We start from the raw sequence: 72,089 nt of genomic DNA, 5'->3' as shown, positions 1-72,089 counted from the left end.
CTGAGCATCCTTACTCCTGTCTATCATTGTTTTGGGTTTTTCTTTTTAGATCCATAGGACAGTTTGGCTAACCTTGATACATCTTTCCTGTTTGTTGCTTATTTTTCTTTTTGTTATTTTTTATTTCTCATCTATTATTTACAAGTGTTTGAAGCACAGGTTTAGATCAACTTTGGGTTTTGAACTTCCTAAGTTATTTTAGTGGGAAATACCTTCCTCTATTCCTGCCCTCTCAATCCCTTTATCCTAAATGCCATCAAACAAGTAAAGTTTAGATCATAAACTAAAAGGAAGACACATCTTAGAAAATCCACAGTGATGCTTTATTTTTCTTGGATTCTGGGAGTAAAGAATGCATTGATGTCACTCTTAAATAGCACAACAATTATGAGCATGGGCTGTACAACTCACCTGCTATATGACCAGAGCCTTCTCTGTAGTGCGGGGATAAGAAGTTGTAACTATTGTATGGAGCTGTTGAAGAGGGTACATGGAATAATAAATGTGAAGAGCCCTGCACGGTGCCTACAGATGGTAAGTAACTGTAGGGATAGGGATACACAGATCAAGTTCTAGCTCGAGTGTCCTCCCTAGCATTTATGCTTTAAAACTTTTGTACCAGTGGCAGGGAGGGTTATCTAGTAAGTAGATAAGGCAGTGTTAGAGTTACTGGAATGGCTTTCCTTTTCCCCAAACAACATTTTTGAAATCTCATTATTAGAGAGACTTTTTATTTGGATCAATACATCTCTGTTTAAATTAAAAGGTTTTCCATGGGCTTCCCTGGTGACTCAGATGGCAAAGAATCCGCCTGCAATGTGGGAGACCTGGGTTCAGTCCCTGGGTTGGGAAGATCCCCTGGAGAAGGAAGTGGCCACCTATTCCAGTATTCTGGCCTGGAGAATTCCATGGATGGTTTAGTATTTTATATATCAAGCTGAACAGCAGGGTTTTCCATGCATGTACCTTCCTATGTATCATATTGGTCAAGTGGCTTTCCTGATTGCTAATAGAGGGATAAAAAGGAGTTAGAGTTTTATCTGGGCAGGAGAAAACTCATGACACTGCCCAGAATAGGCTGACGGATCTGCATGGCATATGCTGGTGGGGTTTCTAGCAATTTATGGATGGTGTAACACGGATAGACAGGAACCTCAGGGGCAGGGATGAGAATGCAGGATGTATCATGCAGATTTGACTAAACGCTACTATTTGTTGTTCGGTCACTCAATCGTGTCAGACTCTTTGTGACCCCATGGACTGCAGCCCTCCAGGCTTCCCTGTCCTTCACTATCTTTCAGAGTTTGCTCAAACTCATGTCCACTGAGTTAGTGATGCTATGCAACCATCTCATCCTCTGTTGCTCCCTTCTCCTCCTGTCCTCAATCTTTCCCAGCATCAGGGTCTTTTCCAATGAAACTGTACTAAGGTAGCAAACAATCCCCAAATCTCAGCAGATTGCAACAACAAAGGCTCATTTTACTCAGGTTTTGTGCCTTTTCTGAGAAAACATGGCTTACTGCCAAATGAAAGGCTAGCATGGTGGGGCCATGCAATGGCTCTTCTGCTTCTGCTTGGAAGAGGAACATCTCACTTCCACCCACATTTTATTGGCTAAATCAAGTCACATGGCCAAGCTTGAGCTATAATACTGTCCTCCACAGCTTAACTGCACATGTGATACTGGCTGATCCATTGTGGGATCAAGAAGTGTCAAGTCCTCTACTGCTTCCTCAACACCATGTTCTTACCATATCAGGCAGAGGGTGCCCAAATATGTCAACGTATTCATGACTAATATTGCAAAACCACAATGAATTGGGAAGCTCAGTAGAGGTGAAATATTATTAATATCAATGCCTAGGCTTGTTATGCACTGAATTCTGTCTCTCTTCAAATTCACATATCAAAATTCCTAACTCCTAGTACTTCAGAGTATCACTAAATTTGAAGATAGGGCCTTTAAGGAGGTATTTGGGTTAAAATGAGGTCAGTTGGATGGGCAAGAATTCAGTATGACTGGTGTCCTTGTAAGAAGAGAAAATCAGGACACAGATACACACCAATGGGGTATGATGTGTAGACACGGGGAGGAAATGATCATCTACAAGTCAAGGAGAGAGGCCTCAGAAGAAACAAAACTGTTGACAACTTGATCTCAGACTTCTAGCCTCCAGAATGGTGAGAAAATACATTTCAGTTGTTTAAGCCACCCAGTCTGCACTATTCTGTTATGGCAGCCAGAGCAAATGATACAAAGCTTTAACTTACAACACGAGAAGGATCTATTGACCTCCTCCCCGTATATAACATGATGAAGAATTAATAAATTGCAGTCTATCCTTGTAGGGGTTAGTGTTGAGGAATTCTCATGGGACTTTCCAAGGGTAAGGACCATCCTCATTGCCATGAAAAGTCTGCCTCTTTGTTTCCCACCGCACAGTGCCTTCTTGCTGGCCATCCCATTGAGATAATAATGGTTGAGGTCAAGCCCATTGGGAGTGTTCCTTCCCACTGCTGGTGCCAGTGTGCCATTAGTCTAGCTGCCTGTGTCTACATGCTTTTCTTCTCTCAATTTAGATACAGACACTTGAACTTGAGATTTGTTTATGATAAATTTATTCTCAAATTCTAAACAAGTAATACATTATGGATGTGTTGGAGTCTAAACAATCAAAATATGAGATAGCTCTGTTGGTTCAAATAGCCACATTGCATACTTGTTTCCACTCTGGCACTCTTTAGGCTGTTGTAGAAACAGCTGCCAGTGAATTGTGTGTGTGTGGAGGTTGGCACATACAAACATACTTGTTCTTGCTCAATAAAGATGTTGTGAAAAGAAATGATGAGAAATACACTTTCACTCTTCATGTAGGAAAATGCCTACCAGACACATGTCATTTAAAGTCATACTCAGTTGATATTGCCAGTCATATTTACTAGGAATGGAATTTTTCTCAGAGCTACCCTATATGCAGAGTCTTCCTGGGTTTGATGCTTAAAGCAAAGATGCCTCTATTTTGAACACTTGGGGTTTTAAAAAATCTAATTTATTCTGAAATCCCTTCTGCCTTCTGCATTTAAAAAATTGTGTCTGAATCCTCAGTGCAGTGAGAGTGACTGTTTGGTAGACAAAATGTATCCCTAAACCATCAAGGGATTTTCATAAGCAATTGGGATTACTCCAAAATACATTGCAGATTGGTATCAACTATCATATTTGAATTTGTATTCTAGCGCTGAGAGCAATTTGTAGCACATTATAAATCATGGCTCCTCCCTCACAATTTCAAAATGCTCCTGTCACTGACAAGCACTAAATATGCTGTTGCTACAGCAGCAACATCAGAAATTGCCCAGAGATATCACACAACACTGAGTGACAGAAGAAAATTTCATAATCACTTTATAAGTACAACCCTTCAGTATAGCCCCATCCCCTTCAGCCGGAGAAAAATTGAGATGAGTTTGGATGGAGAATGTTAATTGGAAACTGATATGCTTAGCTCTCTAGCACAGTATTGGGTTATTATCAGGGCTGTCTTCCTATACAAGGAAACTACAAAAAGTTAACTTATCTCTCCCCCAACCCCAAATAAAAGCTTAGATTCCAGAGAGTACAAGCCAAATCCACAGAGGAAATCCTAAAATTTCAAACTCTATAGCTATGAATTGACCCTAATAATAGCTTTTATTATTTAGATGTAATAAAAATTCTAATGATCTGCAGAACAGTAAAATCTCTAGGTTAACCGGAGATCGAAGTGTTTTTTTGGACTGTGCTATATGAAAGCCATCAGAGACAATAGAGACTTGATAGATATCCACTCTAACATTTGCAAAAAGCATTAACAATATATCACACTTCACTGCCAGCTGCACGCCCATAATATTATTCACAAATTATGTATTTAAGATTGGGGAGCCAGAGACATTTTTGTAATGCTAATATATTAAGACATCCCCTCCAGAGAGGTTCTATAGAACCTCTGCCTGTATTTTTCATATCCACCTTACCGCTTGACCATGTGATGATTTTGAAATTGTTGCCTGGCTACACTGATCCCTATTTCCTAGAGTATTATCTGCCAGTGTTTAGGGGGGTTATGTTCAGAAGTGTTACTTACAGAAGCTAGACTATAATATATATAATTTATCTAAGGAAATTTCTGAAATCATTAAAAATACTTTTAACTGTAAGTTGATTCAATCTGAGGAAAGAGAAAAGGATTACTTTGAATAATGAAATGATAATAAGACCAGAAGAATTAAAATTGAATAGCATGCAAATAACATGGGCATGGGGATTATTACTAAAGGTGTACCTTTATTCTTATTATTTTGATTAACAAATGACATAGAAACTACAGAATAGAAAAAAATAAGTAAATTTATAGCAGATGCTTTTATAGAGACCTAAAACTTTTAAGTATCCCAAAGGAAGTTGAATTAATTTATGATGAGATTGGAGTCTTTGATATCTCTATTAAGACTAATAAGAAAGAGGCATATGGTGGGGAAATATCAGTAAGGTAGACATGTCTGGCTAAATGGTGTACAATGAAAGCATTAATTAAGACACATGAACAACAATAATAATAATAGCAGCAGCAGCAAAATTAACCATGATGGTAATAATAACTAAAAGCCTAGGTGAAAAAGAAAAGCAAGTAAAAGGGTTAGAGGTCATTCTTTGTTATGATTTTATGCAAGCAATCAGGAAATGCAACCCTATAGACCTAGTCTGACAGCTGATTGGATTAACACAGTTCCTTTTATTAGACTCTGGGTTGTTGGAATCAGATTAGTCCACTAGACACTGAAGTGGAAGCAAGAAAGTAGGGACAGAGGACCATCTTGGGTGAAAGAGCAGGGGTAAGAAGAAATAATAAGGTCAGCCTTTTAAGTTTCTGTTAGACAGAGATGGGACAGAAAATTGTGATCTTCTGATAATGCCAGAAACTCATTTTAGCTGCTACCTTTTTTCTGCAGTCAACATTTATTTGAGCCTCTCACAGTGAGAGAAATGATAAATTTAACTTACACTTTTTGCTCTTTACTAGTCTAGCCATCTGATGAAACTGAACAAGAAGTAGGTACCTATTAAATTGGAAATCCATACATCAGCTTTCATTTATTCTCAAAGACAGTTGTGGTTAAGAGTATTACCTTTGGTATCAAACAAACCTGTGTATGAGCCTCAACTTAGTTTCCTCATCTATAAAATTAAGTAAAAATTATCTACCTTACACAGCTGATGCAGTGACTCAGTGGGATGGTACATATGAGCAGTAAGCACTAGGCTTGATCCATAATATGCATTTAAAAATCTTTAGACATGATTAGATTAAAGCTATTGATATTATTATTGTTATTAGTGGTTATAAGTTAAAATAATATAGAAGGGCAGAATTTATTTATGTTAATAGGAAAAATTTAATACATTATTCTAAGATTCATTGGGCATCTTTCAATACTTGAAGGAAAAGATTATTCTCTTATTAAAAATATGCATAATAATTTCACAGTAACTTCCTCAGAGAGAGATATATTCATATGACTATTTTACTTTATGTAATTTTCATATCCTAATGAAATAATGTATAATTTTCATTACTATATAATGAAAAAGTAGTTTTTATGAATAACTTGGTCCTGTAGCAGAGAAAGTTGGCAAATTATGTTTGTAGTACATTTAAGAAGCTCACAGTGTTCTCAACTACTCCATCTGACATTTATTTAATACAACAGAGAGTGTCTACTTGACAGTGAGAAGGGAACATTATACAAGTCACCATGTTCTGCAGAATTCTTGTCAGCTTGCTTTATGTTCATTTAACTGGTTGCTCTTTATAATTACCATGTGCCTGGCTAGATTTCAAATTACAAAAGGATTATTCAACTTTGCTGGTCCATGTTGCCCTCAGCCTTTAAACAAACAGGACTTTAAAAATGAATATTGGCCCTAAAGTAATCCTTTCCTCATAAAACAACTAAAGAAGAAAAACTCCTTAGTGGAACTTACAAATTAAAAACTCTTTTGAGGTAGCAAGTAATTAAGACTGTTTGTTCTTTTACTTCCCAAACGGAGACTGAGGACTCCCATCACTGGGTAGAATGGAATAGTTATGTCAAACTTGCATTCCTGCTGAGGACAGTCAGAAAAGACGGATAAAACACACATAAAAATCCCTGTGTTTAAAGACATCGAAGAAATGGAGAAGTAAAGAGAAACAGATTAAAGTTCTGGAGAGGAGAGAACCTTTTAGAGATTAGCTAACAATTTTCATTCTCTTTGTTTTTTGAACGGAGAAGGCAATGGCACCCGACTCCAGTACTCTTGCCTGGAAAATCCCATGGATGAAGGAGCCTGGTGGGCTGCAGTCCATGGGGTCACTAAGAGTCGGACACGACTGAGAGACTTCACTTTCACTTTTCACTTTCATGCATTGGAGAAGGAAATGGCAACCCACTCCAGTGTTCTTGCCTAGAGAATCTAGGGACGGGGGAGCCTGGTGGGCTACTGTCAATGGAGTATCACAGAGTCAGACACGACTGAAGCGGCTTAGCAGCAGCAGCAGCATAGGTTCCAGGCATTGGCTGAAATTTTTGGTTCAAGGAGTCTCAAACACTTGATTACTTTTCTCCTCAAGATATATGCCAAATCCTGAAGGAAATTTGTGAGACCAACAGATACAGAGAGGCATTTCCAAGAGACTCTTGTTTCTAGAGAAACAAAAGATTCACTAGATTCTCTTAAAAACTTTTGCTTTTAAAAGTGCCTTGCTTTAGGGACCAGGTTTAATTAGAACTAGACTGTCTTACTAAAATTGCAACACAGCCTAAACTCAGCAGAGTCCCTAAGTGCATAAGGGGAATCACCCTTCCCTTGAGTCTATTATACCTAGTAGAAGTGATTAACTTTCTCTGGTGAAAGATTCTGGCTATCATGTCTGTCATTTAAATAAAACTCATTATATATGTCAAGAAACATGGTCATATAACATCATTGCAAGAAAAAAATCGGGCTGTAGAAACAGACTTATAGGTGATGTAGATATTATAATTAAATAACATGGGCTTTCAAATAACTTTATTATTATACTCAAGAAAAAAAGAAATATAGATTAAAAAATGAAAAATTTCATCAGAGAATGCAGAAAAAAGCAAATAGAAATTTCAGAACTAAAAGATACATTATATGAAATTAAGTCACAATAGATGGGTTTAACGTAGACTAGACGCGAGAACTAGAAGGCAGATCAATAGAGTATATCCCCAAGTAAAGTATATATAGAAAAGAGAATGGAAATAGGGATAAGTGTGCAGTAAATATGTGGGACCACAGAAAATATCTGACATGCATATAATTAGATCTAACTGAACGAAAGAAAAAAGAAAAACATAAATCTGATGGATCAAGTAAAGAACAAATAGTAAGATGTTATGTATAAACCCATTATATCATTAATTATATTAAATGTAAATGAAGTAAATGCTATCAATAAAAGACTAAAATGGTGAGATTTTTCTGAAAAACAAAAATTTAAATCTGTGTTGATTACAAGAGGTACATCTTATACTTTAGATGTATAAACTAAACTAAAAGAAATGATTTAAAGTAAAAGAAAACATGACAAAGTATCAACCAAAGGAAGCTGGTATAGTTACTAATACCAGACAAAAAAATCTTTAAAGTATTACCAGAGATTAAGTGAGACATTTCACAACTACAAATAAGCCAGACCAACAGGAATATATTGCAATCCTAAATTTGTATATACCCAATAATATAGTTTAAAATAAAGCAAATGGTAGAAATAAAAAACGATATAGAAATATGTCAGTGTCATTAAGGATATAGAATATCTGCATGACTTAATGTAATTGACATACACGTAACACTGCATCCAGCAACATCCAAATTTAAGATTTTTAAGTGCACAGTAAACATTTAACATCATAGATGATGTATTGGTTAAAAGCAAACCCCAATAAATGTCAAAAGATTAAAAGTACTCAGGGCATATATTCTATCTACAATATAAATAAGATCAAAATGAATAGCAAACAGGTAATCAGAAAATCCCCAATTGCTTTTTCAGTTGACTGATAGCCTCTTAAATAACCAATAGGTGAAGAAGAAACAGTAATAGAAATTAGAAAGTGTTTTGACCTGAATGATAATAATACAGTATATCAAAATTTGTGGCATGTGGCTAAAGAAGTGCTCAGAGAAAAATTTAGAGGTGCATACCTTAAAAAATAATAAAAACTGAAAATTCATGATTTAAGCTTCCATCTCAAGAAGCTAGAAAATAGAAACAAGAAGTCAAATCAAACAGGAGGGACAAAATAATAAAGATGAGAGCAGAAACCAATGAGATAGAAAATGAATGTAAAACAGAATAAATAAACCAAACCAAAAATTGGTTCCTTGCAAACATTAATAAAGTTGATAAACCCTTAGAAAGATCAACTGAGATTAAAAAATAGAGAAAATACAAATTACTAATGTCAAGAATGAAACAGAAGGCATTACTGCAAACCCAAATTAAGAAAATAAGATATTATAAGCAATTTTATGTCAATATATTAAAAAATTCAGAAAAAAGATCAATTCTTCAAAAACATAATTTACCACAATTGACAGGAGAAATGAAAATATTTAAGTATACCTATATGAGCTGAAAAAATTGATTTTGTTAATAAAAATTTTATTATAAAAACCCTGAGATATCTTTATAAATACAGTTTGTCAATATGGAAGCAAGAAATAGCATGAATCTTAAACTCTTCCAGAAGATATAAATAGAAAAAAAAAATATTCTAACTTTTTTTTTTGAGGTGGTATAATCTATAATTTTGATCTTTAAACTGACAAGATCATTAAAAGAGAGAAAAATTATAAACTCATGTGTTTCAACAGCTTAGATATAGAAACTCTAACCCAAATTGAATCCAATAGCATGACAGTAGGTAGCACATCACAGCTTTATTCCAGGAATGTAAGAGTTTGTTTTTTTTTATCCATAAAATATATATTTTTTGTTAATTAGCTGCCTTGCATGCTCTTTAATACTTTATCTTATTAAGCAAATCCCAAAAAACATAATTCATCATATGAATAGATGCAGGAAAAGTTTATGATAAAATTCAAATAAAACTTATTTATCATTAAACTCCTAACAAAATGTAAGCAGAAAGGAACTTCCTGATGTTATTTTTGCATTACCTACAAAAGATAAAAAAAAAAAGTGGTGAGCAAATATAATTATGATGAAATAGTGGAAGATTTCCCATGAGACAGAATGAGACATGGAAATCACCCGAAACTATTGATTCTATTGGTACATCTGTTCAATAGTGAACTGAAGGTCTTAGTTGGTACATTAATGACAAATAATACATCAGTTCAGTTCAGTCGCTCAGTTGTGTCCGACTCTTTGCGACCCCATGAATCACAGCACACCAGGCCTCCCTGTCCATCACCAACTCCCGGAGTTCACCCAAACTCATGTCCATCGAGTTGGTGATGCCATCTAGCCATCTCATCCTCTGTCGTCCCCTTCTCCTCCTGCCCCTAATCCCTCCCAGGATCAGAGTCTTTTCCAATGAGTCAACTCTCCGCATGAGGTGGCCAAAGTATTGGAGTTTCAGGTTTAGCATCAGTCTGTCTAATGAACACCCAGGACTGATTTCCTTTAGAATGGACTGGTAGGATCTCCTTGCAGTCCAAGTGACTCTCAAGAGTCTTCTCCAACACCACAGTTCAAAAGCATCAATTCTTCGGCACTCAGCTTTCTTCACAGTCCAACTCTCACATCCATACATGACCACTGGAAAAACCATAGCCTTGACTAGACGAACCTTTGCCGGCAAAGTAATGTCTCTGCTTTTGAATATGTTATCTAGGTTGGTCATAACTTTCCTTCCAAAAGTAAGTGTCTTTTAATTTCCTGGCTGCAGTCACCATCTGCAGTGATTTTGGAGCCCAGAAAAATAAAGTCAGCTACTGTTTCCTCATCTATTTCCCATGAAGTGATGGGACCAGATGCCATGATCTTAGTTTTCTGAATGTTGAGCTTTAAGCCAACTTTTTCACTCCTCTTTCACTTTCATCAAGAGGCTTTTTAGTTCCTCTTAACTTTCTGCCATAAGGGTGGTGTCATCTGCATATCTGAAGTTATTGATATTTCTCCCGGCAATCTTGATTCCAGCCGGTGCTTCTTCCAGACCAGCGTTTCTCATGATATACTCTGCATAGAAGTTAAATAAGCAGGGTGACAATATACAGCCTTGACATACTCCTTTTCCTATTTGGAACCAGTCTGTTGTTCCATGTCCAGTTCTAACTGTTGCTTCCTGACCTGCATACAGGTTTTTCAAGAGGCAGGTCAGGTGTTCTGGTATTCCCAACTCTTTCAGAATTTTCCACAGTTTATTGTGATCCACACAGTCAAGAGCTTTGGAATAGGCAGTAAAGCAGAAATAGATGTTTTTCTGGAACTCTCTTGCTTTTGCGATGATCCAGCAGATGTTGGCAATTTGATCTCTGGTTCCTCTGCCTTTTCTAAAACCAGCTTGAACATCTGGAAGTTCACAATTCATGTATTGCTGAAGCCTGGCTTGGAGAATTTTGAGCATTGCTTTACTAGCGTGTGAGATGAGTGCAACTGTGTGCTAGTTTGAGCATTCTTTGGCATTGCCTTTCTTTGGGATTGAAATGAAAACTGACCTTTTCCAGTCCTGTGGCCACTGCTGAGTTTTCCAATTTGCTGGCATATTGAGTGCAGCACTTTCACAGCATCATCTTTCAGGATTTGAAATAGTTCAACTGGAATTCCATCACCTCCACTAGCTTTGTTCATAGTGATGCTTTCTAAGGCCCACTTAATTTCACATTCCAGGATATCTGGCTCTAAGTGAGTGATCACACCCTCATGATTATCTGGGTTGTGAAGCTCTTTTTTTTACAGTTCTTCTGTGTATTCTTGCACCTCTTCTTAATATCTTCTGCTTCTGTTAGGTCCATATCATTTCTGTCCTTTATCGAGCCCATCTTTGCATGAAATGTTCCCTTGTTATCTATAATTTTCTCGAAGAGATCTCTAGTCTTTCCCATTCTGTTGTTTTCCTCTATTTCTTTGCATTGATCACTGAGGAAGGCTTTCTTATCTCTCCTTGCTATTCTTTGGAACTCTGCATTCAGATGTTTATATCTTTCCTTTTCTCCTTTGCTTTTTGCTTCTCTTCTTTTCACAGCTATTTGTAAGGCCTCCCCAGACAGCCATTTTGCTTTTTTGCATTTCTTTTCCATGGGGATGGTCTTGATCCCTGTCTCCTGTACAATGTCACGAACCTCAGTCCATAGTTCATAAGGCAGTCTATCTATCAGATCTAGGCCCTTAAATCTATTTCTCACTTCCACTGTATAATCATAAGGGATTTGATTTAGGTCATACCTGAATGGTCTAGTGGTTTTCCCTACTTTCTTCAATTTAAGTCTGAATTTGGCAATAAGGAGTTCATGATCTGAGCCACAGTCAGCTCCCGGTCTTGTTTTTGCTGACTGTGTTGAGCTTTTCCATCTTTGGCTGCAAAGAATATAATCAATCTGATTTCGGTGTTGACCATCTGATGATGTCCATGTGTAGAGTCTTCTCTTGTGTTATTGGAAGAGGGTGTTTGCTATGACCAGTGTGTTCTCTTGGCAAAACTCTGTTAGTCTTTTCCCTGCTTCATTCTGTATTCCAAAGCCAAATTTGCCTGTTACCCCAGGTGTTTCTTGACTTCCTACTTTTGCATTCCAGTCCCCTATAATGAAAAGGACATCTTTTTTGGGTGTTAGTTCTAAAAGGTCTTGTGGGTCTTCATAGAACTGTTCAACTTCAGCTTCTTCAGCGTTACTGGTTGGGGCATAGGCTTGGATTACTGTGATATTGAATGGTTTGCCTTGGAAACAAACAGAGATCATTCTGTTGTTTTTGAGATTGCATCCAAGTACTGCATTTCGGACTCTTTTGTTGACCATGATGGCTACTCCATTTCTTCTAAGGGATTCCTGCCCACAGTAGTAGATATAATGCTCATCTGAGTTAAATTCACCCATGCCAGTCCATTTTAGTTCTCTGATTCCTAGAATGTCGACGTTCACTCTTGCCATCTCCTATTTGACCACTTCCAATTTGCCTTGATTCATGGACCTAACATTCCCAGGTTCCTATGCAATATTGCTCTTTACAGCATCGGATCTTGCTTCTATCACCAGTCACATCCATGCAGCCTGGCACTCTCAGCCGCCACCCCTGACCTTGGGCGAGGGGTAGCTCCTCTCAGCTGCAATTCTGTGCGGTCTGTCCAAGGTAAGAGAAACCCAAGTAAAGATGGTAGGTGTTGCAAGAGGGCATCAGAGGGCAGACACACTGAAACTATAATCACAGAAAACTAGTCAATCTGATCACACGGACCACAGCCATGTCTAACTCAATGAAACTAAGCCATGCCGTGTGGGGCCACCCAAGACGGCTGGGTCATGGTGGAGAGGTCTGACAGAATGTGGTCCACTGGAGAAGGGAATGGCAAACCACTTCAGTATTCTTGCTTTGAGAACCCCATGAACAGTATGAAAAGGCAAAATGATAGGATACTGAATGAGGAACTCCCCAGGTTGGTAGGTGCCCAATATGCTACTGGAGATCAGTGGAGAAATAACTCCAGAAAGAATGAAGGGATGGAGCCAAAGCAAAAAAATAATACATATATACATAAATATAAGTCATATGCATTAGAAAGAAGAAATAAAATATTTACATTACAGAGAACATGATCTTGTCAAAAATTTAAATGAATCCAGAGACAAGCCATCATAATTAAAAAATGAATTTAGTAAGGTTACAGAGTATAAGAAAAAAAATTAGAGTTAGTAAGTAAATTTAGTATGCTATCTGGATAAAAGATCTTTTGCTAACACAGATTTCTTTTCTCTGTACCAACAAAAAAAATTAGAAATTGACATTTTAAAATGATGCCGTTACAATAGCAACAGAAAACATCATATATCTGAGAGTAAATTTAATGTAAGATATGAAAATTAAAATTTACATTTTAAACCCCAAACCATGATTAATTGGTGGAATCAATGGAGCAGAGACATTACTCTGTCAACAAAGGTCCGTATAGTCAAGGCTATGGTCTTCTCAGTGGTCATGTATGATTGTTTAAGAGCTGGACTGTAAAGAAGGCAGGGTGCCAAAGAATTGATACCTTCGAACTGTGGTGCTGGAGAAGATTCCTGAGAGTCCCTTGGACAACAAGGAGATCAAACAAGTCAATCTTAAGGGAAATAGACCCTGAATACTCCTTGGAAGGACTAATGCTGAATCTAAAACTCCAGTATTTTGGTCATCTGATGTAAACAGCTGACTCATTGAAAAAGTCCCTGATGCTGGGAAAGATTGGGGGCAGAAGGAGAAGAGGGCTTCAGAGGGTGAGAAGGCTGGATGGCGTCACTGATGCAATGGACATGAACCTGGGCAAACTTTGGGAGATGGTGAGGGACAGAGAGGCCTGGCATGCTGCAGTCCATGGGGTCACAGAGTCAGACATGACTGGGCGACTGAACAACAACCACCACCACCTATGGAAAAGGCGACAGTGCTGTCCAATGGGAAAAGGAGAGTATTCTAAATCCATAGTGAAAAAAGTAAAAGTGAAGTCGCTTAGTTGTGTCCAACTCTTTTCTACCCCGTGGACTACAGCCCACCAGGCTCCTCTGTCCATTGGATTTTCCAGGCAAGAATACTGGAGTGGGCTGCCATTTCCTTCTCCAGGGGATCTTCCCCACCCAGGGATTGAACCCGGGTCTCCAGCATTGCAAGCAGGTAGTTTTACCATCTGAGCCACGAGGGAAGCTCCAATGATTACTTAAATAAGACATAAGCATTTTTGATACATTAGAATTATATTCAAATGAACTCCTGTTCATCAAAAGACACCATTAAAAGAATAAAAGGGCAAGCCAAACCACAGAATGGGAGAAGATATTTTTAAAACATATAAATGTATACATATTTTCATATGTATACATTCATATGTATACATAATGAGGTTTCATTCAGAATATATAAAGAACTCCTAAATGACAAAAAGGAAAAGATAGCATGATTCCACTTAAACATAGTTTAAAAGCAAGCATAACTAAGTTATGGTGTGAACACATGATAGTTATTTTCCTTGCCTCATCTAGAGATTCCAAGGGGGCATGAGAGGAGCTCCTGGTGTCTTGCAGTTGTTCTATTTCTTGATCTGGGTATTGCAGACATGTGGTGTTGATGTTGGGAAAAATCATTGTGATCTATGCAAATTTGTATGTACGTTAAAATTTAATGAAAAACTAAAACCAAAAACGATGCACCAAAATCCAGATCTGCTGAGTACCAGGAAGCTGTTGAAGAACGTCAGGGTGCCTGTTGTGGAGAAGCACCTCCTCTTTCTTTCACTATTTCAACTGCTATGGCCAATGGCCAAACATTTTAGGTCATACAGCAGCAAAAATAGTTTGAATGAGGATATGCAATATGTAAATGTTTACACATGTCCTCATTGTAAAACATATATGTAGTGAATTATTGTATCTGATGTACATGTTTGCACATGATGAGCACATGATCATAATTAAGTGTGTAAAGGATGAAATATAGATAAAATAAGCTATATTTTACAAATAAGGTTTTTTTCTATTAATCATATAAAATCGCATAAGGTTTTTTTTTCTTTTTCAAAAAGAAAAGAGTGTGAAAAGAATGTGATTCATTCAGTATGTCAGGTGTAATTAGGTCATCACTGCTTTTACCTTATATTGTGTCCGATGATGAGCTTCTACTAGGAATAAAAGTATTCAGCTCAGCCATTTTCTTATTTACTTGTGCTGTATTATTTATGCTCTCTTCAATCTGCTGTTTCTTTGAAAGAATGTTTTAAAGCCATTTGTTCATTTTTGAGAGGAATAATCTATTTCAAACTGGATAATATAAACCATATATTCATTTAACCAGACACATGAGTTTAAGCTGTAAGTCATGGCAACTTCTTACAGTGCTGCTCTGGAAAATGTCTTTTCTCCCCTCAGTGCCACATGACACTGGACCAGGGTCAATTCATATATTTAATGCATCTAAACGAATTTGTTTCTCGCTTTAGCATGAAAAAGATGATACAGGAATTCTAATATTTTCTTCCTGCTCCCTGTGGATTGTCTTGAGGATACCTAGAATGTATGCACTCTTTGATAGGTAAGTGAAGTCGCATAGTTTTGCTCATAAATCATAAGTCAGTGCAATTACATCTGGGACCAAGAGGAAGTGTACAGTTCTAGTGTAAACCTCACCATGTCCAATCCATAGATCAAGTGGAATGACTTTTACACTACAGCTCCACTGGACACAGCCAAGTTTTCACGGAACGGTTTTTTCCCTCTCTAAATTTTCAGAAAAAGAACAATGGACTCTCCTGTCCCTTTCTCATTCTGTCCTTATGGAAAATCTCTTCTTGTGCATGTCCCTTTACTTCCCTAGATCAGATTTCCTCAAATACAAAATGAGGGATTTATAGTAAGTGAGCATGAGGCTCCTTCAAATTAAAGTAAGTGTTATGGGACAAATTACATCCTCTTAAAATTCATATGTTGAAATTATAACTCTAGATACTTCAGAATGTGACTATATTTGGAGATAAGGCCTTAAAATGTAATTAAATTTAAATGAGGTCATATGGGTTGACCCGAATCCAATATGACAGGTGTCCTTATAAGAAGAAAAGATTAGAACACAAATAAACTCAAAGGGAAGACCATGTGAACACACAGAGAGAAAATCACCATCTATAAGCTAAGGAGACTGGCCTCAGATGAAACCAACCTCCAACTCAGATATCTAGCTTTTAGAACTGTGAGAAAACCTTGTTGTTTAAGCCACCCAATCGGTTGTATTTTGCTATGGCAGCCCTTGCAAACAAATATAATAAGCAAAAATTTCCCCTGCTTTATTGATATATTAACATAATTTGACATATAACCCTGTTTAAGTTTAAGATGTATATCATAATGATTCAGTATATGTATATATTGTTAAATGATTACCACAGTAAGATTAGTTAACACATATTTCATCTCGCATAGGTATAAAGATTTTTTGAGAACTTTTAAGATTTATTCTCTTAGCGACTTTTGAATACACAGTAAAATATTGTTAACTGCAGTCACCAGCTGTACATTCGATCCCCAGAATGTTATTATAACTGGAAGTTTATACCCTTTGGCCACTTTCACCGATTTCCCCCTTACAATAAATAAACTTGGAAAACACACCGTATTTGTTCTTATAATTGAAATTTGCTTTAACAACAACATTCTGATTCTAAGTTATCCCTACTAAACAACTGAGCATAGGAGAAGCGACTAAATTTATTTTCTGTATCTATAAAGAAATACTCAAACTTTTAAACTTGCTTGACAGGAACCTTACTTCCCTCTCCTACTAAGTAGAGACAGACTATTACACTTTAGATTTTCTCTAACAAACATTATACCATTAGATAGGTAGACAGTGTTCATGAGAAGCCAAGAGAATCCAGAGGTATTGCAGGTCATGGCCATGGTGGTTTTACTGTTGCTGTTTAATATTTATGGAGTGCCCAGAGCTATGTGGAAAGATTACACAGGGCTTTCTTGTGCAATGCCCAAGTTTTATCTGATGAAAATACTCCTTTCCTTGTTCAGTCACCAAAGATTTTCTCAAAGAAACAAACTACCTTATTTGAATTTATAAAAACGTGATTAGTTTTCATTCCATTTATATTCTAGTAACTATTTTCAAATAAAACATCTGGTGTCCAGATAGGAAGGCACTAAATCACATTTATACCTGAGAAACTGAAAGAATGTGAATCACCAAATAGGTTGTTTGATCAAGGAGAATGGACCAAGGTAGCTAATTGGACTCTCTCCTTGTCTTTCTGATGGCCAAAGGCTGTTTTGGGAAGTTAACATAAGCATATGTGAGGGAAGATGTTAGTCAGTAATGCTAAAACTTTGCATAATCCATTTAACAAATTACTTTTTTAAAACTAAGGTATGCTATCAAATGAAATGAATACATTCAGCCAAATGTTAAAAAAATAATTTAGTCTCTTGCTTCATTTTGAGGAACAGCAGGCAGATAAAATACACAGCAGGGAGAGAGGAGGGATTTTGGACTCCAGGCTCTCAAGTTTTAAGCTTCTGGTCTGGGGCTAATGGGCTTTTGGCTGCTGGGAAATGAGTAAAGGAATGAATATTTCCATAGCCTATGGATTTATGTGTGGGCTAATCAAGGAGACAGTCCTGAGTGGTTTTCAAACTGTGCTTTCTTCACCAAGGGCAGCATGAGGATGTGGTAGATGGAGGGATGGGAAACAGGTAGTCCTTGTGTCTCTCACCTGCTTCTTCAACCAGGAAGTTCCACTTTTGTTGTTTTCCATATTGAACTTTATTTAAAGATTTCTTTTGAGCAACGTGTTTGAAGACAAAAGCCACTTTGAGGACTCATTTTAGAATTTGCTCTTGATAATTTGATCAGAATTTTGTGCTTGGACACAGTCATAACGTGGAGTAGTAAAGACCCTCCAAATGCTCCAGACTTTTCATGCCACCATGTTTTCCCCTCTGACAGAAATACTTCCCTCTATGTGATGACTATCTCTTCACCCTGCAAGCCCCTTCTCATCAAGTTTATGATTTCTCCTATGGCTCTAAGTGCAGATCGTTTTCCTACATCAAACAAGGATGCAAAGATTCCTGTTGTCATAATATTGAAAAGATTAAGCAGTGGCGTAATCAGTACCATCTTTTTAATGTGAAATGTCTCTTTCCTGAATATAGAGGGAGGGGAAGTTCTCTCCCTTCTTACTCCCATCTTACTCACCACTTTTTCCAGCAGCGAGAAGGATGAACTGGCTCTTGTTGGCTTCTGGACATGCTTCACACTTGCTGAAGGTTCTCATTCCCACCAGTCCTCGCATCAGAATTTAGTTACTTCTGTAGTTTGTCCCTGAGAACTTCAGGCCCTAGGAATTCATTCATTCACTCATGCATTCAATCACTCATTCATTCAACTTGCATCTATGGAGTGCCTGTTCCTTCAAGACACAATGACTAATTTGATCATCGCAGCTCTCAAGAAACTCACAGTTGAGGGAGAAACATACCTATGAACAATAACAATATCCATCAGAGCCAGTATCATATACCTCGTGGGGTCACATATACTTTGAGTCACAGGTGTTTAAAGTTAAACTGAGTCTTGTTTTTGTATTAGGTGGAGAGCTGTTTCGTTTGGATGACTGTTGAAAATAAGACAAATTGCCCTTGGGCCATGACCCCATGCAGAGTTTCTAAGGGTAGTTGATCCTTTCTCAGTATGAGATTTTAAAATATACTTGGCAAATGAAAGCAGTAAAACATCTCATAATGCTTTTCTTGTCCCCCCAAACTTTTAAAGTTATGTGGGTCTGGGATTGTCTTTCTTTTGAGGTAGGATGTGGTGTGGCACTTAGAAATCACATTTGACAGCTAGAATCTGCATCCTTCTCATAATGGCTTTAAGAAATGAAGGGTTCGTTTTCCTCACAGAAAGGAAGTTTTGAGGTAGTTAATACTCGGGAAACCCCAGGGACTGATAAGATGATTCTATGATGGTTCTTGGGACCCAGGCTCATTCTAATTTACTGCTCTGCTATCCTTAGCACTGGTTTCCACCCTCAAAGTTACAAAATGATTCCTGGAGATTGTTATCATGTCCACATTCCAGATAGAAAGGGGGAAGGCAAGGAGCAACAGGGATGTGATAAATATCTTTTGACTTTTTAGGGGTTCTCTGGAATCTCTGAAAGCACATAAACCATTTTTGTCATCATCTTATTGGGCAGAACTCAACTTCAGCGCTGTACCTAGCTAGCTGCAAGGGAGGCTGGAAAATATTTTTTAACCCAAGAATCTTGCTGCTTGGAATAAAATTGAAGTTTTATATTTAGGAAAAGAAGAGAATGGATATTGCTTGGGTGAATTGCAGTCTTGGTTACAGATGGTTTGTTCATTTTAGTAATAGCTCTTTTCCTTCATCTTCCTTCTTTCTCTGCAATAACTATAAAAACAGGCATGTACCACTGGGAGATTTTCCAGTTCCAGAAAGGAAGAAGCTATTCTGATGTTGTATCAGACTTTCCTTCTTCTAAATTAACATTTCAACCTATAAATTATTATATTTTAATGTGACTATTTTCCTTCAAGTATCACCAAGTTTAATAATATTCAGATTTTGTCTTTATTCCTTAATTTAGTCAAAGTATATAAATGATTACCTCACCATTGAACAGAGGTAACTTTATGGATTCATATTCTTTCAATATTAAAGAATTATTTTATACCAGTGAAAATATAAAATATATATATATATCTTGCTATTAAATATAATTGCTTTTCAAGTATATCTAAGGTTTATCTATGGTCTGAAATTATAACTAAAAATTGAAAAGACAGGTTTCATGTGGAAAGTGTTAGTTGGCAAGGGATATTAGAACATTTTGGGCTTCACTCATGGCTCAGAGAGTAAAGAATCTGCCTGCAATGCAGGAGACCTGAGTTCAGTCCCTGCGTTGGGAAGATCCCCTGGAGAAGAGAATGGCTAACCACTCCAATATTCTTGCCTAGAGAATTCTATGGACAGAGGAGCCTGGTGGGCCACAATCCATGGGGTCACCAAGTCAGGCATGACTGACTGACTAACACATGTGTAGTATGTTATTAGAGCACTTTACTAATTAAATTGTTGTCTGTATTTTATAGATACACACTGAGACACCAATTGCTTAAGTGATTTCTTCAAAGGCAAAGCTGTATCAGTGATAGAGCCAAAGATAAAACTCAGGATCCCTGACTCCTTGGCCCACAGTGTAATGACTGAAGAACTCAGTAAATTAATGCATTGCTTTTGGACCTACAGGCTAAATTAATAAAGTCAATATAAATTAAAATTCAGTTGGTATATATGATGGTTGTCTCAGGCATTAGAGCTTTTAGATTTTATCAGCAACAATGACTAAGGTGTTAAGAAGGAGCCACTACTCAGAATTAATAACTACTTACTCAAAAGATTAAGTACCTCATTCATTCATTCTGTTACAGAACAATTGAGGACACCTAACTAAGAACCAGACATTATTCCAAGGTTGGATATACAGAGATGAATAAGACACTATTTTCTCTGGAAAGCACTGTCTAGTGGGCAAAACTGATGTGAAAACAGATGACAATGTAATTCTATAAATAATACAATGTGTATATACTCAGAGCACTGAGAGAGGAAGCATAAGTGAGTAGTGACTCACCTGATGCAGCACTTCAGAAGAAACTTGTTACAAAGGTTGACTAATAAAGATGAACATGCCAGGGGAGGAATGGAAAGGCTTTCTTGTCATGGGGCACAGAGTCGGACATGACTGAAGCGACTTAGCAGCAGCAGCAGCAGCAGCAGCTGGGGCTAAGCACCCTTCTTTTTTTTTTTGCAGAGTTCTGAATTCTCTGAGAAAGACAAAAAGTTCAGGTAGATTGACAGAAAACGGTCAACTTTATAATACCTGGATTAGATGACAAAAACCTAGATATACACTAACAACAGACATCCTAATAATCCACCTCAGAAGTGGACTTACTCTCTTGGCAGCAGGTACCATTGCAGCAGCCTCCTAACTTGGAGCTGTCTCTGCACAACTTCCAGTATGAATGGTAGACCAGGTTTGTGCTTTCCTTGAAATGGGGGAGGGAAGGGGATGAGCTGCATATGCGTTTTCCTATCCCAAACTCACCTGTCAGATAGGTCCCTTCCCAGGGGAAGCTGGAACCAGAGGTCACAGAGGCAGGGAGTGTTGTACTAGTGATATTCCCTCCACACAGAACAGCACAGTTAGAAGAAGGCTTAAGTGCTTCTCCTGAATGTTTCTGAATATCCTGAAGATAGCTGCTGACGAAAATAAGAACTTTTTAGTATGGACCCTGTCAAACATACACAAAAATAGAGACAATGGTATAATTAATCCCTGTGTACCTATTATTCAACAATTTTCTGCATTTTGCCATACGTCTGTATTTTTATATTTTAGTGATTGGAACAGTCAAGAATTAGTATCAGAATGAACATACTGTGTATTAAGTCAGACCACTGAGTGCAATAGCCTGTTGGTTTGTAGCATACAGACTCATACCAGTCTGTGGAAATCATAAGGGTTATTTTTTATGACTCTCATGTCTCCCAACACAGAATACTCATGTGCTTTTTGTATTATCTCCTGTCTCTTCTCCCTCCTCTATCTCCACCTCAGGAGCTTCTCTATGGTGGCAAGTTTGAGATCACCCTCTAGTTGCAAGAACACTGGTCTGTGTAGAAGTTGTTCAGTCACTAAGTCATGTCTGACTCTGTGACCCCATGGATTGCAGCACGCCAGGTTTCCCTGTGCTTCACCATCTTCCGGAATTTGCTCAAATTCGTGTTCATTGAGTCAGTGATGTCATCCAACCATTTTATCCTCTGTTGTCCCCTTCTTCTCCTTCCTTTGATCTTTCTCAGCATCAGGATCTTTTCCAATGAGTCAGCTCTTTGCATCAGGTGGCCAAAGTATTGGAGCTTCAGTATCAGTCCGTCCAATGAATGTTCCGAGTTGATTTCCTCTAGGATTGACTGGTTTGATCTCCTTGCTGTCCAAGGGACTCTCAAGAGTCTTCTCTAGCACCACAGTTTGAAACCATCAATTCTTTGGTAGAAGACATAATAGTAAAACAGTGCTGACTAAGGATTTTTTGCCATGCCCTTGAGAAAAGTAAAAATATTTATTCTATTTCACTGATACTAAGGAGTCAGGTATTTATAGAGATGGAAGGGAAATAAAACAGTCGCTCAGTCATGTCTGACTTTTTGTGACCCCATGGACTGTAGCATGCCAGGATTCTGTTCGTCACCAACTACCAGAGCTTACTCAAACTCATGTCCATAGAGCTGGTGATGCCATCCAATCATCTCATCCTCTGTCGTCCCCTTCTCCTCCTACCTTCAATCTTTCCCAGGGTCAGGATCTTTTCCAGTGAGTCAGTTCTTTGCAGCAGGTGGCCAAAGTAATGTAGTTTCAGCTTCAGCATCAGTCCTTCCAATGAATATTCAGAACTGATTTCCTTTAGGATGGACTGGTTGGATCTCCTTACAGTCCAAGGGACTCTCAAGAGTCTTCTCTAACATCACAGTTCAAAAGCATCAATTCTTCAGTGCTCAGTTTTCTTCATAGTCCAATTCTCACATCCATACATGACTACTTGAAAAACCATTGACTAGACGGATCTTTGATGGCAAAGTAGTGTCTCTGCTTTTTAATATGCTATCTAGATTGGTCATAGCTTTTCTTCCAAGGGGCAAGCGTCTTTTAATTTCATGGCTGCAGACACCATCTGCAGTGATTTTGGAGCACCCTGAAATAAAATCTGCTGCTATTTCCATTGTTTCCCCATCTATTTGCCATGAAGTGATGGGACTGGATGCCATGGTCTTAGTTTTCTGAATGTTGAGTTTTAAGCCAAATTTTTCACTCCTCTTTCACTTTCATCAAGAGGCTCTTTAGTTCTTCTTCACTTTCTGCAATAAGGGTGGTGTCATCTGAATATCTGAAGTTAATGGTATTTCTCCCAGCAGTCTTGATTCCAGCTTGTGCTTCATCCAGTCTGGCATTTCACATGATGTACTCTGGATATAAGTTAAATAAGCACAGTGATAATATACAGCCTTGACATCCTCCTTTCCTGATTTGAAACCAGTCTGTTGTTCCATGTCTAGTTCTGACTGTTGCTTCTTGACCTGCATACAGATTTCTCAAGAGGCAGGTCAGGTGGTCTAGTATTCCTGTCTCTTTAAGAATTTTCCACAGTTTGTTGTGATCCACACAATCAAAGTCTTTGGCGTAGTCAATTAAGCAGAAATAGATGTTTTTCTGGAACTCTCTTGCTTTTTTGATGATCCAAAAGATGTTGGCAATTTGATCTCTGGTTCTTCTGCCTTTTCTAAATCCAGCTTGAAAGTTCATGAATTCCTAGGCAATCTTAAAACTAAATAGTCTTAAAAAAAAAATAGAATTCCTAAGCAGTCTTAAAACACCTCTTCAAAATACTTTAAATGGTTGGTGTGCTGATTAAGTTCAATGTTTGTGACCTCATTCCTACTCTAAAAAGATGCTGTTCCATTGTTTGGTGCAAACCTATTTTCCCAAACATTCCCCCTCTAGTGGTAGTATTCTGTTCTGGAAACACACAGAGCAATTTGACAGCATCAAATATTTGCTAGCTTTTCAACTGTTCGAAGATAGTCTTCATTTCTTTCCTTAGCTTTATCTTTTTTGATTTGAATACAAGATGCTTTCAAATTTTTTTTATTGGGACACCCTCCAGAATCATCTGAATACTGGGTTTCCCGTTCTGGGTGCACTCTTGATTATCATTGTCCCACATTAAGATGTGATGCCTGAAACTGAACACAAGTTACTGTACAAAAGCATATTGAGACCTTTTTAATTGTTCTTTTTCTGAACTATTCCTCAGTCTGTCTCACTGTTATGTATGCACGTACCTCATCTCCCTATTTCAGTGTAAATTCCTTTAAGGTAGTGTCTATGACTGATAATGATAATAAAAATAGTAGCTGGAATTGCCCTGTGATTCAGTGGTTAGGACTCTATGCTTTCATTGCCAAGGGTGCAGGTTTAATCTCTGGCTGAGGAATCAAGAGGTTACCTGAATAAATAAAAGCTCCTGCCCTCTGGAGTCTGAAGTCAGGATTATTGTCTTTGGCTTAAAGTTTTCTTTTCTTTTCATTTCCTTCCTTTCGTTCTTTTCTTCTTTTTTCCTATATTAAAAAAAATCAGTGACAGCACAGTTCATATTACGCTTCTGGCCAAATTAAATGATAGATATTTCTCATGTAAATTGTATTAAGTCAGCAGATCTTTCTGTGTTGTGTCCTTGGTCTTTTGAACATAATTTTTTTTTTCATTTATTCTCATTAAGTTCCAGCTTGTCCCAGCTATTGAAAAATTCCTGAATTCACTCAGAAAAGTAGCTAATCTTTTTAGCTTTATATTTCTGTCAAATTTGATAGACTTGTTTAATTGAAGTCATTGATGAAAATGTTGAATTGGATAGTGGTCTGAAATGTTCTCCTAGAAACATCCCTCCAAATGAATAAAATAAAATTAAATTATGCTTTTAGGCATTCATTTTTTTTTTTTAAATAAAGACCCTAATAGACCCTCATGATGACTTAGTTTCTTGTCCTTTTGATTGGCGTTATTCACCATAGAAGAGTCAGAATTTATTTCTTCAGCATCTCCAATCTTGAACTGGTACTTCTGGCCATAAGTGAATAAGAAGGACTAGACTTACCTTCTTACAGTAAATTATAAAATTATTTTAAAAACACAAAACAACTGTTTAGGGACATCAAACAACAGATGCTACAGGACTGTGACCTCTCAGAGAAGGAAAAATGGTGTTAGTTCTATAATCTCTCACTTTTGGTTTGGAAACAATAGACAATAGGAACAGCAAGGCAGAACCCATTGAGGAAATGATGACCCGAATTTGGGGAGGCTGAGATGGCTGAGATTTGCAGGGCAGAACTTAAGAAAGGAAAGAGCCATTCAAAACAAGAGCTCCAGAAACCTGTAAGGGAATGCCCTTGAATCTTTGCTGAATACCAGGCTGTATGTGTATGCATATGTGTATGTATGTGTGTAGATACATCACCACAGAGCTGAGCAAAGTCCAACCAATTACTTGCAAGCTCAACAAAATCCAGAGATCACACAGAAGCAGCAGAGTTGAACGCCTGGAGTAAAGGCTATGTAAGACCTACCAAAGGAAAGCTTAAAAATAGACTTTGAAGGGACCCAAATAATGTAACCACCAAAACAAAGCCCTGTATTCATTCACAGTAATCAAAACTACCCATTCTCTTCAAGTATCTCTCTTAAGCTCAAAAAGTGTTTTTTGTTGAATGAATGAATAAATGAATGAATAAGTAAGCTAAATCTTGATTGGGTGTTAAGGTAGTTCCTACTTTTAAGAAATATTTGCTCAGACTTTAAGATCAAGCTCAAATGTAACATTTTTCCTCAAACTATCTCAAAGACATCTTTTCTTTTTCTGAACTATTACTGTTTGTCTCACTGTTATGTATGCACATACTTCATCTCCCTATTTCACTTTAAATTCCTTGGAGATAGTGTCTATGGCTGATAATGATAATAAAAATAGTTGCTGGAATTGTCTTGTGATCCAGTGGTTAGGACACTATGCTTTCACTACTGAGGGTGCAGGTTTAATCTCTGGCTGAGGAATTAAGATCCCACAAACCATGCAGCTTGGCAAATATATATATATATATATTAATATCTATATATATATATAGTAATAGTAATATATAGATAGTAATAGTAATATATAGTATAGTAATATATATCTACTATATATATATAGTAATATCTATAATTATTCAACATTTAGTATGTGCAGAACACTCTCCTAAGTCCCTTCCATATGTTTAGTCAGTTAATCATGACCCAGAAGGAAATGGCAACCCACTCCAGTGTTCTTGCCTGGAGAATCCCAGGGACAGCGGAGCCTGGTGGGCTGCCGTCTATGGGGTTGCACAGAGTTGGACACAACTGAAGCAACTTCGCAGCAGCAGCAGCAGTCCTGAGATATGCGTCTATCATCCTCCCATTTTACAGCTCAGGAAGCTAAGACTTTGTTACTTATCCATGATCTTATTGCCAGTAAAAGGTGATGAAAAAGTTTGAACCTAAGCTTTTCTGTCCCTAATTTTCTGTCACTTGCTAGTATTCTGCAGTCTTATGGCCCATACATCTTTGTATTCTTAATAATACTTAGAACATGGTAGGTACTTTGTAAATATTTGTGAACAAATGTATTCAGTCATGTGGGGGATGAGTTGTGACAGGGAACTCTGGCAGATACAGCCCTGAGCTATAAGAATGCAATTTTTTAAAAAGCAGATAATGAATACTATAGGCCAGGGGTGGAACAGAAGACATTTTCCAGTCCCCTCCAATCATACATCTGGGGTCACAGCCTCCTCTACCTAGACCCAATTCTAAGCCTGCTGATGAGATGGCTGCAGACCATCTGTCTCGTAAGGTTAGATCTCTTCAGGAATCCTGGAAGTTCTTGCTTTCTGAATTTTATAAACCTCAGGCAGTATGTTAATTATAGTGCACAGATTTGTGCTTTTTGATTTCCAATGTTAAAAAAATGTGTAAGTTTGGAAGAAAAAATTTAAAAAAATCCTGAATTTCAGGTCATAAAGATTGTTCCTAATGTAATATAAATGCAATGTGAAATAAATGCAATGTAATGTATCATCATTAGCTGAACGTCAGGGTTGAAAGTAATGAGTCATCCTAAAAAGTCTTTGATTCCACCGAGTATATTTATTTATTCTGCTTAAGAACTCAACTTTGGTATTTAAATGGACATAGTTTATGGATCTATTATTAATGATATTATTAAATGCTTCAAGCTCATCAGATTCAACTTTCTATTTTGATTTAGTTCCTCTTACTTACACTTTATAGATATTAAGGCCATGTACTTAAAAAAAAAAAAAACAAAAAAAAAAACAGCCTGGACAAGCATTGAGTAAATTGCACTGAAAAAGTATCAACGTTTTCATTTATTGTTACTGTTCAGTCGTTCAGTTGTGTCCAACTGTTTGCAACCCTGTGGACTGCAGCACACCAGGCTTCCCTGTCCACCATTTCCTGAAGTTTGCTCAAACTCATGTCCATTGAATTGGTGATACCATCCAACCATCTCATCCTCTGTCATCCCCTTTTCCTCCTGCCCTTAATCTTTCCCAGCATCAAGGTTTTTTCCCAATGAGTCAGCTCTCTGCATCAGGTGGCCAAAATTTTGGAGCTTCAGCTTTAGCATCAGTCCTCCCAATGAATATTCAAAGTTAATTTCCTTTAGGATTGACTGGTTTGATCTCCTTGCTGTCCAAGAGTCTCTTAGGAGTCTTCTCTAGCACCACAGTTCAAAAGCATTAATTCTTTGGCTCTCTGCCTTCTTTATGGTCCATCTCTCATATCCCTACATGACTACTGGAAAAATCATAGCTTTGATTATATGGACCTTTGTCAGCAAGGTGATGTCTCTGCTTTTTAATACACTGTCTAGGTTTGTCATAAGAAGCAAAATTTTAACTCTTTGTATCTTTTAAACACATAATGCAATTTAGGAATATATTTATTCACTTTCTAATTATATCCAGTCTTTGACCCTTGAATTCTGAACTAGCTGGCATTTTGAAAGATTCAAACTATGGGTCATTAATACATTATTACAAAATAGTGTTTTTGTGTTTAATAGAATCACCAAAAACTTATAAACATATTATTACAAGAATCAAATTTCTTGTCCCAAATGGTCTTTCAGAGTTCTATAACCTGAACTGAAGTCTCCTATGAATATGAATTATGGGTGATCTTAACAAGAGTTCTTTCTCTAATTGGAAAATTTAATTTGATTAAAATGACAATTCCACACATATAGTTATATTTATTTCCATTTGAACCTATAAAAGGTCTAAAAATGTTTTCAGAATGTTAAATGAGGTCATTATGAGTTTCCTATGGTTGAGTAAGGATGCACAAATTAGTATTATAACACTGCAATTAACATCCATCTTGACCGGGTTAGATTTTGCCCAAATTTTCCTTTTTGCTTTTGAACTGTGCAAGAATTATTTTGAGGTAAAATAGTGCTTAGGAAGAAAAAGCACCACTGGAAACTGGAGAGACTGCATTGCTCAAGGATTTTTTTTTTTTTTTTTTAAAGTAAGTCACTTGCTCTCCCCAGGGAAATAAAATATATGAAAGAATCTCTTTGCATTTTTTGACCCCAAGTAGAAGCAAGGTCAATATTTCCTACTTACCATCCATTTCTTACAAGTCCTTCATATCTCCATAGCTCTGCATGCATGAACACGTTTCTTTGCAGACCTTGCTCATGCAGCAGAGTGATTCTGGTTCCTTACACACTTGGAATGGAAGTAAGCACATATGGCTGTATGAAAGTGAAAGTCGCTCAGTCATGTCCAACTCTTTGCAACCCATGGATTATACAATCCATGGAATTTTCCAGGCCAGAACACTGGAGTGGATAGCCTTTCCCTTTTCCAGGGGATCTTCCCAACCCAGGGATTGAACCCAGGTCTCCCACATTGCAGGCAGATTCTTTACCAGCTGAGCCACCAGTGAAACCTATATGGCTGAAGAGAGGAGCAGTTATACCCCTTTTTGATTATAATCTTGGCTATTGATGGAGATAAATCATGACCTTTCAAATGTAACATCCAGTTTCTACCAGGCCTCCTTTTATGTGTTTAATAATATACATCTGATGAGGATGGTGACCATAAAAGAAAGGACTATAGATCTATTGGATGATTTTATTAAATATGTGGTCAGATTTTACTGTTAAGAATAAATAAAACTTTCCTGAGAAGCTTTCCTAAAAATTTCCTAAAAACTTTCCTAAAAATTTCAGTCTCTTGCTAAGTCCAGTCTCCCTTTGGTTAAGGAACTTATTTGCTCTGAGCCTCTGTTTTCTCATTTATAAAATGAGAAGGTTCAGCTTTCTGTTGCTCTCATCCCCAGGTTATGAGATTCATCTTGTTCAAAAGCCACTAACATAAATCTATAGAATATTTAGGCTTTATGAATCCTACCTATTGGCCTTTTGCAATTATGGTAATGGAGACTTAAAATGGTTTCAACGATTTATTTTTAAAGATGTAGTCTTAATATAGGTCTCCCACATACTTACTTTTATTATTGATCTAGAGCTTTTACCATGCAATTTGGTAACATAAGGGATATTAAAAGGGTGATTTGTGATATACAGAGAGGCCACAAATTCCCTATGTTTAAGATCATGTCCTCTGGTAATAGTTAATAATTAAGCTGATTTAATGTATTTCAACCTCTCATAGGTAAGGAAACTGTTACCTGATTTTGCCCACTCTGGGTGCCAGAATTCAGATATTAATTATCAGGTACAGTTGGCCTAGCCTAGACATCTATGTTTCTGCAGCTAATTCATTATAGTAGGATAGTGAAAAATTGCTAATAATGAGAACAGAATGATAATATCCTGATTTTGGATTTATACAATGTATTTCAAAACACTTTTCCTGGACAAGATTTCACTTCATCCTTAGGGCTATTCAGTGACATTTAAGTACACACTGCTGCTGCTGCTGCTGCTAAGTCACTTCAGTCATGTCCGACTCTGTGCGACCCCATAGACGGCAGCCCACCAGGCTCCCCCATCCCTGGGATTCTCCAGGCAAGAACACTGGAGTGGGTTGCCATTTTCTTCTCCAATGCATGAAAGTGAAAAGCGAAAGTGAAAGTCGCTCAGTCGTGTCCAACTCTTAGCAACCCCATGGACTGCAGCCTACCAGGCTCCTCCATCCATAGGATTTTCCAGGCAAGAGTACTGGAGTAGGGTGCCATTGCCTTCTCTGAAGTACACACTACTGATGTAGCATCTCCTTAGTCTAGAACTAGTTCTTAGTTCAGATGAATATGATCCTTTACCTGATTATTTTGTGTCTTTCAAGGATTTAGTGAATCTTCATAATTTTATAAAGAAAATTTTAGCATATAACAAACTCTACATTATCTAAGTCATGGTAGAATGAGTAATAATTACAATAATTCCTTACACATATATATGTGTATGCATGCTAAGTCGCTTCAGTCATGTCGGACTCTTTGCAACCCTATGGACTGTAGCCCAAGAGGCTCCTCTGCCCATGGGCTTCTCCAGGCAAGAAAACTGGAGTGGGTTGCTGTGCCCTCCTTCAGGGGATCTTTCTAACCTAGGGATCGAACCTGCATCTCCTGCATTGCAGGCAGATTCTTTACTGCTGAGCCAGTGGGGACGCCCTACATGTATATACTCTGATAATTTATAAAACATTTTTGGATACTTTATTACATTTTTACACTATTTGTATTGAATATAACATTAGTAAATAAATTCATGGATGATAAAAATTATTTTAATAGAAATTTGAACTATTTCTCAGAAAAAGTAGATAATAGAGTAATTGTCAGATAGTGATGTTGAACTCATTTAAAACACACGTTGATTTGTGACAAATGCCTGATGGTGCCAAGGTGATGAGACATTTGCCCAAATCTTCAATTCCCTTGGTGTCTTGTTTACAAGGGTCTTCAATGTGGAGTTGACTTCCACACAGTACTGAAATTCTTCCAGTCACCAAGAGTGGTGAATTCCCTGAGTCATATTCATATCACAGATCCAAAGGGCCTGGTTCTTCTCTCACTCTTAAAAATAAGAAAGTTTATGTATTTCCTGTTGACTTTTCCATCATGGAGAAGTTACCAAACATTTATGAAATCATTGGATCATAAACTTCAAGAATTGGGTCAGATAACTAGTTCCTAACACAGTCCTACAGCATCCTTGTAATTACACTTGAGAGAAGCTCACTTCACCTCAAGGTAGCCAGTTGTTTTGCAGGGTACTACTATTTGCACTGCACTACTCGACGGTTCCAGAATCTATTTCCTTTTAATTTCATAGCACACAGTAGTTCCTACTGTTGACGTAGCACAGATAAAGTCAGTCTTAAGTCCATATGATTGCCTTTTAAGCATTTCAACATTGCTATTTGGTTTACCCTTTCCTAAGATGGAAATCTCCAACTTCTTCAGGTCTTCCCCTTAAGCTTTTAGTTCTTTATCCCAGTGAGCCTCCTCTGGATGCTCTGTTGCTTGGGAATGTCCTTTTAAGATGTCACGTTCAGCTGTGGCAGTCTGACTTATGAAGAAAACAGTGGGACCATAACATCCCATAATTAGGTTATGATTTTCCTATTAAGGCAACCTAAAATTGAATTAGTTCTTCCAGTTTTTTCAATACATTGTTGCTTCACAAGGAGTGTATTGTCTACATCATCTCTAAATTTCTTTCACATGAATCATTTGTTGACAAATGTGGCCTATCTTCATCTAAAATTTATGTAATTGTTTTAAATCAAGTTCAGGACTTTTAATGTATTATTTAATCTTGCTTTTTTAACCATTACTTTAGCTTATTATTTTTGGTGTACTTGTTTTGCTGTATTTTGCTTGCATTGAATCTCTTTGAAGAACAACTTCCTCTCCTCCTTGGACTTTGAGTGGATGGGTCCTTCAAGCTTCAATTACAAGGAAATTACAAGGAAAATTAAAGGATTAAATCACTGTAGTTGGTTCTATGATGGCACATGTCCCAAGTCAGGTTAATAAGCAACTCAGGGCTTTGACTAGAACTCTTGAGCAAAAGCGACATTCTTCCCATTATGGTTGTTGAGCTGGTAGAAAATAAATCTGGGAATCTAATGTCATATTTCATCTCATTTGGGAGGACCTGGCTTAAAATGAAGCAAACATAAAGGAAAGCAGAGCCAGGATGTAGAGTGTCTGAAGCTTGATTTCATTACACGAGCAGCTACATCCACCTATGCCTTAAGTGAGTTATCCTCCCCACCCGAGAGAGCTTGTTTTCTGAAGCTACCTTAAACTGAGCTTCTGTCCCTGGTAATCAAGAGTTCTGACAAATATATGGGCTTTGATTAACTCTCCTAACATTGTGTCTCCCTTAAATTGAATAGGTATGCTTCCTGTGTCTTAACCTTGGTAAGTGATAAGAATATTGATTAGGATGGAATTTTTTTTCACGTGCCATCGATAAATACTTTTTGATGTTGTGACTTTAATTATGAACTAACTTACCTTCTATCTTTTTCCATCCCATATTTATTCTTTTTGTCTTAAAGGGAAGATTAGGGCATTTTCAAGTGTTTTGCTAAGGACCAGAAACTATGCCTTTGACATGCTCATAATCTATTTTCTGAGCAACTTTGTTAATAATGGTTAGAGCCAGATTGGTTCAGTACATTCTTGATGATCTCCTCCTGGTTCTAGTAAAACCACCACATACTTTCCTTAAAGTTTACAAATCGTGGAGTTGTTAATTCAGACTGGATTACCGCAGGATTCATTTACCATCCTGTGAATCCACTTTTTATTCTTTTGGCAAATTGCATAATATTTTCCCATTCTCAACCTCTTAGCTTTTCTCCTTTTTTTAATATTCCTCAACAGTGGCTGAGTGGTGACAGCCAAGCATTCTTTGAGCACCCTGGATGGGGTTTGTAGGACCTGGAAACTTGAGCTTTTGTAAGTTTTAACTATCTGAACTTTATGTTTATTTTTATTATGGTTATTTACCCTTTCCAGATTGAATAGTATATTCTTTTATGGAGAAGAAATGAAACACGGAATTTCATACCTCTGTCCTTCTGCCAAGTCGTTAGACTTTAACAAGCCATTTTCTCTAAGCTGTCACTTTTCCTTTGCTCCCTTTTCTAGCTTCAAACTAAGCTAAGAAAACTCCTTGTACTTATCTTTAGATTTTTTTGGTATTCTAATCTGTGGCCTTCCCAATGCCATGGACCATTTTAATATCTTACCTTGATCAATAGCCTTGCCAGTGATTTCTTTTGATAACACTCTTTTAAACCTCCCCCCCCCCCCATTTCATTTGGGAATTGTCTGTGTAGGTGTGCTGGTTTTTTTTGTTTTTTTCTTTTGAGATGTCCACACACCTCTTTTCTTTATCATTGATATCATTTGTGATGGCATATCATATCTCATTTTAAAATAAGAATAATCTTTCACTTCTGAGCACTGAAACAGCTGTAATGGTGTAGTAAGATTAAAAACTGAAGGGTAAGAAATAATTTTAATAGCATCAAGAGTCAACTGAATTTGGCAGAATTTTTTATTCATTCCACTTTCATTTAGAACCTACTATATGCTTCCTCATACCAACATGGATTTGAATTAATCTAAGATCAGATATCCCAGGGGCAGGGGAGCCTCGTGGGCTGATGGCTATGGGGTCGCACAGAGTCGGACACGACTGAAGTAACTTAGCAGTGAGATCAGATATACAGATGATACTACTCTATGGCAGAAAGTGAAGAGAAAACAAAGAGCCTCTTGACAAGGGTGGAATAGAAGTTAAAAAGCTGGCTTGAAACTCAACATTAAAAAAAACTAAGATCATAGCATCCAGTCCCTTCACTTCAAGAGAAATAGAAGGGGGAAAAGTGGAGCAGTGACAGGTTTTATTTTCTTGGGCTCCAAAATCACTGTGGAGGATGACTGCATCCATGAAATTAAAAACTCTTGCTCCTTGGAAGGAAAGCTATGACAAACCTAGACAGCATATTATTAATAAAAAGCAGAGACATCACTATGCTGACAAAGGTCCATCTAGTCAGTTTTTCCAATAGTCATGTACACATATGAGAGTTGGACCATAAAGAAGGCTGAGCATTGAAGAATAGATGCTGGAGAAGGCTCTTGGACTGCAAGGAGATCCAACCAGTCAATCCTAAAGGAAATCAGTCCTGGGTATTCATTGGGAGGAGTGATGCTAAAGCTGAAGCTCCAATTCTTTGCCCACCTGATGTGTAAAGCTGACTCATTGGAAAAGATTCTCATGCTGCAAAAGATTGAAGGCAAAAGGGGAAGGGTGACAGAGGATTAGATTGTTGGATGGCATCACCAACTCAATGGACATGAATCTGTTGGGAGATAGTGGAGGACAGAGGAGCCTGGCATGTTGCAGTCCATGGGGTTGAAGAGTCAGACATGACTTAGCGAATGAACAACTACGACAGCACCAGGTGTAACAAAACTTGACATTGCCATGCTCCAATGAAGTGAAATGAACATCCCCTGACTTACATTTATTTTTTAGCTGTTTTTTTAAAAATCACTTTATAAATCTTCACTAGATCTATTAAACTTGATCTTCCTTGAATTGATTCAAGTGTGCATTTAGGATATTTCTGCCACCTATATAGAATCAGGTTATCGAATGGCTTTTTAAACTTGAATGATGAGGCTACGTCCAAATCTAGAATCTACTCACCGAACACATTAGGTGGCTGATATTCAAGTCATGAAGTGATCAGCATTGTATATCTTGAAGAAACTTTAAGCCACCTTGTTCAATTCCCTCATTCTGAGGAGGAGCAAACTGCAGGTCTGAGAAGTTGAATACTTTGTCCAAGAATATACAACTGTGTGAGAAATGACGAGAAGTTAGTATTTCCCCACTATGTAGCAAGGGTGTTCAAGCCTCCCATAGGATGTGCTAGACAATATTGCCACAATTCTTTTAAAAGTTTACTTTATAATAATTGATTGCTCATCCTTTTGGAGTTCAGTTCTGTCCTGAATATTCATGGAAAGGACTGATGCTGAAACTCCAATACTTTGGCCACCTGATGGGAAGAACTGACTCATTGGAAAGGACTCTGATGCTGGGAAAGATTGAAGGCAGGAGAAGAAGGGGGCGACAGAGGATGAGATGGTTGGATGGCATCACCCACTCGATGGACATGAGTTTGAGCAAGCTCTGGGAGTTGGTGATGGACAGGGAGGCCTGGTGTGGTGCAGTCCATGGGGGCCGCAGATTCGGACACGACTGAGTGACTGAACTGAATTGAGGGGAGGCTAACATTCTCCCCCATCTGTTATCATGGATGCGTGCCCCCCTTAGCCAGCATTCCCCCTGCAGCCTGGTGCTCCTGTTCTTGCCACTGTATTATGACACCCAGTGCGGCTCACTTCCTGCCATCTCAGGCTCACCGTCTCTCTGGAGGCCACCCCTCGTTTCCTGGTATCACTCTGTGTTAGAAATGGGTCTAGTCCTTCACTTTACACTTCCCACTATGAGAGCTGAATCCATATTATAATATTTACAAGATTTTACTGAAGACTAGGCATGAGAAGGAAATTGTAACATAGAGAAGTTTAAAATGAAATACTAGATAAGACCCCTCGCAGGATGTGCCCACCTAACCCCCTCCAGATATATCTGTCTGGGGGACTTCTCTCTGTCCTGGTCTTTTCTCATGCCTTATTGGGAGGGATTTTTTTTTGTCATATCTCTCTTCTCTGGAGTCCAAGTTCTCAACTTTCCCAATCCCCTAACAGAGAAAGAGATATTGTCCTCTTCTAAAATGAACCTCCTGAAGGGCCACAAGTGAAATTTCACTTACTATCTCACGGACATGACTGAGCAAATGAACTGAACTGAACTGAAGGGCCACAAGTGAAATTTTACTTACTATTTCACAATCTCCTTTTATGTAAAACCATGCATGGGTGATGTCTGCTTTCCTTAGGGAATCCCACAGGTAGGGTCTTCCCCTATGACTCCAGAACAGAATAGTACACACAAGTCTCAGGCAATCCTATGATGGGACAGAAAGCTGCAGTGTATGAAGTCCAGGTGCTCGCCATTTAAAAGTAACAGCTTTTTGAGAGTCTCTATTCCTTAGGGGTTTAAAAGTCATGGGGTCCTAGCTCTGTCAGTGTTACCTTCTTAGATTGACTATTTCTAACCGTGATAACAACAAAACAAAGGGCAGCCAATAGTATACAGAAATGCTGACTTGATTAGAATATTCTGTAGATAAAATTAGAAATAAAGAGTTCTTTATGGAGAGAGTGGGGCTTCCCTGGTGGCTCAGAGGGTAAAGCGTCTGCCTGCAATGTGGGAGACCAGGGTTCCATCCCTAGGTCTGGAAGATCCCCTGGAGAAGGAAATGGCAACCCACTCGGGTACTCTTGCCTGGAAAACCCCATGGGTGGAGAAGACTGGTAGGCTACAGTCCATGTGGTCTCAAAGAGTCGGAAATGACTGAGTTACTTCACCTCACTTTTATGGAGAGAGTAACATGGAAACTTACTCTACCATATGTAAAATAGATGGCCAATGGGAATTTGCTCTATGTCTCAGGAAACTCAAACTTGGGCTCTGTATCAACTTAGAGGGGTGGGATGGCGAGGGAGCTGGGGGGGAGGTTCAAGAGGGAGGGAATATGTGTATACCTATGGTTGATTCATGTTGAGGTTTGACAGAAAACAACAAAATTCTGTAAAGCAATTATCCTTCAATTAAAAGGGCTTCCCTCGCGTCTCAGCTGGTAAAGAATCCGCCTGCAATGTGGGAGACCTGGGTTCAATCCCTGGGTTGGGAAGATCCCCTGGCAAAGGGAAACACTACCCACTCCAGGATTCTGGCTTGGAGAATTCCATGGACTGTATAGTTCATGGGGTCACAAAGAGTTGGACACGACTGAATGACTTTCACTTTCACTTAAAAAATAAATTAATTTAAAAAAACAGCTTAAAAGAGAGTTTTTTCCAAATTAAAAAAAGACATGTTTTATAGTCATTGTTATCTGTGTTTAGTTCATGAATGATGGCAATAATGCTAAATAACTATTATTGAGTTCCTACAGTGTGCTGTCTATTGCACTAAGCACCTTACATATGTGTATGTTTCTTAAACATGATAATCCTTTGAAATGTAGAAATTAAAATTCTTGTTTCAAAGATGAGATTAAAGTTCAGAGATACTAAGTGATTTGTGCAAGTTCACATAGAAAATCAACAGTGGTGTCAGGATTTGAAAATAGGTCTTGATGGACTAAAACCCAGGCAATTTCTACTACATCATCATCATTACAACTGACATCTAATCATCATGCCGATTGGGGCATCTATTTTGTTTAGGACAGTGCTTTCCAGTGTCTATTCAGAATTAAAATGCAGTTTGTTCCAACTGAGATGCACTTTTAGAGCAAAATACGCATCAGCTTTCTAAGAGTAAAGAGTGTAAAGAAAAATCACAACTTTTTGTATTGATTGCATGTTAAAATGACAATATTTTAGACCGATTGGATTAGATAAAGTATTGTTAAGATTAATTTTAGCTGTTTGTTTTGATCATTTTTGATATGACTACTAGAAAATTTTAAATTGCTCAGTTGGTTTATGCCATATTTCTATTGGCCAGCACTTATCTGAAAGCTTTAGCCTGATGAAGCGTATGGCATAAGGTGACTCAAATGCAATACAGAGTTGGTTTTCTCTTTTAAAATTAACAACTTGAAGGGATTGGATCTTCAAGTTGAATCTTAGATGAAAAGGACAATATATCTAAAATTACATGACCTTACTTTTAAAGCAAGAGCCTTGTGTTATAGGACTTGACTTTTTGTATTTATAGGTGTGTGTGTACACTGTCTGTTGCAAGTGATTATTTTAGTGAAATATGTTTCCCAGTAAATGCAAAACTAAGACAGACACAGTTAAAGACAAGGCCATCAGCCACTGGTTTGGAATGAACACTGGATTTTAGCAAAAGCATGGCTGGAATGATCAACTGCTGAAATCTCAAGGGCTAGAGGGGCATTGCTCATCTAATTTGCTTTGCCTTATACCAACCATTTCCCTATAAACTGTAAAAAGGAGACAGTCTTTTAGATATTGGTACATGAACTATGGGCTTCCCAGGTGGTTCTAGTGGTTAAGAACCCAGCTGCCAATGCAGGAGACATAAGAGACACGAGTTTGATCCCTGGGTCTGATCCCTGAGTCAGGAAGATCCCCTGGATGAGGGCAGGGCAACTCATTCCAGTATTCTTGTCTGAAGAATCCCATGAACAGGGGAGCCTGGCGGGCTACAGTCCACGGGATTGCAAAGGGTCGGACATGACTAAAGCAACTTAGCTCACATGTATGCATATGAACTATGTTAAGTGTATTGATTTTTATTAAGATATAATCATTTTGTTGCCAGAAATTTGAGCAACTCTGGGACATCCATGCAGGGGACCAGGAGCCAGATGGTTTGAAGTTCACTGTGCATCTCAGAGGGAAGAAGCTCTCAGCTCTGGTGTGCATGAGAATGAACCTTTGAAACACACAGGACCTTCACCATCTCAACTGCTTCTATCACCTCTGCCACCACTTCTCAGCTCCAGTGAACGTGGCAATTGTTGCCATTGGATTACTAACTAGAATCTGAGAGGAAACAATGGGGTTTCATGTTTCAAAATAAACTGAAGAGACTTTGTTTTTCCTGAGATGCCCTTGACCCTGAGAAGAGAGGAAAGAATTGGGGTTCCATGCAGATTTGGTTTAAGTCAACCTCACTAGAGTGGTCAGGGTCTTCCTTGGTGGCTCAGATGGTAAAAGAATCCACTTGCAGTGAGGAGACCTGAGTTTGATCCCTGGGTTGGGACGATCCCCTGGAGGAGGGTATGCCAACCCACTCCAGTATTCTTGCCTGGAGAATCCCATGGACAGAGGACCTTGTAGGCTACAGTCCATGGGGTTGCAGAGAGTTGGATGTGACTGAGTGACTAAGCACTGCATAGCAAAGGGAGGTCAGAGGCATCCAAGAATGAGGGTTAGAATATCAGTAGAGAACTGTGGGTTAAGAAGATAACCCTGCCCCAACACTTCCTTCTTTCCCAGGATGTTATGAAGCATGCATGGCTCTGAACCTGAGGAGTATTTTATTGACTTCAAGTTAAGTTAGAATTGATTAGACCAAGAGGTCCATATACCTGCTCAGTTGTCCAGTACTTAGTCCAGCCTGGCCTTGGTCAGCAGTGACCTTTCAAGGAGGAGGATGAGAGCCCCTGAGCTTGTCCAACTCCTCCACTGAGTAAAAGCTCAAAGAATGTCTCCCCCTCTTATTTTTTTTTTTTGGTTCTCACACCCTGGCCAGCAAAACCTTGCACAGCGTTTTCTTGTTCCAGTAGCTGCTCAAGCGTGTAATAAGTTGAGTTCCAATGAATTGGAACCTCCTGTTTTAGGTGATGTTTCAGCAAGTTGCTTTTCAGCTGGAGCTGGGTCAGGAATATTTTTTCCCTCAAACATTGACAGAATGGCTGAAGTGTTCAGATTTTCTGTGTCATCACCAAGATACTTGTACGTGTTCCTGTTATGATGCAGAAAATCATTTTCGAGGATGTTTAAGGAATAAGGGCAGCACGGCATAAAATGGAAATCTTCCACAGTGCAAGCTGCTTTCTGCCAACACACTGAAGGGTGGTAGCAGAAGCGAAGAAGAGATGTAAGAACAGGAGGGAGGCCGCACAACGGGGCTCCCATTTCCTCACTGTGCTGAGGGTCGCCTGTGTGTTGTATTGAATTTCTCTTGCAAGTAAAAATGCCTCCAGCAGTATCAGGAAATGGATCTTGCCTCATCTGCAAGAAGTTTCCTTTTCCTCATAGATGTTTCTGTACTGACTGTCTTAGTGCGTTTGGGCTGCTGTAACAACCCAGTAATGCCGGAGACTGGAAGACTTATAAACAACAGAAATTTATTTCTCAAAGTTCTGGATGCTGGGGAGTCCAAGATCAAGGTGCTGGCAGATTCAGTGTCTGGTGAGAGCCTGTTTTCGGGTGGCTTGGCTGTAAAGAATCCACCTCCCAATGCAGGAGATACAGGAGATGCGAGTTCGATCCTTGGGTTGGGAAGGACCTCTGCACAGGGAAATGGCAACCTACTGCAGTATGCTTGCCTGGGAAATCACATGGACAGAGGAGCCTGGTGGACTATAGACCATGGAGTTGCAAAGAGCCAGATATCACTGAGCACACAGGCATGACAGCCTGCTTCCTGGTCCATAGACAGCCATGTTCTGGGGTGTCTTCACATGACGAATAAGTGGTGAGGAAACTCTCTGGGGTCTCTTTTATAAGGGCACTAAGCCTATCATGGTGGGCCTCAGCCTCATGACCTAATCACCTCCCAAAGGTCCAGCCTCCAAATAGCATCACCTTTAGGGTTAGGATTTCAGATAAGAATTTTGGGAGAACAACCTGAACAAACCTTCAGCCCACAGCACTGACTATTGCATTATTTGGTTCTGTTGATACACTTTACCCAATATATTACCTGAAAAGTGAATGTGAAAGCGTTAGTCCCTCAGTCTTGTCTGACTCTTTGCGGTCCCATGGACTGCAGACTGCCAGGCTCCTCTGTCCATGGAATTCTCCAGGCAAGAATACTGAAGTGGGTAGCCATGCCCTTCTCCATGGGATCTTCCTGATCCAGGAATCAAACCTGGGTCTCCTGCATTGCAGGCAGATTCTTTACCATCTGAACCACAAAGGAAGCCCAATATATTACCTATTCAGTAAGAATTCACCCGACCTAAAGAGTTATTTTTAATGTTGACAAGGACAGTATGTCACATTTAATCTGTTCACCGACTAAAAAAAAAAAACCCAACCCCCACCCCACCCCCCCCCTCCCCCCCCCCCCCCCCCCCACCCAGAAAAACTAACGTTTTGGTGAACACACCGCAAGGACCTTTAGTTAAATGATCTACAAGGAAGATCTAGAGATAGTTTCCAGCCAGAATCCTGCCCTCTGCAGGTTCGCTCAGGGAATGCAAATTACAGAGTCAGAGTAGCAGAGGTGAAGGGAGCAAAGGGTGAAGGGAGGGGACAAGTGTGAAGAGCAAGTCGTAGAGAAAGGTGTAAGCTGGGGAGAGGTAGCAAAGCAATGGCACCCCACTCCAGTACTCTTGCCTGGAAAATCCCATGGACGGAGGAGCCTGGTGGGCTGCAGTCCATGGGTCGCTAAGAGTCGGACATGACTGAGCGACTTCACTTTGACTTTTCACTTTCATGCATTGGAGAAGGAAATGGCAACCCACTCCAGTATTCTTGCCTAGAGAATCCTAGGGACGGGGGAGCCTGGTGGGCTGCCATCTATGGGGTCACACAGAGTCGGACACGACTGAGGTGACTTAGCAGCAGCAGCAGCGAAAATTGAGAGGAGAGACGAGTGGGAGATCTGGAAAGAGGAAACAAAGAAAAAATGGAAGAAAAGTACTAAATGGATGTAAGGGGAAAAAATTTAGAAAGGAAGCCCATGGTTTTGAAACGATCAGGCAGAAGGATCACCAGCTGTCAACTTGATTTTTCTGCCTGGCCGAGAAACCTTGACACGCCTCTATGCCTCGTGGCTGTAGGGGTCTGAGCCTGGAGGCAGGTTTCACACAGAAAACTGGTGGTCTGAGGCTGGGGAGGGGGTCATGCTCTGGAGACCTGTGTGTACATTCATGAATCTTCGGGTTTCTAGGGAGGTCTTACTTCGGATATGGCTCTTAGACACACGCCGTGGCCAGCAGGACAGAAAGGGGCTCAGCTTGCCCCTGCCCCCATGCACGGATGAGTTGCTCTCTGTTCTCCAGCTGGTTCCCTCGAATCCTGGGCCCAGCTGTTGAGACAGCAGATTGTAATTCACTCTGAAGGCAGCTTCCTGTCTATGACCTTACTAGGTGATGACCCAATCTACCCAGAGACAGCTGCTGCTTCTGGGACCACATATGAAGAAAGACACTATGGATCTTCTCTTCTCTTAATAGTGGAGAAGAATCATTTACTCATCTGCATGAAAACACACTCTAACTCACCACCCCCAACCTCAGCACCCAGGAAGCCACATTGAGGAAACTGGCACGGATATCCTTGAATGCCAGTGGAACGCATCTGGCTGTTTAGGCTGTGTGTGTATGTGTGTGCGCAATAATGAATACATTTCCTCAATGACAAATTCTTCCTATATGGAGGTATCTCCAGGAGGGCAATGACCCTTGACCAGTTGATTTTGGTTAATCTATGGCAGCAGCAGTCCATAGCCACACAGCCCACTATTCTTCTCTCCTGAGTTATGGGGGAAAGGCTGAATTTCAAACTAACCTGTGAAGAGTTCTGATTTCCCTATTGCCCTTTTGCTGACCAGCTGCAGAGCCATCCCCTTTATGTCTGGCTTTCTTGGATCCTCAGTAGAGTGAGAAATATGCTAATAGTAGTGTTCCTTGACTTGACTCCATCACCACTCTAGGCCAGCAATGTTTAGATTCCACGGGAGTTACAAATGATGCCCATGGCAGGCAGAATTCCAAGAGGACCCTTAATGGCCATGTCCTTGAGTATGAACAGGAACTGCAACTTGTTTCTAACTAATAGGATACGAAAAATGTAATGGGAAAGCACTGCCAGGATTAGGTTGCTTTCTATGGCAAAGGTGAAAGATTCTGCAGGTGTAACTGAGCGGGAGTGAGTTAGTGAGTGACAGTTACTCAGTTGTGTCTGACTCTTTGTGACCCCAGGGACTGTAGCCCACCATGCTCCTCTGTCCATGGAATTCTCCATGCAAGAATACTGGGGTGGGTTGCCTTTCCCTTCTGCAGTGGATCTTCCTGACCCAGGGATCAAACTCAGGTCTCCTGCATTGCAGGCAGATTCTTTACCATCTGAGCCACCAGGGAAGTCCTCTATTCAGTTGACTTCATGTTAAAAAGAAAATTATCCTGAATGGGCCTGACTTAATCAGGTGAGCCCTTGGAAAGAGGATCTAGAGATCAGAGATGGGAGAAATAAATTTCTTTCCCCCTGACCTTGAAGAAGATACCATGAGTTCTACAGCTTCAAGGAAATGAATAGTTGACAACCATGTGAGCTTGGAAGGGGCCCTTGATCCTAGGATGTAATTCTAGCCTTTGGCTGAAAATATGATTGCAGCCTTGTAGAGAACCCACGGCCCAGGAATCATGTCCTGACTCCTTACCCATGGAAACTGAGAGAACAGATGTGTGTTGTTTTAAGCCAGCGAGCTTGTAGTAACTTGTTACAAAACAATAGAAAATGAATATAGCATCTCCTAAGAAAGATAGTGAAGCTCTCCTTAGATTAACCTGTAAAGTCAGTATCTACCATTTGTGACTAATAACTATCTATGGAGCACTGACTCTGCCAGAACCTGTGTTCAGGTCTTTGTGTACATTTTCTCTAAAGCTCATAACCACCCAGGCAGGCTGCTAGTAGTGAAGAACCTGTCTGCCAATGCAGGAGACATAAGAGACGTGGGTTTGATCCCTGGATCAGAAGATCCCCTGGAAGAGGGCATGGCAACCCATTCCAGTATTCTTGATTGGAGAATTCCATGGACAGAGGAGCCTGGAAGGCTACAGTCCATAGGGTCATAAGGAGTTGGACAGGAATGAAGTGACTTAGCACGCACACACATGCCCAGCCAGGCAGATATTATTTTGCAGGCGAAAGTGCTAAGACTTAGCATTGTTCAGCAATTTTCCTGAAAGAGTGGAGCCATGATTCAGCTCAGCTTTCTCTCAGAAGCCTGGGCTTTCCCTGCCCACCACGCTAGACCATGCAGGCCTATATTTAGCGGTAGATGAATGTTTATTTATTTGTAGAGCCCATCTACCATTATTTATCACTGAACCACAGAGATTCTTCCAAAATCAGTGCTTTCTGAGAACCCTCCTTGGGAAAAGCCCTTCCAAGTGGGAGAGGGCCTTGATCATGGTTGTGCAAAGAGGCTAATAACTAAGTCTGAGGGCATACCTGACCATCCATGGAAGGTCATTCATTCATTCATTCATTCTCTTGCATTTATTTACTGACTTGGCAAAGAAACACATCCCAGGGAAGAAACAGAATGGATAGTTTACTGAGGGGGTAAGTCAGATCTTTTAGAGTGTTAGAAAGAGGGTGTTTTGGTAATTGTGCCCACTAAGGAAATCAATCTGTCCTATTCTGGGTAAAATGGAATAAGTCCATAATCTGCATAGGATGAGCTAAAACAAGTTTCCTGTTGAAGAGTCAGGAAAAAGTCCTCAGTTAAGCCTAGTAAGTTCTGATTTTTGATAGTGGTCATGAAACAGAGCATCCAGTTTTCATACCTCCCTGGCAAGTGCAGGTGCGAGTGGAAAATTCCCTTGAGCACCACAAATACTTCCGGAATGTCTATGGTGTGCCTGATGCTGTTCCAAGTGCCAGTGACACAGTGAGGGAAAAACAGAAGCAAAGACCCTGCCTCTTGCAGCTTTTACATTAGTTGGGGCCTTGGGAAATAAACAGAAATCCGTGCTGCAACATCAGGATCAGCCTCCCTCTTTGTTGGAGACACGTGGTGGAGGGTGGGCGTGGGCAGGGGGCGCGGCTTGGACAGTTTTTGCAGCAATGCCGTTGGGGTGAGAGAAGTTGGTGGCTGGGCCGAGCGCACAGCAGTGGAGGCAGAAAGAGATACTTGGGAATGATGGATGTGGACCCGTGGAAGCCCATGATTGAGGAAAGATGTCACAGCAGCTTCAAGAAGCCTTCAGGGGATCAGGGGCTTGTGAAGGAGAGGACAGAGGTCACGGGTGAAGTCAAAGCAGATGCAGCCCCCTCCTCTGGCCCTCTTCTCTTCCCCCTCTCCACGCCTCAGTCACACACTCAGGGGGTCCTGTCCTTCTGCAGACTGAGCCCACAGGCAGGGATCAGCAGCTGCTGGCCTCCAGGTGTTTGCTTGGTGGAGGCTGTTTACAGACTTCAAATGCAGTTTGAGTTGAAGCAATTTCCCCAGTAGCAGAAATCACAGTGCAGGTTTCTCTTCTGACAACTGAACAGCAACGTTAGAGGAAAACTTCATCATGAATGTTTAATACAAACATGAAACCACAACGATCCCAGGACATGCCCGTGTAACCAGGTGCCAAATTTTGGCCAGGATGTTATCCTTTTGGAGGGAGTACAGAGAAAGAGAGCAGTAACCCACGATGAAGCTTGGACATACGGATTGTTGTCCTTTGGCACCTTCACTTTTTGTTAAATTGGAGTACAATTTCTTGACAATGTTGTTTTAGTTTCTGCTGTGCAACAACATGAATCAGCTGTCTGTGTAAATGTATCCCCTCTCTCTTGGGTTTCCCTCCCCCCACCGCACCCCCTGTCCCATCCTTCTGGAGCACCCAGCAGTGCTCCCAGTGCTATACAGCAGCTTCTCACTAGGCACCTTCATTTTTAACTAAACATAGTTAGGTTGCCTTTTTAGCACAGACTGGTGGGCTGCAGTCCATGGGGTCGCTAAGAGTCGGACATGACTGAGCAACTTCACTTTGACTTTTCACTTTCATGCCTTGCAGAAGGAAATGGCAACCCACTCCAGTGTTCTTGCCTGGAGAATCCCAGGGACAGGGGAGCCTGGTGGGCTGCCATCTATGGGGTCGCATAGAGTCAGACACAACTGAAGCGACTTAGCAGCTGCAGTCCTTTACCACATTTTTACACTGTTACTCTGTTGCTGAAATTCCACTTTATTACAACTTGCCCAAATTGTCGAATCATATGAAGTACCCTGATGCTCTTCAGGGTTTAGTCAATCCCAAACTCACCCTGTCCAACCCAAGTCTCTCCTTGAACCCCTCCTGTGCCAGGGAAGCTTCTTTTTTTCTATGATATCCCTTCTGGTTGTGACAGTTTTAACCATTACAGAGTGCTTTCTTATGCTGAGCCCCAACCAATTTTTCTGTTAATATAATTTCCACTCATTCCTCCCAGTTTTTTCTTTGGAAGATAACTTTTACTTACAAACTAAAAAGTAGAAAAACAAAGTTCTATTCTTGCTCTCACATCTGATTCTGCTTTTTGTTTATAGACCCAGGAAACCTTTGAAAACGTGTGCAAGAAGAATGATTAGGGTTGGCATTAAATGCTTAAGTTTCTAAATTGTCTTAGAAGTCTCATCAAATTAAATCAGATCTGCAGTGTTAAATGACAGCAAAAGAAGCTTAGATCAGTCAAAGGGAGCTGGAATGGGATTTTATTTTTCACTCCCAAGGTGGTTGTCAGCTAATATTGTTCCTGAGGTGAACTTAGGTCACTGTTGTAAGTTTACATTCAGGATTCCCAAGCCAAAAAATTTCCTTGGAAGAAACCATTTCCCTTTTGTTAAATACAAGATAAACAGGCATCCCACTGAGATGGACCTCCTCCCTCCCCAGCCTGCCTGCACTGCAGGAGTTGCTGGGGCAGAATTCACTCCAACAGCTTAGGTACACGTTGCTGAGAAAAGGATGGATTTCTTAGAATGATAATTGATGGAATCAAAACTTTGCTGGAGAGGGGTCCAGAAAAATAGTCTACCCCCAAGGAAAGAGAGGAGAGGATAGTAAGGAAAGGAGAGGAGGAGAAAAGAACAGAACAGAAGGATCATATAAGGATTTCCCCCTGAATTTATGGAGATCAGTCAGTCCTAAAGGAAATCAGCTCTGAATATTCATTGGAAGGACTGATGCTGAAGCTGAAGCTCCAATACTTTGGCCACCTGATGTGAAGAGCCAACTCATTGGAAAAGACCCCGATGCTGGGAAAGATTGAAGGCGGGAGGAGAAGGGGATGACAGAGGATGAGATGGTTGGATGGCTTCATCAGCTCAGTGGACATGAGTTTGAACAAACTCTGAGTGATAGTGAAGGACAAGGAAGCCTGGTATGCTGTTGTTCATGGAGTTGCAAAGAGTTGGACACAATTGAGTAACTGAACAACAACTAGCAAATTGAATTTATTTCAATAGAATGCGGGACAGATAATATTATATATACTTCTATATGTGTGTAGAAATGTATACCTGTGTGTATGTGTATGTGTGTGTGTGTGTGTGTGTGTATATCAGCTGCAATGGTGGAGGTAGTGGGGTGGAGATGCTATATTTAGGATTAAGTGTTTTGGTTCTCCATGTGACAATATTTTCCTAAAACAGACTCAATAGTTTTGCTTGTATATTTAATAGTTTCTTATAGAGACATTCCAGATGTTAAGTCACTGTAGAGATTGCACGTTTTTAAACCTCACATTCCACATGTTCAGATGGCCAGAGGGATTATGACGGAGTAACATTCCTTTTCTTAAGCCCCACTAGGTTCAGAGCAGAGGCATTCTCGCTCCATGAGGAATCACTGTGTATATCAATTGTTCTGCTTACCTTGACCTTCATGTCAGGTGAGGCTTTTATTGCCATTTAAGCAAAGATGCTGAGGATAAACCATTTTATCTTCAAGGAGCTTAGGAGGAACCATAAGGCAAAGTATTTTGCCCTCGATGTAAATGCATCTCTCCAACAATTTATTGGCAGATGTATCTGGGTGACAATAGATTTCTAAATTGAGTATTCTGCCTGAAGAATGGCCTCTGATGTGCATTAAGACCTGTATTGTAATAAACACACCTCTCAATTTGTGGGGCTCTAGTTTCCTGATTATATTATGCATCAATCTTTAGGACAGTTGTCAGACTGTAGTTGCTAGCTGAGCAGTCAGAGTAAATGGATATTTCTTGGCACAAACCTTACTGGTTAAGTCAAGGAGAATCTTTTAAGGCATTTGAGAGGGCTATATCGGGTGCTTTTTAAAGATTAGCCTTAAAAAGATTCTGGTCGTTTTCTCTAAGTGCCACATCATTTAAGACATTTACTCCTCCTGGCTCTAGTTGTTGTTGTGTGTAAGAAATGCCAGAAATGCATAGGCTTCTGATAGGTGCAGACACATTGTCCTAGGGACTCCTGACACTACTAGGTCCCTCTCCCCTTCTTTCCTCCTTCCTTCTGTCCACAAACATTTATGAGTACCTACTAAGTGCCAGTTGCTGTGCAAGGTGATGGTATCCAGTGACAAACGAAGGTATATAACCCTTCCCTCTTTGAGCCTACAAGACAGTACAACCTCAGCTGGACTTGCTGGCCTCTCTCCCTCTGTCTTTCTCTGTCAGAAGTCTAAACTTGGCTTCAAGCTCCAGACTTTGTAGCCATAAAATACTGACTTGTAACTGGACTTTGCTGAATTATCTCATACATCTGTTTGCTAGTGTTGTGATGGGTTGATGTGTTTCACCTTCAGGAATCACACTTGCGTTTTTGTCAAGACAAGTACTGCTTTAAAAGTGTGGTTAGACGGACTGTAGGACCTCCCATGTTTAGTCCTGAATGCCTAGTCCTCAACGGAATCGGCAGTGTTTGATTAAAGGCAACAAAATTACTTTTAAATCCCAGGATAGGCTTTACCTTTGAAATATGTTCTATTTTTGACTACCAGGGAGTTTTTAATGATTCTGTTTTATCTCCATGGTTGGTCATACCTCTGTTTCATTCCTTAAAAGTGGGTTGCCATACAATGTACAATATACTTTATTTATCACATGCATATGTGCTAAGTCGCTTCATTCGTGTCTGACTCTTTGTGACCCTATGGACTGTAGCTCGCCAGGCTCCTCTGTCCATGGGATTCTCCAGGCAAGAACACTGGAGTGGGTTGCCATTTCCTTCTCCAATGCATGAAAGTGAAAAGTGAAAGTGAAGTCGCTTAGTCATATCCCACTCTTAGCGACCCCATGAACTGCAGCCTACCAGGCTCCTCTGTCCATGGGATGTTCCGGAGTGGGGTGCCATTGCCTTCTCCATCATATAGAGCAGTGAGATCCTTATATCAATGTTTTTATTTCCTCCTCACATCCTGTTCATTATTGTTGTCATACGTTTCGTTTCCACATATGTTAACAAACCCCATAATATATGGTTATTATTTTTGGTTTAAACAGTTAATTATCTTTTAAAGGGATTAAAAATTAGAAAGTTTTTTTTTTTAAGATGTCTTATATGTTTCCCGCAAGCTTATTATTTCAAATGTTCTTCATTCCTTTGTGTAGATTCAAGGGAAAGATTGAAGGCAGGAGGAGAAGGGGACGACAGAGGATGAGATGGGTGGATGGCATCACCATCTCGATGGACATGAGTTTGAGTAAGCTCTGGGAGTTGATGATGGACAGGAAAGCCTGGTGTGCTGCAGTCCGTGGGGTTGCAAAGAGTCAACATGACTGAATGACTGAACTGAACTGAACTGAAATTTCAATCTAGTTTAATATCCTTGGCTTGAAAAACTTCTTTCCGGTTTTGTTAGCACATTTCTACTAATGGTGAATGCTCTCTGCTTTTGTTTGTCTGATAAATTCTTTATTTTGCCTTTATTTTTGATAGATGTTTTCACTGGGCATAGTTTTCTCTAGAAGTCTAGATTGACAATGTTTCTTTTCAACACTTAAAAGATGTCTTTCCACTGTCTTCTGGCTTAAACATTTTCTGACAAGAAGTCTGCTTTAATTCTTATCTTTGTTCTTTGTTATATGAATGAGTGCGTGAAAGTTGCTCAGTCGTGTCTGACTCTTTGCGACTCTGTGGACTTGTAGCACACTAGGCTCCTCTGTCCATAGAATTCTCCAGGCAGCAATACTGGAGTGGGTAGCTGTCCCCTTCTCCAGGGGATCTTCCCGACCCAGGAATCGAACCAGGGTCTCCTGCATTGTAGGTGGATTCTTTACCAGCTGAGCTACAGGGAACACAACTTCAAATGCATCACAGAAGTTGAGAAAACTTGGGGACCAGCTGTGGTCTAGGCAGGCCCAGGCAGTCATACAGGCAGTTCCGCTGGGCTTTTACTAGCAGGAACTTAGTGTCCCAGGCCGTGCTCCGGAGCACAGCCATGACCTTGACCACCACGTTGTAGGTCAGCACCAGCTCATACACCTGGCTGGCCATGTTCTTCCAGATCATGGGGAAGGGGTCGCAGAGCAGGAGGAAGAGCTGTGGGAGGACCTTTCTGCTCACATCTCTGGGGAACTGCACCAGCCCACAGAACACTGCGATGCTGGACTGCAGTTTCTGGACGTCTTTGGAAACTTGATCTCTTCCTTATGTTATGTAGTATGTCTTTTTTCCTCTGCTTGATTTAAAAACTTTTTTTCTCTTTATTACTGGTTTTCAGTTATTTGATTATGATGTGCTTTGTGTGATATTCTGCTTGAGGTTCATCATACTTACTGTATCTGTTAGTTTATAGTTGTTAATCACATTGGAAAATTTGGGTCATTATTTCTTTTTCTCTCCTCAAATATTTTTGTCATTTTGCTCCTTTCTCCCATTTCCTTCTGGTATTTCAATTACATATACTTAGACTATTTGACGGAGAAGGCAATGGCAAGCCACTCCAGGACTCTTGCCTGGAAAATCCCATGAACAGAGGAGCCTGGTAGGCTGCAATCCATGGGGTTGCTAGGAGTCGGACACGACTGAGCTATTTCACTTCCACTTTTCACTTTCATGCATTGGAGAAGGAAATGGCAACCCACTCCAGAATTCTTGCCTGGAGGATCCTAGGGACGGGGGAGCCTGGTGGGCTGCCGTCTCTGGGGTTGCACAGAGTCGGACACAACTGAAGCGACTTAGCAGCAGCAGCAGCAGTAGCCATAGACCATTGAGTCCTGTTTTTTTGTTTTTGTTTGTTTTGTTTTGTTTGTTTTTCAGTCTTCTTTTTCCTGTGTACTTCATTTTACTTAGCTTTTATGGTTGTCTTCAAGTTGACCAATCTTTCTTCTGCAGTATCTAATCTGTTAATTCTTTCCAGTGTATTTGTTTCATTTATACATTGTTGCTGTTCTTATTTTTCATTTTTGGAAGTTCTAATTGGGTATTTCTTTCCTTATTAAGTTCATCTTTTCTTTATCTCCTTCAGTATACTTTAAGTTGAGCTGTTTTAATTCCATTTATCTGTGCTAATCATATTCATCACTTCTGGATCTGTTTATGTTGAATGATTTTTATTGTAGTTACGTGTCTTTTTTCCTTGCTTCTTCTATCTAGCTAGTTTTACTCAATGTTCAACGTTGTAAATTTTATGTTGCTATGCACCATATCTTTTTGTATTCCTTTAAGGAGTGTTAGACTTTGTTTTGACACAAATCTAAGTTAACTGGGCTAAGCTGATATGTTTAAGACCTGTCTTTAAATTTAATTAGGGCAAATCTAGAACAACTATTATTATTGGGTTAATTTAGCTCCATTTCTAAAGTGTGCCATTTCTAAGGAGAAGTTAATAATTCTCAGCCCTGTGTGGATTCTGGGATTTGTTTATCTTATAACTACCCAATAATTGTTCTTTTCTTTGAAATTGTTTTTTTGCTGGTCTCATGGGGTATTGACTTGTTCATGAACAGATCAAGGAAAAATTTAAGGGGACTCCTATGTAGATTTCTGGAATCCTTTCTCTGCATATCTTCCTTTGTTCTGAAAATTCTAGCTGCTCTGTCTTTCCTGAACCCTGGTCAGTGTTTTCTTAACTCTACAAGAATTTTAGGCTTTGTTTGAGTTTTCATTCCTTAGTCCTGGAAACGACCTCCAGGTTGCAAGGTGGGACAATCATAAAGCTCATCTTTTTTTTTCCCCCTTTGTATCTTTTTTCCTCTGGGATCACAGTTTTTCATGTCTCTGTTCAATGTCAGAAAGCAGCTATTTAATATATTTCATTTTAATTTCTGTTGTTTATATTTCTGTAGTAATTATTCCTTCACAAGAGGGAAGTTGAATGATATATTACTGATACATTTTAAAGCACATGGCAGATGTGAAAAAAAAAAGAGAGCAATTTTATTTTCATGTGTAATAAGACAGAAATTTTAGTCAAGACCTTTAAAAGATAGATATAAGATATATCAATATGAGTCAGAAGGCAGATTTCTCTGTAGCGTGTGATAAAAAATGAGTAACCAAAAAATCAGTTATATGACTCTTAAGATCAACGTGGTGGGTATACAGGAATGTATAGTAGAAACAGAGAAAGATTGTTTTGAGGGACCTTTCCAGAGAGAGCTAATGTTCTTCTGTGATCCTAGCTTTACCAGAGAGAAAGGTAGATATTTCCCCTTCATTCAGTCCTGTGAGAAGGGCTGTAATGTGACCTGTTTTAGAGATTGATATGTATTTTGTAAACTTGGGGGAACTTGGAGGCCATCTGAGAAACTAATGTATGAGGGGAGAGTGTAGAAACTGCTGATAGATGAGTCAAAGGAGAGGTGGTTATTTTGCAATGTGTGTTTTCTTAGAATTTGCCAGGGTAAAGAATGCATAAGTGCTGCCTATAGGCCAGATGTGGGATACTCATGAGCAAAAGGAAATTAGGGAGAATGTAACACAAGACGGAATTTTGACTTTATTATGAAGCTGAGCATTCTAATTGTAAACTGAGGCAGTGTGACATAAGTACGAGAAAAGTTTACCTACTTGAGTTTCTTTTTTTTAAGTATATTAGTATTTGGAAGAAATAGCACCAGTGAACACACATAAAGAATCAGTGTGTTGTAAAATAAAGCCCTTTAACCAGTGTGTCATGCTTATTCTACATACTTGAAAACAGCTTTAATGACTGTCAATGTGCCCATCCCTAAGGGGTGATTCCACTCCATTTCACAGGCACCCTCTTTCTCAGATTACCTCAAAGATTGAAAGAGATTAGGGAACTGTTCTGAACAATGAGAAGTAAAAGAAAGTCTACTTGGAAAAATTTTGCTTCCTGATACAAGGGGAATATGAGAGAGGAACTCTCACTAGCAACACCTCTTGCCTTTCCCTCCTGATTTGAACATGATTGTATTTAGAGCGGTGGCAGCCATCTTGTGACATGGGGCAACAAGTCTAAGGACAGAGTTGGCATGCTGAGGCTGGCAGGAGAGCTTACCGCAAGGTTACGTAATTGGCACAAGAGTAGCATCAGTGCTCATAAACTCAGCCTCCTCATGCAGAAGGAGGTTCAGTGCAAGTTCAAGACCCCATAGTCAGTGATAGTGACGGTGAAGCTTATTTTCCTGCTAGATCAGTTCAAGAGTTTGTTTAGAGTATGTTTTCTGGAAACTAGCCTCAAGCCTTATTTTTTACTCCTTCTATCATTCTGTAAGTTACCCAATATCCTTATGGTAAGATTGATATTACCTTCTCATTCATCAGTAAGAGTCAACTTCCTTCACTTTCTTTTAAGGACCTTGATGAATACAAAGCATATAGAACGTCTCATTTATTGGCCCTTTGGGCCAAGAGTCAAGTGTTTACTTGTGTTAAAAAGAACTATGACTCAGGAGCAGAAATCTGGCTTACCCCCCTAGTTTAGTTGGCATACTGAACCGGCAGTGGCAGCATTGTCAGGGAAACCATCATCTGAGATGTCTCAAGAGATAAGCAGCACGCAATGGCTCTACTGTGTACTTCTTGACTAAGTTCGAACTTACGCCACCGTACATACCTGTTGCAGTGGCCTCAGGTTCTAAACAAAGTGTCCAGTGTAGCTGAGACTATTTGCTCTCTCTCAGTGTACTAGGTTACATCATTGAACGCCATCTTTAAATCCATAGGGTAATATGATTCATGTGATCCTTGCGCTCTTTGCCTACACAGGAACTGTGACTTTGCCATACTTGGTATTTTTGCCATAATGATACTTTTACTCACGAGTGTGTATGTAAACCTTCCTTCTTGTAAGGTAGTAGGAATATCTATGCTGTCCTGACCTTTGTGACTGTGGAGCCCAGAGACGCTCTTTTGGCTGCTGGCCAGTGTTCAGATCATCACAGTCCTGGACAGTTGAGAAGTGGCAGGGATTAGACGGCCATGTGGTGGGTGATGGGGACAAGAAGATCAGCACCAACAGAAGCAAAGGGGAGATTTACAGAACCAAGATCCTCATCTGAGAAGCCCTAGGGGCCACCTGTGACTTGCACCTCCCAGAACTCTGGATCTGTTGGGGCCGCAATTTTACTCTGAGGGTAGGTTTGAAGAAAGACTGGGATACTATAGAGAGAGGTCCTTGATGCTATGGGTCTCACATAGCCACCCAACTGGATGAATGATATCACTGCCATGTCCCATGCTTCAGCAGTGATGGCCCATTCATTTTATTACTTACTGTTGCAAGAAATGCTCTGCTTTTTTTTCTTTCATGTGTCTGATTTTTCTGAGCAGGACATTTGGAATAAAGCCCTCAATATACATCCTGTTAGTGAGGGAGGTTTTTTTTTTTTTAATGCTATTGAAATTATAGCCCTGAACAATAGAGTAACATTCATACACCCAGGCCCCATTAAATTATTATTTTTTAATGGTGCAAATGTTTCTGAAATTGACTGGTACAATATAGACATGCTGAGTATTCACTGTATTATTACTTTTGGGCAGCGGGAGGGGCTGAGGAAATGGAATAAAATGGTTCCAGAATCTCAGCAGTGCATGATGGGGGCACTAAACACATAGTTACACTTTTTAAAAAAAGATCTAGAAAATATAATAGCAAGGGAGCTTTATCTGAGAAAGTTTATTTGGGAAGTAACACAGTGACTAAATTATTATTATTGACTCAAAGGTGGTTTAAGAGAAAAACTCGCGCCCTCAGTGCTTAAAATAAGTTAGCTGCTTTTTATCCAGAGCAAGGCCTCCTTCCTCCTTTGCTCACATTTCAGAGTTTGTATTCCCCTAGTTAATGACTTTAAAATAGTAAACTCTTTCTGAAAGGGTACTGTAAAGTTGGTGATATCTGGTTAAAATGGGAAGAAACTGACAAAGATCACAGCCCTGACTCAAACCTGCCAGGCTCTGTCTGGGCTGCCTGTCCAGGCCATCCATTGCTGTCCCTGAGTGGAGGTGGCACCCACGGCTCCTGAGTGGGAGTGCTCAGCCTGATAAGTCACGGGATGCCCCTCCAGGCACAGAGTGGGGATGGGGAGGCCAGATGGAAGGAAGTGTGCTCAGCACTCTGTCACCACTGGCTGGCTGCCATCACCCGGACACTCCGCACTCCTTGCCGAGGGAATGTCACTGTGCTGCCTGCGTGACGGGCTGGCTGTCCTCAGAATCCTCCCGGGCAGGATGCAGCAGCACCGTACCATGTTGTCATGGTTACTTAGCCATCTCCCCAGAGTCGTGACATCAGTGTCTCCGAGGGGCAAGAGCTCTACCTCATGCATATGCATGTGCTCGGCAGGGGCCTGGCCACATCTGAGCATCTTACAGTATTTTAGTAGAAAATGAATAGAGAGGGAGGGAAAGGTGACATGGGGAAGGATAGTGAAGATGACAGGAGGGCACGTTATTAAATGAAGGGACGAAGGTACCCGCTGGCCGTGTTGGGGGAAGACGTGAAGGGTTAATGCTGTGTTGGGATTCCCGGTTTTAAATTAACCATCTGCTTCGTCACACCAGGCTCTCAGTCACACTTTCAGAGTTCTATACTTTTTAGATGACTTCCATGGACAATATTACATTTCACTCTCAAAACAACCCATGACAATGTAATGTCCTGGGGGGCTATCAGATGAGGAAACCGAGGCCAGAGAAGGTGGGCACCTCAGAAATTTCACACAGTTAGCTGTGGGGTTCATACCGCAGGCCACTTCCCTAAACTCCCAGCTCAAGATTCATTTTTGTTTCTGCAACCTCTTAGGAACCGATAGCTTCCAGAAGGCAGAGGTTTTTCAGGGGACAGTATTAAGTGGCCATCTTCTCCACTAGGCTGAGTTCTTCATGAGTGAGCATATTGTCTGAATCATTTCTGTGTCAGCAGCACCTCCCACATAGTAGGCACTTAATGAATATTGAACTGAATAACTATTCATGTCTGAGGGACCCCAGGGCTTCATAAAAAGCCAGATGATCTACTGCTCTGCATTGCAAATGTACTGACACCAAATTTGAAGTTAACATTTTCCAGTGATGTTTCAAGAGTAAGGCTGTCTGGGGGGTCCCTCCAGTTAATGCAGAGCTACTTGAAGAGGGTGCCCCCGGCCCTCCACCTAGACTAATAGCCCATGTCTCAGAGTCTTCTTGTGACTCTGATAGTCACCCATGACCTCCACACACACGTGGAATAGTGCGGGAACCCTGCGCTCGGGTGCGGATGGTGACACAGGGAGCCCAAAACCCAACAGGTAAAAGATTACTTTTACCTATTACTTGGTTCCATGTAATTGTCACATCAAGAAATCCTGCCGTTTGTCACAAGTTATTTAGCAGTTGAAGTGATTGAGCCAGAACCACGAGAGTTAGACTAAATGAGGGATATTTCCGAAGTTAATGACACACGGGGGATTCTTCATCAGAGAATTCACCCCACTTATGTGAGGGCAGCTGTGGCATTTGGGCCACAAACAAGCTCGTGCTTCAAGCCTGGGGATGCTGATCCCAGTATTTCCTGTTCAGGGAATGGATTTGTAACAGACAAGCGGCATTTATTACCACCGGGCTTCTAAGCAGCACCATCGGCAAGCATCCAGGGCAGAGATTCTGGAGGTTGAGAGATGTGTCTCTTCTCTCACTATATTTCCCCTTGGGAGGGTCCGTGTCAGGGGAAAAGTGATTCAGGTTTTCGGGTTTTTTCCTCTAAAGCGTGACTTGTGGTTTTTGTTTCTAAACCCTAAAAGGAGCTGGAACATGGTTGGGCCCATCTCATTATCCCAGGTATCAATTGTGGATCATAAGCTACCCCAACACTGGGCTTCCCAGGTGGCCCAGTGGTAAAGAATCCACCTGCTAAAGCAGGAGACACAGGATAAGGAAGTTCAGTTCAATCCCTGGGTTGGGAAGATCCTTGAAGCAGAAAATGGCACTCCAGTATTCTTGCCTGGAAAATCCCATGGACAGAGGAACCTGGTGGGCTACAGGCCATGGGGTTGCAAAAGAGTTGGACAGGACTGAGCATGCATGCACACAGGTGACATCCAGATGGTGGAGACGATGGCTTTGTTCCTTTGTTTAGGGCCTTGGTACGGAAGGTTGGGCTCAGCTGGGAGTGTCAATAGAATCCCTGATGTGTTAGCTCCTACCTTGGTCATGTCAGGGTAGCTGGATATTTTCCATGGTGGCTCGGGGCTCCTAGAATAAGGTTTCAAGAGGCTAAGTGTTTCAGAAGGTTCTTAAAATAAGTCTCCTTATAGTTTGGCCTCAGAAATTCAAGAACATAACTTCTGCTGCACTTTCTACCTGTCAGATCACTAAGGCCAGCCCAGTACAGGGGTAAAGGTTGACATTCTACCTCTGACTGGGAGGAGTAGCCAAAAATGAGCAGTTGTCCTTGATCTAGCCATCCCAGTTCACTCTCTTGGTACTTGAGAGAATCATCATTTGCAGTTGGCATTGAGAGGCAGCCTTTTTTTGTCCTTTTCTTGCTGCTAGTCCTGTGTCCCTCCTGCTTCCTTCACTTTTGTCTTGCTCCCAGTCCTACGTTCTGGATCCCCTTGCCCACTTCTCCAGCTGCCAAACAGGAAAGCAATGCTGTTAAGGAGTTGGCAGATGTCTTTTTCAGAACTCAAATAAATGAAGGTCTAAACAGAAGAATCTGGGGCACTGTTTGATAAAATCTTTCAAGGCAAGAAGCATTTCGTGTACTCCTTAAGTTCTACTGGGCAGGTGGCCTCCTGCTGTCCTCTACTCAAGGATGTTTTTAACTGGAGAGAGGCAGGAGGCAAAAGATTGTTTAATGGTCAGTGTGCATGAGAGTGTTTATTACAGCTTTCATTTTTAAGTGCATTCTCATTCCTTCAACACTTATCGAACATGTAATCTGTACCATGCTCAGTGTTAAGCTGGAGAAGAAGATGGGAGTGTAGCCCTGAGTTGGGGAGGTCACATGGAGGTCAGGTGAAGAGAGTCACCTGGTAGCCAACCACCTTTGTTTTTCTCCTCAGATTTTTTTTCCTTTAAAATTTTTCATTTACTTTTTTGGCCTCCCTGGGTCTTCATCGTTGTATGTGGGCTTTCTCTAGTGCATGTGCTTCTCATTGTGATGGCTTCTCTTGTGGTGGAGCTTGGGCTCAGTAGTTGTGGTACATGGGCACAGTTGCCCTATGGCATGTGGGATCTTCCTGGACCAGGGGTCAAACCAGTGTTCCTTGCATTGCAAGGTGGATTCTTAACCACGAGACCACCAGGGAAGCCCCTTTCATTTCCTGAGGAAAACAAGAAGAAGTGTTAGGCGAATGTACGCTCCTCAGTTCTGTCTCGTCACAACAAAGATTTGGAGTGGCAGACATTAAAGCCCTTGGCGTGTCACACCCGTGACAGCTCTCGGGTCTTGGACAGACCGTGTTATAGCTCTTAGGTCTTGAACAGACCGTGTTTTAGCTCTTAGACAAATCAGTGTTACAGCTCCGTGTTACAGCTCTATTTTATTTAGAAAATAGCAGGAAAATCCATCCTCGAGGAGTGAGGGCATGTCGACCCAAATACACGAAGAGAAGAGTGCCCCAGCGTGCGGGAGAGAGAGAGAGAGAGAGACCCCCGGCCCTTTGGCTCCCTTTTATATGTCCTTTCCTCTCCGTGGGCCTGGCTTATGTAAATTGGGCCAGCCAGGAGTGTTGTTTGTCCTACCTGAGCTCCTCACTGCTGTCCTCGGATCTTCCTTTGTTCTATTTTCACGGGCTTTTCCCTTCCTTATCTTTTAGCCACCGCCATTCTGGACTCCTGTTTTCTATTCTAACTACCTAACATAAGCAACATTTGCCCTCTTGAGTGCTGCTCCTTCAAATGCATCCCACAAACTCCTGTACTGTGTTGGAGCAGGAGCTGGGAAGGAAGCAGGGAAGGAGCTAGAAAAGGAGCCAGGAGGCCACCTGCACTTGGGCTGCAACATTGGGCCAGCTCCTTTTCTTCCCTTCACCATCTGGGCTCTGCCCTCACTGTCTCCCCACAGCCCTTCTCTTCAGGCAGCTCTGCTCAGATGGTCCTGCATTTTTTGTCCTGGAACATCTCTGCTGATAATACCCCTCAGACTCATTCTATCACTGCATAACCCACTCCACAACCATAGTGGCTTTAAACGATATATGTCACAGTGCTGTAGGTCAGAAGTCCAGTTGGGCCTGACTGGATTCTCCTCTCAGGGTCGACTTGTCATTTGAGCTAGGCTCCTGTGTGGAGGTTCTGGGGAAGAACCTGCTTCTAAGCTTACTCAGGTTTTGGGAAGGATATAGTTCCTTCTGGCTGTAGAACTGAGGCCCCCCATTTCCTTGACACATGGCCTCCATATTCAAAGTTAGCAATGGCACACTGAGTCCTTCTCATGCTTCATATTTCTCTGACTCCCTCTTTTAGTTCTGCTTTGACCGGTTTCTGTGATTATATTGCATGCATGCTAAGTCGCTTCAGTCGTGTCTAACTCTTTGCAACCCTTTGGACTGTAACCCGCCAGACTCCTCTGTCCTTGGGATTCTCCACTCAAGAATACTGGAGTGGGTTGTCATGCCCTCCTGCAGGGGATCTTCCTGACTCAGGGATCCAACCTGTGTCTCTTATGTCTCCTGCATTGGGAGGAGTGTTCTTTACCACGAGGGCCACCTGAAGAGTCCCATGATTATATTGGACCCACCCAGATAATTCAGGATAATCTGCCTATTTTTAAGGCCTGTAACCTTAATTCCTCTTGCAAAATCCTTTGTCCCATAATGGTGTGAACATCATTAGAATTTTCACAGATTTGGGGATTAGGCTATGGATATCTTTGGGGGACTAGTATTCTGCTTACTGTGCCTTTCATTTCACTGTATATTGCTGAAAAGACTATTAACCTGTTTGGAATCATGCTTTCTCCCAAATGACAGAACATAGAATAGTTTTGTCATATATGTTCACCAACTACAAACTGGAGGTTGACAACGACTAGAACATTTTCAAACAATTGCAATACTGTCCTGGGCTAGATTTGGAGAAGACCCAGACGACTCTTCTCTTGATCTGGAAGAGTCAGAAAGAAGACTTTTTGAGAAGAATGGGAAACCATTCACAATATATATGATAACAGAAACTGAAATCATCACTTGGTAAAGCCCTACACAGATCACATGTCATCTTCTTCTGGGAAAACTTCTAGGACCTCCAGATGGATCTGAGAGCTATTCCCATGGTGCTCTGTTTGTAGGACCCATGGCAGATACTCTGCCTCTGCCAAGTGTGTTCATAACTGATTCCTCTAACACACAATTGTGTTCATCTCCATCTCCTTGGCTCCTAGTGCAGTGTCTGGTGCATGCTTGGCAGTGTTCAGACAAAGCTCTGTGACAGAACACGCTTAGGACAGAGCTCTCACCCCTCTCTATTCCTAGAAAGAGAGGCCAGTGTTATGAAGAGCCAGCAACTAGCAACAGGTCGTGTAGATGCTTGTATTATATAAAGAAATATGAGGAGAAGTGAATGAAACTCTTACTGTACTGAATTGTATGCTGCTGCTGCTAAGTCGTATCAGTCATGTTCGACTCTGTGCTACCCCATAGACGGTAGCCTACCAGGCTCCGCCGTCCCTGGGATTCTCCAGGCAAGAGTACTGGAGTGGGTTGCCATTGCCTTCTCCAATGCATGAAAGTGAAAAGTGAAAGTGAAGTCGCTCAGTCGTGTCCGACTCTTAGCGACCCCATGGACTGCAGCCTACCAGGCTCTTCCATCCATGAGATTTTCCAGGCAAGAGTACTGGAGTGGGGTGCCATTGCCTGCTCCGACTGAATTGTATAAAAAGGCAATATTCATCCAGAACCTGCCACCCCTTACTGCACAGCAGACCTTGAGTTAGACATCTGTGATACACACCTGAGTAAGTCCAGCCCCTGCCCTGAGCACCTGCCCTCAGGTGCAAATAGGGTACACCATAATTGTACACCAAATCCTGTATGAAAGATTTTTGTTTGACTGTTTCTCCTTTCTTTTATTTTTTTCTTTTTATTGACTAAAACACATATACAGAAAGTCACACAAATTGTTAAGTGTATTTCCACAAATCAGATAATCCATATAAGCAACCACCAGATCAGGAAACAGAACACTACCCATACAGTGGTGTCTTTTTTTTTTTTTTTTTTTTCCATTCCTGTGGTCATTATTTCACACCTCCTGGATGGTGCCGGACCTTAGTGTCAGAGATGGATCCAGACCTTCCCTGTAAGTGAAAAAACAAGGTGGCACCCCCTTCCTGCCTTGGACACTGTCTTGGTGCCATGCTCTTTGCTCTGATATTTAGCAATGGGTTCAGTTGGGAAGAGAAGTTCCAATTTTCCTTCCTAAGGAATCATGGCTACCTCAAACCACAGCAGAGAGGAAGCCCACCAAGCTCTATTTCATACACTCTATGTACAAAAAGGCATTGTGGAATGTGGGCATTAGGTATAGCTATCTAAACAATCTGCTTATACAAGAGCAGAGTATATATTCTGGGCTAGATTTGGAGAAGAGCTGGATGACTTTTATCTTCCTCTGGTATATTATGGATATTATGGAATATTCTCTTTCCAAGAATATTATGGAGCAGTATATAAAAGACACCAATTAAAGATATACCAATGTTTGAGGGGAGGGTGGTGGGGCTCCATCAAGGTGCTTCAGGGGCTGTCTGAGGGGCTCATGTGTGGTGGTTGAGGGAGCAGGAAGGAGGCAGGATTCTGGTTCCCCAGACACAAGCAGAGTAGCTTGTCTTTGATCTGTTTAGCACACTGGGATTCCAAGTCAAATTTTACTTGGGAAACAGGGTTTGTCAGTGAGAAAGTCTCTAACAACACTGGTGGGTACTGTAGGTGCCTGGGATTCTGGGAGGAGAGACAGTGTGTCGTGCTTCTGGTGGGCAGGTCTGGAATGGTAGAGCAGGAGTGGGTGCATCAGGACGGCAGGTGAGGCCCATCCTGGAAGGAATACATGAAGAGGGACCTGGAGAGGCCTTTGAGGGCCACAGGGTATATGCAGGCATCATAACTTCAGAAGCCCATTGGGGCCAGACCAGGAATATTTGCAGGTGAGTGGTGAGGCTTGGTCCATTTGCCCTGGCAGAAGGGCAGCTGCCCTTGGGGTTCTGTGGGGGTTTGGGCTCACTGAGGCTAGATCTTCAGATTTTCCAAAAAATGTTGGAAATTCAGATTGTTCCCAGCAGATATCCTGATTTTTAAAGCATTGGTTCATTTTGTTAAGAACACAGTGCCCAGGGACTTCCCTGGTGGTCCAGTGGTTAAGGATCCACCTTGCAATGCAGGGGACATGAGTTTGATCCCTGGTTGGGGTCACAAAGAGCCAGACATGACTGAGTGACTTGAACTGAATGGGGGAACTAAGATCCCACATGCTGTGGAGCAACTAAGACCACATGTGGCAACTACTGAACCCACGTGCTCTGGAGCCTGTGAGACGGAAATAGAGTCCATGGGCCACGATGAAAGATCCCGCCTGCCACAACACAGCCAAAATAAATAAATTAATAAAATTAATATTAAAAAAAAAAGAACACAGTGCCCAGGGCAACTACAGCCCCTGGGTGACTGAATGAGTAGGACAAGACGGCAGTTGGAGCCTCTGCAGAAAGTTGACTCAGGAGAAGCTTTCAGCCCCATCACGTTGCTGGCCAGAAGACCAGGCTGCACCCTGGGTTTGTTGACTATTTTCCCCTCAGTCTTTGAAATGTAGACACATTCTGATTGGAGCAAGATAGCATGAGCTACCGTGGAAAAGCATACAATAACCACCTTTCTTAACAAACAACTTGAATCTGCTAAGGAAAAAACAAGCCCTTTCCCCTTCCGGAGGCTTCTGTTTTTGCATTTGTAACTAGAGCTGAGGATAAGTGGCGTTTTCCTCTGTGACTAGGTGTTTTGTTCTTTGTCGGTTCCCCACATCTACATAATTTCCCAAAGTATTGTTTTTTGTCTTTTTTTCCACAAATGTTGACTACCTCTGGCAATTTATAAAAACATTACTGGGGATTTCTCCTCACGCACCTACCATATTTACCTCTTGGACCAAGAAATGACCAGGTCATCTGAAGGTCCGCACTTTGAAAGTCGAGATACATTATTCCTTTAGAAAGCGGTAGGTGCCACCTCTGCTCCTTTCCATCGTGATATTAGGTGCAAATCAAATGAAAGTGGAATGGCTGCTGCAACCGTGTAGGAGATCAAAGTCCTAATTACTCATTTCTAAAATCTGCTTTTCTGACAATTTCTCTTTTATAATCTGTAATCACATTGCGAAATGATGAAATTTGCTTTTTCATATGAGGTTGACTTAGCTTTCATCTAACACAACCCCATTCATCACACCTGTAAATGTACTCCAATGTGCTTAAAAACAAAACAGCACCCCCCACCCCAACACACAGGCAAAACACCATTACCACAAAGAACCATTCCTCCACTCCACCAAAACCCAATAAACTTTTAACATGTAAGTGTAATTTGCAGTTGAGGTAGCGCTCTGATACTGCAACATAATTAATTTATGGTCCCTTCCTTTGATTATGTCTGGTCGTCACTTCTGATCAGAAAGTAGAGGCATTACTTTTGCCTCCATTAGAGGCCTAGTTTTCACTCATGCTAGGCCAATCTGTATTCCACCTCCGACAACACCTGTGGTCACACATAACAGCCAGCAGATCAGTTCCCCTGGACATCCGCTGTCCAGTGTTTACTGACACCCACCTAGAGTAGCCCACTCATTTCCTTACCTGAGAAACCCCAGAATTGTAGGATATATTCTTAGGTAATAGCTCTTGATAACAGGAGCACTTGAAGGCTCAGAAAGTAAAATATGTGAATTCATATTCAGTTTTAATAAACTGAGGTAATTAGTCAGTTGAAACGCAATAGAAAGTGACAGCCTGTGACATAGAAAAGACGGCCGGCTGACAAAGACAGAGCTGTTCTTCATTGCACTAATATCCGTTTCTTCATCAACATTGAATTCTTCAATCTTTTGGCATTTCAATTACATTGTAAAATGAATTTATAAAATTTGCACATCTATGCTTTTTTCTCCTCTTGTTCTCCTGAAAACTTGAAAAGAAACTTTTCATGCATGTCTCCTATTTCCCCAACCTGCACACATGCTAGGATTTAACTAGATTTCGGGAGTTGTATGTGTTTGGAATATCAATTGTCCATTGCAGATTCAAGAAAATGTGTATATCTCAAATAAATGGACAAAACAAAGTGAGGGGAAGGATTCTAACAGAAGCTCTCTGAGGGCAGAGATCTTATCTTTCTTTTTCCTAAAAGTAGTAGCCCTAAAATAGTTCCTGAAATATTGTAGGCCTCAGTACAACTTTAGGGCTTCCCAGGTGGCTCTAGAGGTAAAGAATCCACCTGTCAGTGCAGGAGACACAAGAGATGTGGGTTTGATCCCTGGGTCAGGAAGATCCCCTGGAGGAGGGCATGGCTCCCCACTCCAGTGTTCTTGCCTGGAGAATCCCATGGACAGAGGAGTCTGGCAGGCTACAGTCCATGGGGTTGCAAAGAGTTGGACATAACTGAGTGACTGAGCAGCTCCCCCACAATACAATTTGTTGACTAAGTAAATTAATAGGGGGAGAGACCAGTCAGAGGATTGTAGTGGTTTTAATGGTGACACCCCAATGGGTAGGCCACCTCTGAATCCCTGGCAACTGTCTGTATATGATCTTATTTGGGAAAAGCAACTTTGCAGATATAAACCACTTCATCTTGAGATGAGATCATCTTGGATTATCTGAGCAGACCCTAAATCTAATGACAACCGTTCATATAAGAGACGCACAGGGGAGACTGAACAGGCAGAAGAGGAAGAGATAACACGACAGTGAAGATGGAGACGGGAGTGATGAAGACACAGGCCAAGAAATGCTTGAAGACACCTAAAGCAGGGAGGAGACAGGGATCAGATTTTCCTCTGGAGCCTCTAGAAGGAGCGTGGTCCTACTGATACAGTCAATTTCATACTTCTGGTCCCCAGAACTGGGAGAGAATAAATTTCAGTTGTTTGAAGCCACCAAGCTTGTGGGGATTTGTTATGGCAGCCACAGGAAACTAATACAGAGACTAAAGTGAGAGACATGAGCTGTATTAGAATGTGTCCTGAGCAGAAATGACAGCCTCACGGTAGATCTAAGGTGCGTGTGCTTGCTACGTTGTGTCCGACTCTTTGCAACTGTAGCTCGCGCCAGGCTCCTCTGTCCCTGTGATTCTCCAGGCAAGAGTTGGTTGCCATTTCCTTCTCCAGAGGATCTTCCTGACCCAGGCATCAAACCTGCGTCCCTTAGTCAAACCCACGTCCCTGACATTTCCTGCATTAGCAGGTGGGTTCTTTATCACTAGCACTACCTGGGATGCCCAGATCTAAGGGTAGATTTGTGCTACCAGAGGTCACCTTTTGGTTTCTGTGTTCCTTATGTAGCAATAAGGGGCGATGCTTACATGACTGAGGTGTCTGGACAAAGGACCTGTGATCTCTTGTGAGACATGCATTGACCCTGCCTGTGGCTGTAGAATACAGGGTTCTCCAGGTGGGGACCTTCTGAATGGGGAGTATTCCTGGGTCCTCCGTGACTGTCACGTGACTTGAGTTCTAAATGAGATGCAGAGGGTCAGAGAATCCCACACTTTGTAAGTTGGGAGAATCTTAAAGATCATTTTCATATGAAGATAAAGAGAATGGAAAGCAGTGAGATAAACACATGTCCCTTGCAGATACCAGGAATGAAATGCAGAGAGGTGGCTGGATGGTCCTCCATCACACTCAGAGGGCTGCTTTAGCCGATGGGAGCCAGACAGGTGTAGTAAGACCTCTTCATTGCCTTTTGATCTAACGCCACGTACCTTGACTTTGCCCTCCAGGCCAGCCCTTCTCACTAGTTGATGATGACTGCATTTGGGCAACAAGAGAAAGGCAGACCGACAAACGCGGACTTACTTTTTCACCTAACACAGCCAAATGGTGAACGATTTGGCTTGTACCCAGTTTTGCTGAAACTATGAAGGTCCAGTGGGATTCAGCTTTGATCTTGAGAGAGGCTGTGAGGGGTTTGTTTTTCACAGGGGCTTTAGCCTACAGTTAAGTGCAAACACCTGCGGAAGTAGTGGTAATTAGTAGGTAATTAGTAGTTAATGTTCTTAGAATTTAAAAAGAAAGCTTACATAAGTAATTACTTACTATTTCTTATAATGTGCTGCTTTTCTTGAGATTTCATATCCCCAGAACATTTGCCAAGTTCCTAGGTTCGTCAACATACTAAATTGTTTATTAATTACACACGTATATTGCTTTCACAAAAAAAAGAAAATACATTAAATGTTGGAAATAGGAATGAGTTATCTTTTAAATTATAGCTGAAAACTCATTTAAAATTACAAAATATGAAACTGATGGAGGCTCTGGAAGGTGGCCTTGATTTTTTTAAAAAATGGGATATGACTGGGAATGAAGAGATGGATAGAGAAAGAATGTTTAAGACCCTGTAATGAAACGCTAAGTGTTAAATACATCTCACAGAGGGTCCTTTTCATGTCAGCAGACACACATCTATGCCTTGGCTTGTCAGAAAGACCACCAGGACCCCCATTCTTATAGTGAACACTGCCAAGCAAGCAAGGCTAAGTGGTTCTAACAATCTCAGGCTCTTGAGGTGACTGAAGCAGAGGGACACATATTAATTAGTGCACTCTGACTCTATTTTCAAAGGATTTTTGCTTTAGAATTCTTAAAGCAGATTTCCAGCCCTTAAACCCTGGAGATTCTCTATGCCAACTGGAAATGGGCATTCATTCATTTACTTTGTTTAGAGGCTAGCGCTTTGAGAATGATGTCTAAAATCTGTTCCTCACTCTGAATCACTTCAAACCTTCAGCAAAGCAATCTTATAACTTCAATTTTCTCATCTTTAAAATGGGACTAATAGGTATGTTCCTTTTCTTCTCCCATGTCCTGCTGCTACACACAAATGTACCTCTAGAACTGTCAATTTATGTCACCTTTTAAAACCATAGTGGAGGAAAAAGTTCCAAAATTATATATCCATTCACCACAGCCATATCTAGCAATATACACATGTAAGAATAAAGACTGTGCTGTGTGCTCAGTCGTGTCTGACTCTTTGAGACTCCGTGGACTGTCGCCCACCAGGCTCGTCTGTCCATGGGATTTCCCAGGCAAGAATACTGGAGTGGGTTGCTGCTTCCTCCTAAAGGGGGTCGTCTCGATCCGAGGATCGAACTCAATGTCTCTTGATTCTCCTGCATTGCTGGGTGGATTCTTTACCACTAGCGCCACCTGGGAAAGCCCAAGAATAAAGACTAGGTGACAAATATATATACTTCAGTGATTGTTTATTCCTGTGTGGCTTTATTACTTTTAAACTAATCACTTATTATCTCAACAGAATTCCAAGTTAAGGAATCTTGAGAAATGCTTAAAGTAGGATATTTGAAGAATACAGAAACATCTGAAAATTGAAATCAAGATTCTGAGATCCAGAGAGGTCAGAATAGAAACCCCTCACCAGATAATACTCACACAGACTTTTTCCTAATAAGGGATTGCTTACAATGATTGTTCAAAGAAGCAGAGGGGAAGAAGGAAAAACCAGGAAAAACTTTGAGAAAAATAGACGTCAAGCTGGCAGACTTTTTTTGTTTAAATTTTTAATCGGAGGATAATCGCTTTACCATGTTGTGTTGGTTTCTGCTATCAACCTGACTCTGCCATAGGTAACATATGTCCTCTCCCTCTTGAACCTCCCTCTCACCTCCCACCCCAGCCCACCCCTCTAGGTTGTCACAGAGCACTAGATTGTAACTCCCTGTGCCATACGGGAAATCTCCACTGGCTATCTAATCTTACATAGGGTAATGTATATGCTTCCATGCTACTCTCTCAGTTGGTCCCACCTTCTCCTCCCACTCTGTCCACAAGTCTGTTCTGTACGTCTGCATCTCCATTTCTGGCAGACATTCTAAAGTGGTTTGTGTTTCTCTGAACATTTGGGATGTTAATCTCAGATAAAAGAGAATCTCCTCTTTTAAAATACTATCACAGGAGAAAAACTTTAAACTTCTTCTTTTTTGAAGATATTTTTAAAACTGCATGTCAATAGCTGATAAATTTAATATACTACTAATGGCATCCATTTTACCTTGGGCATCTTCAGTGGACAAGGATAATACTCTGTATTCTTTGGGAGCATTTTTTTTTTTTTTTGGTTCTTTTATCAGTTCTCCTCCAGGTGGAAGAATATCCTTCCTTAAGCCTTTCCTCACAGATCTTGTTTTCTGTTTTTTGTCGTTACATGTGTGTGTACATGTATGTGTGTGTGTACGTATGTACCTGGCCATGTTATTCTTTATCCTCCATTTCATATCACATATCACAATTTGTATTATTCATGTATTGGTTATTTATTAATTGTCTGTCTCATTCCCTCTAGACAGTAAGCTCCACTAGGAAGGAGACTTTGATGATCTTATGGCACAATATTTACCCAGTGCCTAGCCCAGGGTCTGGCACAGAGCTGGGATCCAACCAATATTGGTTAAATAAAGAACAGAATGAATGAAACAACATTTAAGCATTGACTCAGCATTGACTATAACAAGGATACTGCAGATTCTGTATGCAGTGTTTGCTTTTAGACTCATACTGAAAATTCTAGATAAGTCTATTAGTCACTGTGGTTCTCAAATTCTTCAGCCTTAAGTGAATGTTGTGAATTACTCAAAGGTCCTCCAAGTTGCCCATGGCTTTTTCTGATACTGCACCTGCCCCACCAAATCCACTTTGCTGTGTCCACCATTTTTCAGTGTACTGAGGAACCACCAATTTCTCAGATGCTGACTGTCACCCCAATTTGCTGCCCCTTACACGTTTACTAAATATTTACTATAACACGGTTGACCTATCTGGAATATTAGTTTCCAATATATTTATTCTCATATTGATGAGTATGAATCAAAAGTCATGCCATACACATTTGTAAATAAATAAATATATCTCTGGCTTCTAGCTGTGTCATTTAGTGGAACCTATCCTAGACACAGTAAATGCAATCATCTTTATTGTATAGAAAGCTCAGACAAATTGGTAAGAAAAGCAATGGATAAATGAAGATTAGTTGTTAATAAACAATTTGCAAAGGAGGAAATAGATTGGTTAGACAATTCATGGGAAAACATTTGATTTCTCTGGTGATCAAATAAATGCAAATTAAAATGATGGGAGATAGTTTTGCTTATTAAATTAGCAAAAATGTAAAGACATTCTGATGTTTTTATCCTTAGAAGATTTCCTAGTTTATCTGTGCTCTTCCTTCACTTTCATTTTGTTTCTCCGTTTCTTTTGTTGCTCTCTCTCTTCTTTTTTTTAATCAGTTATTTCCTTTGGAATTAAGTTTTGGAAACTTATAAATATTGCTTTGGAATTTTTCTTTCCTAAATGTATCTGTCCTTAACATGTTTCCAATTCTTTGAACCTGTTTACATTTGATTTAAAAAAAAAATTACTTTTTGAATTTTTTCAGCATCTGTAGTGAATTCCTCTCCCAGGATATTTTCAGGAGAAGGAGGGTAAATAATGAGACCATAGTGTTAGTTTGAAATTCTTTCTAACCTGTTATTTATTCTATTTTTAAGTAAGTCGTACTTTTTTTTGTCTGTAGTTTTTGATATGGACTACTCTAGAATTGTATATTAGACAAAAGTTCTAAAAAGAAAGACAGGCAGCTGAATTTCAGATTTTTAGTGTGTCTGTCATGCGACAAGAGATTTAGCATGTGCATTTGAGCCAGAGGATTCAGTGCAGCAACAGTGGCAAACGCAGTTCTCTCAGCCCCTCCGTGGTCAGAACACAGCCGTGAACAAACACACTGAGGAGCCATTTTTCACTGGCAGGAGAGCGGCAGATGTACCCGCTCTGTCTCCAACTTTTGCTAAACTGTAGTGGCACAAATCCAAGTTTCAAAGAAGTATCCTAAGCCTCTGGTCCTTTCGGATTGTAGCTGTCTGGTTTTTACAGCATCGAGATTGCCTGAGCTTATGACACTCAGGAGTGTAACAAGGACCTGAGGAGCTTCACGCTGCGGCTAGCGCTGTTTACTCAAAGCCATCTTGGAAGTTCACTGAAGCAGGGGCCAGATCTTTTCTGCACTGGGTGCCTTGGGGGGTGATCACAGACACTGATTGGGATCAGAACTGCACTGATGTGGACAATATAGATACAATCATGTCCAGATTTAGAGTAAGATGCTACATCGTGTTCCGGATCAAATTAATACACTAGGTTTTGTTTATGTCTTTTCATGGAGAACAATAGTCGCTCTTTTTGCTGCCTTGTTCCCAGTGAAATAGTCCGTGTATAGAGTTTCCCTTTTCAGTAGCAGTTGTGTCTACAAATGCTATTCTCTGAACGACAGCTAGTCTCAAAGCCACCAGGCATGCGATTGCCTGAACAAAGAGGTGCATTAAAAGAGTCTTGACAATTTCAGCTCCTAGAAACACAGGGGTCACACAAATCTGCCAAGTTGAAAGAAAACAAATCACTAGGGCAAGGCATTTTATTTAGTTCTAAACAGCATCTAGCACATGGATAGCATTCAAAAGCATTAATACAGCCGTAATGCAAATCAACATGGGCCTGCAGTCTAGGAGCTGAAAGAAATTAGGCTAAACCCTAAAGAAATCAGACCATGAGTAAAAAGGAATTTCAATAAAATTATCAAACATTATTCACTAATATGGCAGTCAGTCACCCGTGCATATCTTGTACTGGGGTGAGTTACAAAAGCAGTCAACACTTACAGGTAAAGACTTCAAGTGGAATGAAGGAGACAGGACAAACACAAATAAACAGAAGCAAAAGGGGCAGAGACCATTACACCACAGGCAAAACCAATGTCACCTCTTCAGATCTTGAGAAGAGAATTGTAGCTATTTATATAAGTAGGGAGGTTGCTGGGAGCTTGGAGGGAAGATTTCTATATTAAAGCGCGTGTGGTATGTTTCTTTTATTCAGGTATCACTAAAAATATGCATAGAATGTCAGGCACAGCTTAGGTGGAATTAAAATGATCATATATAGATTCTAAATTGATTCAGGGATTCAATAGGCTAGGGTACTAAGATCCTGGGTCTGCTTAGACTCATTCCTGCTTTCCTTCATTCCTTTATTAATTCAAGAAAGGTATTTACAGCTTGTTGTCTGTAGAAATGATGCTAACCACTGGGGGTGTGCAGAAAAATAAGTCATAATTCCTGTTCTCAGGAAAATCATAGTCTAGTGGAGGAGACAGACCTGGAAAATAGATAATTATAATTCTAATTATAATAGATAATTATAACAGCCTTCAACTGGAGGGTTAGGGAAAGCAGGATCTTTAGAATGGGTGGGTTTAGTCAGATACAGGGGAGCTAGAGGTGAGGATGTAACGGTTGTGTGTTGTTTTTTCCAGGAATGGTTAAATTCCCTGTAGCTGCCCAGAGTCCGGGATGAGAAAAAGTTAGGTAGATGGGAAAGGGATGAACTATGAAGGGCTTGGAAGCTCTGCTAGGAGACTTGGCCTTAGTACTGTAAGTAGTTGGGAGTCCAGGAGGCATTAAAGAAGGGGGAGACATGAGCTAATCTGTGCATTCCAGAGATAACTTAAGAAACTGATAAATATCTCATTGGACCATGTATGGATGACTGCTGTGTTAGTGAAAACCTTAGATAATTTTATTGAAATTTCTTTTTGCCTATCATCTGATTTCTTTAGAGCTCAGTTTCATTTGTCTCAGCTCCTGGTTCACAGGTCCAACTGATTTGCACTATTAATGCTTTGGAGTGCCATCCCTGTGCTAGGTGTATTTTAGAAGTGAATATCGTGTCTTCCTTTGTGATTAGATTTCTTTCTGATGGGCTGTTTTCCTGAAACATCATCCATGGCTGAAAACGTGGAGAAGAAAACAGCTGAGAATCTTCTCCTTCCTTTATTGCATGTTCTAGGTGCTGAGTCTAGGCCTGGGTACTCCAATCTTCCTCTTTCAAGGCCCCAGTAAAGAGAAGGAAGAATTGCATTTGTGAAAAGTTAACTTCTAGTGGTTGTTCTGTGTTCTGCAGAAACAAGTCGGAGCTTCATTGTATCCAAAGGGCACACAGTAGTAGTTCCTATCGTCACTGGATGATAAAAATCAGGAAACACTAGAAACAAACACTAATGCAATGCTTACTACATGTCAGAGTCTAAGTCCTTTACCTTCATTCATTTAATCCCTTTCTGTAATACTTGGAGATTGGTACTATTATCATGAAGAACCTGAAGCACAGATAGGTTCAAGTCATGCTTTGTGTAAGGCTGGAGTAGGATTTAAGCCCAGACAGTTTGGATCAAAAGGCTGTGCTATTAACTACTTAGCTCTACTCTAAAAGTTGTCTGTGTGTGCTATGTCACTCGGTTGTGTCCAACTCTGCAACCCTATGGACTGTAGCCTGCCAGGTTCCTCTGTCCATGGAATTCTCCAGACAAGAATACTGGAGTGGGTTGCCATGCTCTCCTCCAGTGGATCTTCCTGATAAAGGGATCAAACCCACA

The sequence above is a fragment of the Bubalus bubalis genome, chromosome 22 (genome assembly GCF_019923935.1).
Source record: "Bubalus bubalis isolate 160015118507 breed Murrah chromosome 22, NDDB_SH_1, whole genome shotgun sequence".
NCBI lineage: Eukaryota > Metazoa > Chordata > Mammalia > Artiodactyla > Bovidae > Bubalus > Bubalus bubalis.
Note: the sequence above shows the minus strand (reverse complement) of the source record.